This window comes from Lampris incognitus, chromosome 4, assembly GCF_029633865.1.
Source record: "Lampris incognitus isolate fLamInc1 chromosome 4, fLamInc1.hap2, whole genome shotgun sequence".
NCBI classification, from domain to species: domain Eukaryota; kingdom Metazoa; phylum Chordata; class Actinopteri; order Lampriformes; family Lampridae; genus Lampris; species Lampris incognitus.
The window spans coordinates 31,859,024-31,914,374 of record NC_079214.1 but is presented as its reverse complement, the minus strand read 5'-3'; the positions used below and the strand labels follow the sequence as shown (position 1 = coordinate 31,914,374).

At 40.9% G+C, this 55,351-nt stretch overlaps 2 protein-coding genes across 3 annotated transcripts in view; one reads left to right on the top strand and one right to left on the bottom strand.

The window, feature by feature from the left end:
• LOC130111355 (uncharacterized) overlaps positions 1-11,587 on the top strand; it is a 16,202-nt gene extending 4,615 nt beyond the window's left edge. Inside the window, exons 5-10 of the mRNA XM_056278519.1 lie at positions 1,149-1,294; positions 8,335-8,479; positions 9,474-9,567; positions 9,723-9,801; positions 10,056-10,135; positions 10,243-11,587. Of these exons, the coding sequence (XP_056134494.1) occupies positions 1,149-1,294; positions 8,335-8,479; positions 9,474-9,567; positions 9,723-9,801; positions 10,056-10,135; positions 10,243-10,834 (1,136 nt within the window). The 3' untranslated portion in view covers positions 10,835-11,587. The remainder of the gene's footprint in view (positions 1-1,148; positions 1,295-8,334; positions 8,480-9,473; positions 9,568-9,722; positions 9,802-10,055; positions 10,136-10,242) is intronic.
• Positions 11,588-28,465: 16,878 nt separating this feature from the next.
• LOC130111618 (uncharacterized) lies at positions 28,466-54,817 on the bottom strand. 2 transcript variants are annotated; one of them, XM_056278851.1, is made up of 21 exons: positions 54,435-54,817; positions 49,096-49,210; positions 47,316-47,387; positions 47,005-47,118; positions 42,622-42,786; positions 39,026-39,062; positions 33,449-33,524; positions 32,858-33,053; positions 32,460-32,535; positions 32,116-32,369; positions 31,939-31,971; positions 31,675-31,740; positions 31,095-31,165; positions 30,895-30,954; positions 30,436-30,659; positions 30,226-30,322; positions 29,946-30,108; positions 29,622-29,725; positions 29,402-29,546; positions 29,182-29,308; positions 28,466-28,994 (listed from the first exon to the last, which is right to left on the bottom strand). In XM_056278851.1, exons 8-21 carry the CDS (start codon positions 32,990-32,992, stop codon positions 28,654-28,656), a joined length of 1,896 nt encoding a protein of 631 aa, XP_056134826.1. In that variant the 5' UTR covers positions 32,993-33,053; positions 33,449-33,524; positions 39,026-39,062; positions 42,622-42,786; positions 47,005-47,118; positions 47,316-47,387; positions 49,096-49,210; positions 54,435-54,817; the 3' UTR covers positions 28,466-28,653. The 2 variants fall into 2 exon arrangements, with proteins under 2 accessions (XP_056134826.1, XP_056134825.1); XM_056278850.1 differs by lacking the exon at positions 39,026-39,062.
• Positions 54,818-55,351: the final 534 nt, after the last annotated feature.

Here is a 55,351-nt window from a genome sequence, read left to right as displayed (position 1 = left end):
GTCTGGAGAGGGAGCGGTATGCACTGGAGAGAAGAGGAATGAAAGTCAGAAGGAGCAAGATGGAATACCTATGTGTAGCAAGTACCGGGCTTGGTACGGTGCAGGCAGTTATAGTTTGACAGATATCTGAGAACAGTCATGGAATAAAGACGTCAGTCAACCGTGACTTGCTTTCTCGAAGTCTCTCAACGTTATGAAGAAACCCCGTTCAACACAATATCATCACTCAACAGTGTCACAGCGCCCTCTGCTGTAATGATGTCGCCACTACATGCAACTGAGATTAAACCATTATGATTAAGTAAACATACAGACAGACTCCACATATAAAATAAAATGATTATGAACAATATATTCTCTCAAACCCCAAGATACCATCATAAATGTGATAACACTTCCAGTGGTCATCACATATGCATGAATGTGAGGGAGGACAGTGGAATGTTGAGGATGCAAGGACTGGAGGTGACGAAGGCATATGAGTTTAAATACTTGGGGTCAACTGTCCAAAGTAACGGGGAGTGCAGGAGAGAGGTGAAGAAGAGAGTGCAGGCAGGGTGGAGTGGGTGGAGAAGAGTGTCAGGAGTGATTTGCGACAGAAGGGTACCAGCAAGAGTTAAAGGGAAGGTTTACAAGATGGTTGTGAGACCTGCTATGTTATATGGTTTGGAGACAGTGGCACTGACGAAAAGAGAGGAGGTGGAGCTGGAGGTGGCAGAGTTGAAAATGCTAAGATTTTCACTGGGAGTGACAAAGAAGGACAGGTTTAGGAATGATTATATTAGAGGGACCGCTCAAGTTGGACGGTTTGGAGACAAAGCAAGAGAGGCAAGATTGAGATGGCTTGGACATGTGTGGAGGAGAGATGCTGGGTATATTGGGAGAAGGATGCTGAATATGGAGCTGCTAGGGAAGAGGAAAAGAGGAAGGCCAAAGAGGAGGTTTATGGATGTTGTGAGAAGACATGCAGGTGGCTGGTGTGACAGAGGAAGATACAGAAGACAGGAAGAAATGGAAACGGATGATCCGCTGTGGCAACCCCTAACGGGAGCAGCCGAAAGTAGTAGTAGTAGTATTAGTAGTAGTAAGTAGCATTTCAGCCTGCTATTACAAAGGCCCAACTGTAAACCTTGTTGCTGTTTCTCCAGTTAAACCCAAAGCTCCAGCAATCACCTCAGTGAAAAAGACAAAAAATGGTAATTTTGAAGTCACGTGGAAGAAAAATTACAATTCATCCTTTGCTACATCCTTAACTGCAGTGGTCACTTACCGAAAGAAAGGAGAAACACGCGAGGTAAGAGAAATATCACAGACACTTATTTGCATGATAGAGATGTATATGCATGTTGTTAGACATAGTATTGAGTTGTTGTTACCTGGGTGTACGTACTTCATTTTTTGAGCTGGCTACTTTATGTAGGTAGCGCTACTCGTAGCCACACTGCTGATACAACAGTGTGTGATTATTGGTAACCTGCTTAAAGCAGGGCATTCTTTAAAGTACTGTACTGTAGCTATGACCTGCACACTCGGAGTACTTGCCTACAGCACTAAAACATGGTAAGCAATTGTAAATAAACATTCTCCTCTTTTGACAAGGCAATCAGTATTATAATATGCATATAACTGCATTTTAACACATAAAAGAGACTGTATTACCTAAGTCCTTGGTTAACAAATAAATCTTTTATTGAGGGGAATATTACAGTCCTCTGTCATCCTGTCTGTTAGTTGCTTCAATGTGACAGTTTGCATGCCAAGGGGAAAAAAGAGGCCAAAGTGCATATACTTCTGAAAAAGGTTGCAAGTTATAACAAACCAAAACATAGCAACAAAACAGCAATATGAATGTAAATGTATGAAGGACATCACACGAAAGCAAGTCTGTGTGTATGTGTGTGTGTGTGTGTATTTATATATATATGTGTGTGTGTGTATATGTGTGTGTATGTAGAGAGAGAGAGAGAGAGAGAGAGAGAGAGAGAGAGAGAGAGAGAGAGAGAGAGAGAGAGAGAGAGAGAGAGAGAGAGAGATAAAAAGAAAATTCTATAAAATAGACATCCCAATTAAAATCTGGTCCAAAATCTTTGACAGTGTCATCCTGCCCATTGCAGTATATGAAAGTGAAGTATGAGGTCCACTCAGTCACCAAGACTACTCTAGATGGGACAAACATCCAAAAGAAGCCGTGCATGCAGAATTCTGTAGAAAATTGTTAAACGTACAAAGTAAAACACCAACAAATACATGCAGGGCATTAATAATAGACATCCAAAAAAGATCACTTAAAGTATGGATGCACCTTAACTCAAGTCCCCATGACACATTGCAATTTAAAGCATTCCAAATCCAAGAGCTAGGAAAGAGTCCCCTCAGTCAGCTGGTTCTGAAACTAACTAACCCTGTAACCACTAACATAGATGAGTTTCACACTAGCACTGCTAACCAACCACAGATTAGAGTAAACCAAATCATCAGACAATGCAAAAACTCATATTTGGAACATTGGGACATAGAAACCAAATCACAACACAAATTAGAATGTTATCGGGCCCTAAAAAGAGAATACAAATTGGCTGACTAGCTCTCCACTGTCAGAGATAGTAAGCAGAGACAGATCGTTACCAAGGCTCAGTGACCACAGTAAAGCCATTGAAAAGGGCAGACACAAAAAATCTTGGCTACCAAAAGAGCAACGAATATGTGGTCACTGTATGGCAGGTGAGGCCAAGACAGAGATGCACTTCCTCCTAAATTGTGAAAAACTCCAGAACATAAGAAAAAAATACCAGGAGAAATTTGAAAACCAGATTCCAAGTTTTCTACTCCTGGATGAGAAAGAACAATGACCACTTATTTTAGGAGAGGGCCAAAGTGCACACCTTGCGGCACAATATGTGTCAGAATGCCATAGCCTAAAGGTCAGTGAGTGACCAAAACACTGTCAATTACTGTCAGTTGCTGTTCAGGTGCTGTTCCATGTTTCTGCCAGATCTATGTATTCCTTTTTCCTTTTTTTTTGTTTTGTTTAGAACTCTGTTGACCTGTTTTGCGGTCACTGCTTTGGCAACATTGTAATGAATGCAGTCATGCCAATAAAGCATCATTGAATTGAATTGAATTGAAATGAATTGAGAGAGAAAGAGAGCGAGAGAGCTGAGCCAGAAGGCAATTTACCAGTCAATCTTCGTTCCAACCCTCACCTATGGTCATGAGCTTTGGGTAGTGACCGAAAGGGTGAGATCGCGGATACAAGCAGCTGAAATTAATTTCCTCCGTAAGGTTTCTGGGCTCAGCTTTAGAGATAGGGTGAGGAGCTTGGACATCCGGAGGGAGCTCAGAGTAGAACCACTGCTCCTTTGTGTTGAAAGGAGCCAGTTGAGGTGGTTCAGGCATCTGATTAGGATGCCTCCTGGGTGCCTTCCTTTGGACGTTTTCCAGGCACGTCCAACTGGGAGGAGACCCTGAGGTAGACCCAGAACTTGCTAGGGGGACTACATATCCAATCTGACCTGGGAACGTATTGGGATACACCAGGAGGAGCTGGAGGGCATTGTTTGGGAAAGGGATGTCTGGAGTGCCCTACTTAGCTTGCTGCCCCCACGAACTGATGCTGGAGAAGCGGCTGATGATCAGATGATATATAGCCATCCATCCATTGTCCAAATCGCTTATCCTGCTCTCAGGGTCATGGGTATGCTGGAGCCTATCCCATCAGTCATTGGACAGCAGGCGGGAAGACACCCTGGACAGGCCGCTAGGCCATCACAGGGCCCACACACACACACACACACACACACACACACACACACACACACACAGTCAAGCCTCAGGACAACTTAGTATGGTCGATTCATCTGACCTACGTGTCTTTGGACTTTGGAACTGTTTGGACTGTATACACACACACACACACACACACACACACACACACACACACACACACACACACACACACACACACACACACACACACACACACAAACACACACACACACACACCACCCTACAGTGACACTGTGGCCACAAACATCGGCAAGCAGTTTTTTGAACTTTTGGATAAGTGCTTTACCCTGGACCATCATCTGAGGAAGATATTCAATTGGAACACCATCAAAATTAGTTACAGCTGCACGCCTAACATTCAACAAATAATAACCTCCCACAACTCAAGGATCATGAACAAATCAATGACACCTTCCTCAAAACCGGACTCCTCCAACTGCAGCTGCCGTGTGAACGACTCATGCCCCCTCGAAAGAAAATGCCAGACGAAAGGAGTTACCTACCAAGCTACGGTGACGAGAAAGGACAACAGCAAAATAGAGACATGCGTCGGTCTGACAGAGGGGACATTCAAAAAGAGGTTTAATGCACACATGTAGCTTTAGAAACAACCGTTTAAAGAATGTAACATCTTTAAGCCGTTATATTTGGTCATTGGCGGACAGAAACATTAATTATTCAACCACCTGGAAAATCCTCTCAAAGAACAAAGCATATTCAACCAGTAGTAAAATGTGCAATCTATGCCTAACTGAAAAATATTTGATCATTTGCAAACCAGAAATGTCCACATTGAATAACAGGAATGAATTGGCCAGCGGTTGCAGACATAGATACAAGCACATATTTTGTAATTATAAATAAATCATGTCAATAGACAAATACCAACCCCCCCCCCATTGGACCTTAGCGATCACATGTTTTGGAAATTTTGAATGTCGCACGTCTCCCTTCCCCATTGGATGTTGTGCACACATGATGTGCATGACGAGGCAGTAAATGGTATGTTCTTTCCTGAGTAGCTTTATTGACAGCTGATGATTGCTTATGGCATGAAACAGGCTTGTACTGTCTCATAAAGAATTTACTTGACTCACTGGTTTATATATATATATCAACACAGATACAGGAAATACAGGAAAAAATTTTTTAATGCATTGCAGTACAGGCCTGTTTCGTGCATCGTGCACTCATCAGCTGCTAATATATACAGTGCATCCGGAAAGTATTCACACCCTTTCACTTTCCCCACATTTTGTTATGTTACAGCCTTATTCCAAAATGGATTAAATTCCTTTTTTTTCTCATCAATCTACACACAATACCCCATAATGACAAAGCGAAAAAGGTTTTGTAGAAATTTTTGTAAATGTATTAAAAATAAAAAACTGAAATAATGCATGTACATAAGTATTCACACCCTTTACTCAGTACTTGGTTGAGGCACCCTTGGCAGCGATTACAGCCTCAAGTCTTCTTGGGTATGAAGCTACAAGCTTGGCACACCTATATTTGGGGTATTTCTCCCATTCTTTTCTGCAGATCCTCTCAAGCTATGTAAGGTTAGATGGGGAGTGTCGCTGCACAGCTATTTTCAGGTCTTTCCAGAGATGTTCAATGGGGTTCAAGTCTGGGCTCTGGCTGGGCCACTCAAGGACATTCACAGACTTGTCCCGAAGCCACTCCTTCATTGTCTTGGCTGTGTGCTTAGGGTCGTTGTCGTGTTGAAAGGTAAACCTTCGCCCCAGTCTGAGGTCCTGAGTGCTCTGGAGCAGGTTTTCATCAAGGATCTCTCTGTACTTTGCTCCATTCATCTTTCCCTCAATCCTGACTAGTCTCCCAGTTCCTGCTGCTGAAAAACGTCCCCACAGCATGATGCTGCCACCACCATGCTTCACTGTAGGGATGGTATTAGCAAGGTGATGAGAGGTGTTTGGTTTCCTCCAGACGTGATGTTTGGCATTCAGGCCAAAGAGTTCAATCTTGGTTTCATCAGACCAGAGAATCTTGTTTCTCATGGTCTGAGAGTCCTTAGGGTGCTTTCTGGCAAACTCCAAGCGGGCTGTCATGTGCCTTTTACTGAGCAGAGGCTTCTGTCTGGCCACTCTACCATAAAGGCCTGATTTGTGGAGTGCTGCAGAGATGGTTGTCCTTCTGGAAGATTCTCCCATCTCCACAGAGGAACGCTGGAGCTCAGTCAGAGTGACCATCGGGTTCTTGGTTACCTCCCTGACCAAGGCCCTTCTCCCCCGATTGCTCAGTTTGGCTGGGTGACCAGCTCTAGGAAGAGTCCTGGTGGATCCAAACGGTTTCTATTTACGAATGATGGAGACCACTGTGCTCTTCGGGAACTTCAAAGCTGTAGAAATTTTTTTGTACCCTTCCCCAGATCTGCGCCTCGATACAATCCTGTCTCGGAAGTCCACAGACAATTCCTTTGACTTCATAGCTTGGTTTCTGCTCTGACATGCACTGTCAACAGTGGGACCTTATATAGACAGGTGTGTGCCTTTCCAAATCATGTCCGATCAATTGAATTTACTACGGGTGGACTCCAATCAAGATGTAGAAACATCTCAAGGATGATCAGTGGAAACAGGATGAACCTGAGCTCAATTTTGAGTGTCATAGCAAAGGGTGTGAATACTTATGTACATGCAATATTTCAGTTTTTTATTTTTAAGAAATTTGCGAAAATATCTACAAAACCATTTTCACTTTGTCATTATGGGGTATTGTGTGTAGATGATGAGAAAAAAAAAGCAATTTAATCCATTTTGGAGTAAGGCTGTAACATAACAAAATGTGGGGAAAGTGAAGGGGTGTGAATACTTTCCGGATGCACTGTATATATATATATATATATATATATATATATATATATATATATATATATATATATATATATATATATATATATATATATATATACACTACCGTTCAAAAGTTTGGGATCACCCAAACAATTTTGTGTTTTCCATGAAAAGTCACACTTATTCACCACCATATGTTGTGAAATGAATAGAAAATAGAGTCAAGACATTGACAAGGTTAGAAATAATGATTTTTATTTGAAATAAGATTTTTTTTACATCAAACTTTGCTTTCGTTAAAGAATCCTCCATTTGCAGCAATTACAGCATTGCAGACCTTTGGCATTCTAGCTGTTAATTTGTTGAGGTAATCTGGAGAAATTGCACCCCACGCTTCCAGAAGCAGCTCCCACAAGTTGGATTGGTTGGATGGGCACTTCTTTGAGCAGATTGAGTTTCTGGAGCATCACATTTGTGGGGTCAATTAAACGCTCAAAATGGCCAGAAAAAGAGAACTTTCATCTGAAACTCGACAGTCTATTCTTGTTCTTAGAAATGAAGGCTATTCCATGCAAGAAATTGCTAAGAAATTGAAGATTTCCTACACCGGTGTGTACTACTCCCTTCAGAGGACAGCACAAACAGGCTCTAACAGGTACTATTTAATGAAGATGCCAGTTGGGGACCTGTGAGGCGTCTGTTTCTCAAACTAGAGACTCTAATGTACTTATCTTCTTGCTCAGTTGTGCAACGCGGCCTCCCACTTCTTTTTCTACTCTGGTTAGAGCCTGTTTGTGCTGTCCTCTGAAGGGAGTAGTACACACCGGTGTAGGAAATCTTCAATTTCTTAGCAATTTCTCGCATGGAATAGCCTTCATTTCTAAGAACAAGAATAGACTGTCGAGTTTCAGATGAAAGTTCTCTTTTTCTGGCCATTTTGAGCGTTTAATTGACCCCACAAATGTGATGCTCCAGAAACTCAATCTGCTCAAAGAAGTGCCCATCCAACCAATCCAACTTGTGGGAGCTGCTTCTGGAAGCGTGGGGTGCAATTTCTCCAGATTACCTCAACAAATTAACAGCTAGAATGCCAAAGGTCTGCAATGCTGTAATTGCTGCAAATGGAGGATTCTTTGACGAAAGCAAAGTTTGATGTAAAAAAAATCTTATTTCAAATACAAATCATTATTTCTAACCTTGTCAATGTCTTGACTCTATTTTCTATTCATTTCACAACATATGGTGGTGAATAAGTGTGACTTTTCATGGAAAACACAAAATTGTTTGGGTGATCCCAAACTTTTGAACGGTAGTGTATATATATATATATATTAGCAGCTGCTAATATGTTTGTATGACTTAAATTACTGGGTAGGGAATTTTTTTTAGCGTGATATGTGAATGAGACTTTTTGTTGATAGCAGAATGATAAAGTCAATGGTGGTGAACATGAAAGATGATAAAGGCTTGTATAACTGAATTTTACTACCAATGATGAAATGTATTTAAGAATAGAGGGTTATTTTTGTCAGAAGAGAAAAGGATTTCCCTTACAATTTTTGCATTTTCAGTGATAAGGTTTATTGGTCTTTTTTGGTTGGTAATGTGATATCTGTTATTCTTTGTGATTAAGTCGCATTGAACATTTTTCTTTTTTTTTTTTGCTGTTGTAAATGCTAGACAAAAAACATGTCACTGGAAAAAGTTACCTAGCATACTATTTTTTTTTTCATAGACAGAGTCAATACCTACCAGATTGTCAACCTATGAAATCCTTGAGAGAGACCTGGAGCCAAACACAGAATATGTGGTCAGTGTTAGAAGCTACTATTTACTTAAACAGCACAGTGACAGAAGCCAAGAATGGGAATTCAAAACCCGTAAGTATTATTTTAAAATCATTTTCTTAAGATAATTTAGGTTCATAGCAATCTGTTTTTTTCTGTGCAGCACAAACACTGAAAGTTGATTTTGCGTTTACTTAGTGATGGGTCTGTCACACATGACCACAGTACATCTTCTCGATCACAATATGATGTTCTAAAAGCGGCTTTATTATGTGGGCAACCACTGTCTTTCACAAACTACACCTTACTGGGTTTCTATATATGTAATAAAGATGCAATGTAAAATATATTTGACTACTTAAAATTTGATCATTCCACAAAAAGTCAGTTAAAGTTTGACTTGTAGAGAAAAAATAAGAATATCAAGACTCTCCAAGATGACAGTTTGTCTTTTCTAAATCTCATTTTACTGTTTTCGGAACCCATCATCATGTAAGTGTTGTATAACACTATCCAGTGCCCTGTTTCTCATATGTGTATAACTGAATTGGCTGGATTAAAACGTTGATAATTTAAAATAAACACATTATTTTCAATTCCTTGTAATATTCTAGTAATCTAGCCTTAACTGTCATCACAGCTACACCCCCTATAGGGATGTATTTAATTTAACCCATCCATGAACCCATGAAGTCCTCGTTTCAGGCAGAGATGCCTGGACCATCCCATAGAGAGGTGCCCAAAGATCATGGAGCTGTTATGATAAGACAAGCTTGTAGAAGGAAACACAATTTGAGAGACTGCTGAAATTGTTTTGCTCATTCAAACGCTTATGTGAGCTGTATAGATTTAGCTGAGAATGGATTATTTTTCTGAAGAATTTATCAGAAACATATATTTTGAACTCCATTGGGGCAACGTGTCAGCAGTGACCCAAACACTTTGCATGCCCTTGGCTTTTCTCCAATAGCACATTCTTATTTGTAGTACGGGAAACCAAGAATGTACACTTACCTACCAGTCAGAAGGGAAACTTTCTGTGAAGGAAAGACATTCAGGACCTTTTTTCATATTCTATACTTTACAGCTGCTTCCTTTAAAAGCCTACTGATGAATATCATTATTGGCCTTAGCGTTACCGCCATCTTCATTACCAGTGTTGTGTTTGTTTGTGGGGTTAGGTAAGTAATTTTCCCTAAAATACTCTTTTTACATTACATGCAGAAAGCAATTTTTCATACCTTGCAATTTGTTTCTTCTTTTGGAGCAGTTTTATTTCTCTGTTCTTCTGTCTGTCATTCTTATAAAGTTGATTTGTCCACTGTTTTGATCATAGGCTCAAAGCAAAGTGGTGGGACATTGTTGTCGAACACCCAAACAAAACTCTTATATATGTGACTCCAGGTGAACAAAAGGTGAGGCTCTCTGCAATGTTAACTTAAACCTTTTGACAGATTTGTTCATTCTTATTGATTATTTTACGGTATCACTGTTCCTGCAATTACCATATTGAGAAATACACTTAATTTTCTTAAGTTTTTAAATGTTTACTTCTGAAAATATAAGGTTTTATTTCATTGTAGTGTTATATGATTTTCAATAGGTGTTGTCAAAATGAAATTGCTTTGAATTTAAATCTTTCTTTTGATTTTATCACCCAATATTACAGCTCTTACAGCCTTCGCAAACAGTCATCTCCCCCATCTATGTCGATCTCCCTAAAGAGGATCCTAATGAAGGCAAAGCATGGTTAGTATTGCAGAAGAATTGCCACAGTAAAACTTAATCTGTCTTGTTAGGATTTCTACTTGCATGATTGCATTCTAACTTCATGTTTTGTATCTCTCTCTATTCAGGTTAAAGTATTGTCCAACGTCCTCTCTGGGTTATGCTGACACGCTGTCTGTTGACATCATTGCCAACGTTCAAGACGCCCTCCACAAAGCCCTCCCCCAACTCCTGCTGATATCGTCACCAAACAAAAGTTTTGTGACAGAATCAAACAGAGATAACGATCTGACCGACTACAATCCTTGTTACCTGAGAGATGACAACTCTGGGGGCTCTCCTGGATTGTTTAGCTATGACAACAGGACTTACATTCCCATTCCCAGTTGTGAGAACCAAATTATGAGTGGAAACTCGGAGACTCCAGCACCAACCGGAATGACTTGTGGCCCCGCTTACCATCCTGGTGAGGGTGTAAGTCTTAGAAACACCTGTCCAGATCCACAGGTGCAGGTTTGTCGTGTTACAGGTCAGCAAGACCTTGATTTAACACTTTTCGGTGTTTCATCTAATATGCAAACAGACTTTTCTTACCATGCATGCGATGCAGATTCTGAGACCTTGCCCTCTAGCTTCTCTGTGTCTTCTGATCATGATCCAAATGTCAGTGAGGAAGTCGGAGGCACTACTGACACAGGAGACCTTAGATATGTATGCTAAACAGACAATATCTGATACAAACCCCTGTTAAGGCACTCTGCCTATCACATTATGCAGCTTACCCCCATCTGACGATGACTATCAAGCTTTTCAGTCTAGTGAAACAGCCAGACATGTTGGCACCAATGCAGAGTGGTAGTTGTAAATGACCCATATTACTTTATATTATATTTGATATTATTAAGACAAGTTATTGAGATTATTATATGGTGCTTTGTTAATTAGACTTATATGCTATTGAATTTGTTATAGAGTGCCATGTACCAGATTTGATTTTATAGTGAATTGTACTTTTATTGTTTACATACCTTTTATTGTGAAAACATTGATATGGTCTCCTCTATATGTTACTGTGCGTGCGCAAGTTGACGGCAGAAACGAGAAGGAAAGTTGAAATGGCTTACGTTCGCATGCCATGAGAAAGCCAAGGACTGTTCGTGAAGAATATTGTTTATCATTTTTTATTTAGCACCTAGCTGGAAGGCGAACAGGTATGTGTGTAGCGTGACTGTATAATTTGAGTTCGTTATGAGGTGTTATTTTTATGTCTTGTGTAACCGGATTTAGAAGTTAGCTAAATGAGCTAATGCTAGCAGCGCTATGCGCGTTGTTACGGCAGCTAGCTATGGTGGAAACGTGGTCGCATGTATGAGTGTATGATTGTATGTTTTATTTTGCTTTCAGCTCTTATGGTGTGTCTGTGGTGTTTCCTGTAAATAAATGGTATAGGCCAGGAGCCAGGACCAGCCCTCAGGATGTTTTCTGCTACCTTTTTTTCACTATTATTTCTTGTTAGCCTATACCTTGGGCCATCAGAAGTTGATAACGAGCACCCCCAACTCGGCCCCGTTTGGCCACAGGGGGCCAAAAACCCAATTTTTGAGCCATGTTCCTGGCGAAATTATGTACATGCAAGTATTAAGGTACTACAATGGCATAAATAGTCATACAAGAATGAAATTTGGCAGAGAGTATCCTGATACATAGGGGGACGCAGAACTCAATTTTAAGATATCACCCACACCATCCCCAAAAAGACAAAAAAAGTACTGTCCACCTGACAAATTATCATCAAAATTATTATTCTTCAGCACTTTATGAATATGTATGCCTCACTTGTGTATAGACAACTTCCCTAGTTCTTAAGCTTCAATTTGAGCCCAAGATGACCTTTCTATCTCAAATATTACTCTTGCTGTGGCCGAAAGTCTTCACTATAGGCCTACAGTACCTCAAATATGAAAAAAAGCAGATATGTATAATTTCCATTGCCATAGTAACTGTGGGCTGTATCAGAAGCAGCCTGAATACCACAAGGCCACCGCAGATTGAAGGTATGTATTAGGTTCTAGACCAGTGACTAAGCATTGTAACAATGATTAGAATATTTATTAAACTGATATTTTACAATCTTAACATGATTTAAGCTAGTCTCTTTAGTTTTAGCTAGCTAGCAAGCACAATTTTGCAATCAAGCTAGCGAGGTTGCAATATTCATGAGGTGTGTTGTAGCTACAGTTGGAATACTATCAGTCTGCACATTTGAGGTGATAAGAGAAATAATTGTAATGCAAAGCATTATATTTGAATCAATGTGAATTGGCACACTGAATAGTACTCCCTATTTCATTATTGCAATACTGATTTTAAGATGGTTGCATTGTTACAGTATATGAATCAGTCAAGATGCCAAAGAGATGACAAGATGATGAAGACTGGACACCTTGCCAGAGTTCTTCAAAGCAGAAGAAACAGCCACCGCCCCAGTCACCTCTGGGAAATTGCATTCTGCATGGTTGTAAGGGAACAGTAAATGTTAAGTTTATAGCCTTTTCTTCTAAGGCTGATCCACTTAATGCATTTACTGAAATCCACGACATGAAAAACAAACTTTTGACACAAACGTCTGACTGTGGTGGCATGCCAGATGTTTGTGACTCAATTCCTGATGAATTATCTGCTGATTGTGGGTATCATGAAAACTGTCGACGCATTTTTTTCTGTAATGCTAACCGTGCTTTAGCAAGAAATTGTCAAGCAGAAAAATACGCTACTAGACCAACACATGAGCATGTGGATTCTTCCGTTTTGTTTGGAAATTATTGCATATTCTGCAAAAGTGGCACAGTGAAGCAAGCTTCTGGCAATAGATATAGCTTGCAGAAATTCCAATCAAATGCATACAAAAATATTGAGCAAAAAGCTATGGAACTAGGTGATGAAGATTTGTTGTGCAAAATCCAGGGAGTTGATTTATTTGCTAAGGAGGCTCAATTTCATGACTGCTGTCGCAAGCAGTACTTAGTAAAGCGAGCACCTCAGCCTGACACTACAGCTGCAGCGGATAAAATAACTACAAAGAAGGGAATGATCAGTAAAGCTTTCAATGGGGTGTATGTTCATATAAAAACAGAAGTTATTCAAAAGGGTCAGGTTGTGAAACTTGCTCATCTTACTGTTTTGTATAATGAAACCTTGAGACAATTTGGAGAAGAAGCTCCTGCTCAGATAACAAGCCATAACCTGAGACTAAAAATCGAATGCTGTCCTGATCTCAAAGATAGTATCGACTTCTCATCTTGCCCATACAAAGACACATTAGTGTTTTGTACATCCCAAGAATCTATGAAGACGACAGTGTGTTCAGCTTATGAGATGGGAATTACTGATTGGAGTAAGAGATCAGCCATGATCTTCACAAGAAAATCCTAAAAGCCTTCAAAAATTCTGAACCACTCCCCTGGCCTCCTAGAGCTCAGGATCTCCCTGACCCAAAAGAGGAGATTCCTTCTGAGGTTTTCCAATTTGTTTTAAACCTAATCTGAGGTGAGAGGAAGCCATCATATCGGGAGGACAATCTGGCATCATCAATTTCTCAAGACATCTGCAGAGCAGTTACAGCAGGTCAATGGAAGATGAAGAAACACATCTTACTATGTATGACACTACGCCATCTCTTCCGATCCAAGAGCATCACCACTCTGATAAATAGACTTGGCCACTGTGAGTCCTACACATACTCAATAGAACTTGAAACGGCTCTGGAAAATTCAATTGTGGAAAGTGCTTCATTAATCAGCAACTCAGATGTTATCAAGAGACAACCTGATGGAGCAGTCTTACATTGTGACTGGGACAATTTTGATCAGCTAGTATCTGATGTATATGGGGCAGGGTCCATTCATACCGCTGTAGGCATCTACCTGCAAGATCAAGGGTCCTGTGCAGATGCAGCAGCCCTGACCACAACACAGCCTACACAAGAGTCAGCCTACACTAATCCGAACACTCAACCTCCAAAAAAACAATGATCATTTAAAAGTCCTGCTCAGGAGTTGCCAACTTACTACAAGCGGAAACGATCTGAACCAGCTAACTTGGAGTCATCCAATTCAAATAACACATCCACATACCACTCAAAATCATCAGATAGTGATATAATTTGGGTCATTGCTCATAAAATCAACTCCGGCGATCAGCACATCCCTGGTCTGTCAGGTTGGGTGTCTGTTACTGGCCGTTCTCCAAAATGCCTCACCGCAATTGGGTATTATCCCATGATCAATGCTCCTATAACCGACTTGACAACCATTCAAGAATGCCTTAGATGCAGCCAAGTTGCATCCTCTGAAGCTGGACAAGAGTACACCATCAGTACATTTGACCTAGGTGTTTGCATGAAAGCCTACCCTCTAATATGGAATGAACCTGAAAAATATAAAAAGCACATCATCCTCATTGGTACATTCCATTGCTGTGGAGCTTACTTGAACGGTATAGGCCGAAGATACTGTCAAGGGAGTGGATGGGTCGAAGTGGCTTTGGAAGCAAAACTGATCACCACAGGCTCTGTGGCTGGGGTCACTGATGGAAAGAATTGGGACAGAGCTATGAACACACACAAGTCGATGCTAGAAGGTCTTGAAAGACTCCTCTATGACAAGTATCTGGAAACTCATGGAGCACTCTCAGCTGAAGGTACATTTTTTCTGGAAAAACATACCCCAAATGAATCTACTCTAACTGAAGTTCTATCATCGGCTGATATATCTCACCACATAACAGAATACAATTCATTTAGAGAAAGAGTGAGAAAGGGGGAGCTGGGAGAAACTGGCCGGTTTTGGATGGAATACATGGACTGCATCTGGCTTGTCCTGTCAATGAACAGCGCAATCAAAATGAATGACTATGATGGGTACAAAGCTGCCATAAACATCATGCCAGACCTCTTTTTCTGCTCAGATCAGCAGAATTATGCTAGATTCCTCACATACTTTGGGTGCTTTCTTGAACACATTGAGGAAACACATCCTGGTTCAGAGAAACTTTTGCGCGCTGGAGCAATCAGTGTAGCCAGATCACATATCCCAGGCAACCGCTGCCACGTTGACAAAACAATAGAGGAGACAGCTATGAAATGGCTTAAGTCAAACTCGGGTTCTGGAACATACTCAGCTGGAATCTGTGGAATCACCAGCAATTATGAAGCCAGCCAACGTCACATCCTGACTGCCCATGCTAAAGGAGAGTTTGTAGAGGCCATGTGGAATATGATTAGCAGCCGAGGTGAGCATTCAGAGAAGCAGCAAAGAGATCTAAGACCACGTGAAATCAATCGGTCTGAGGAGCAAGTGCAGCAAACAATAGAAGTATTTCAGAGTTTCATCAACCCATTTCAGCTTGAGACTTCTCAAACCTTGACAAGTTTGACTTCAGGCGCTGCTGTACCAGAAGAGGTGTGCTCTGATGTGCTGAATGCTCTGAAAAATGGCCAAACTCAAAAAGAAGAGTTCATCCGTGAGCGTCTTCTTACAAAGAAAGTCCTTTTTTTAACCCTATCAAGAGAAACAAATTCAAGACAATGTCTTCCACAACACCTAAAAGGAAGCTTATGGCATCAAACCAGAGAGTAATCCAGTATAAGGCTACAAGTGGATTTATCTTTCAGATTTTCATCAAATCACAGCTACTAAGGTCACAAATCAGCATCTCTGACCTGATGTGCTATCCCCTGACTCTGACGCCATATTCCATCTCAACAATCGATGGCTTCTTTGCAAAAACCAACAAGGCACAAGGGATGAACTACATGATCAAAGATACTGAGAATGCACAGCTCCCCTCTCCTAGCCAATGTGCTCTCATTCAAGATGGAAACTCCTCATTCTACATGAACGATGTGCCCCGGACAATGAAGATTCAACACAGACACTTATGCAGACCGTCTTCATTCACCAAAATCAGCTGAGAGGGATTGTAGAGGTTGTGGGGAACGGTTCATAGTTAGTGGTCTGAATGTTCATCGACCTGCAGATTGGAAAGTTTTCCTCAAAAATGATGAAAACAAGAAATCATTCATTCATTTACTTCTCGAGCTCTGGAGCTCTGCAGATATGATGGAAGAGATCCTCTGAAGGCCTGTCATCTTCATAGAGGCTGGTCAAGCTTTCAAAATAGAATGTCATGCTGGAGTAAGATCAAAAGAACTTCTACCTGAGATCTGTTCAAACCATGAGGAAACTGATGTGAGGGTGATCCTCTGCATAAATTATTTCCAAACCAAAATGCCTCACATCAAAACAGTCAGAGTCAGAGCAAAAGACTGACATTTTCTTCATTCTCCTCTACTACGCCAAATCATTCACAGTTGACATCATCTTTGACATGGGAAATAAGCTGATCAATATCAACCAGCTGGCTGACAATTATTCACAAGAACATGTTTCAGCTCTGCTGGCCTTGCATGCCTTCACTGGTGCCGACTGCACTTCAGCATTCAAAGGCAAAGGAAAGGTGCGACCGATCAAGATTCTGAATCAGAATTCAAAGTTCATTCAGATCTTTGCTGCAGTGGGGAACTCTTGGGAGCTTGATGAGCTTGTCCTCAGTGGTGCCGAAGAGTTCACCTGTCGCCTCTATGGCTTTGGTCCTCGAGTTAAGCAGGTTGATGAGGCAAGAGAGGTCAAGGTCAAGAAAATATGTGGCTCGAGCCTCGAGCTGCGACAAGGTCTCTATTGACCTTTCCACCTTTCCACCGTGCAAGCGAATCCTTTTGCAGCACATAAAGAGAGTGAACTACCAAGTAGGAATCTGGAAAAGGGCTCATGAAAACCACCCAGAAGTCCCATCCCCTTTGGACCGTGGGTTTCATGTAAATGACGATGGCAAGCTAGAACCTCTGTGGTTTGAGGGTGACATCATCCCCCAGGCCCTTGTTGATGTCTTGGAAGAAGAGGGGACAGATGAGGATGACCTTGAGGAAATACACACTAACATGGATGATGATGAAGAGGAGGAGGAATATGGGGATGATTAAGATATCAAATGCAATTTAGATTTTATTTTATTTTTTTAGATTTTTTTCGGATTTCAGCTTTATTAGATACTACAGTTTAAAGAGACATGAGTGGGGAAAGAGAGGAGGACATGCAGTGGAAGTGGGCCGGATTCAAACCCATGCTGATGCGTTAGGGACTAGTGTTGTGGTACGCGCACTATCCCAGTGAACCACCAATTATGATTTATTTTATATTATTTTTATTTTTTAAGGTGAATTTTTGGCTTCTTCTGTTGTTGTTTCTCCCTTTGCCTATATTTTGTGTAGTTTTTTTGGGGACAGTGGGATGGGATGGGGTAAGAGGGTAGGAATTAATGTTTCATTGTTGTTAATAAAATGAAAGCCATCTGTTTTCTAAAAAAAATATAATAAAAAATGTTTACTGTACTCTATTGGTGGTTGGCTTCTACTTGAGTGCATTGCTTTGGACCTATAGGCCCATTGCTATAGGCCTATGAGACACCATTTAAAAGCATTTGTTTTCCTACAGGTTCTATAGTATTCACTTTTCATGTTCACTTCAGATAGCAGTAGTAAGCAGTACATATGAACATATTGTTAAATGCAATAAATTGCACTTACCCCCATTTGGAATGCTAGTGACTAAAAAATTAAATGTTCTCTGATTTGAGATATAGAGAAGACTTTCGGCCACAGCAAGAGTAATTTTTGAAATAGAAAGGTCATCTTGGGCTCAAATTGAAGCTTAAGAACTAGGGAAGTTGTCTATACACAAGTGAGTCATACATATTCACCATAAAGTGCTGAAGAATAATCATTTTGATGATAAATTGTCAGGCGGACAGTACTTTTTTTGTTTTTTTGGGGATGGTGTGGGTGACATCTTAAAATTGAGTTGCAACAAGCCCCAGAATCATATTTTCCTGCTTCCCCCTATGTATCATGATACTCTCTGCCAAATTTCATTCTTGTATGACTATGTCATTGTAGTACCTTAATATTTGCATGTACATAATTTCGCCAGGAACATGGCCCAAAATTGGGTTTTTGGCCCCCTGTGGCCAAACGGGGCCGAGTTGGGGGTGCTCGTTATCAACTTCTGATGGCCCAAGGTATAGGCTAACAAGAAATAATAGTGAAAAAAAGGTAGCAGAAAACATCCTGAGGGCTGGTCCTGGCTCCGGGCCTAGTAGAAATACCGCACCATAGCCCATCAGTTATCATCATTGAGTGCATCGTCTGAATAAAGTCCGGCTGGGAATGCTACAGTAGTAAATGGGGGGAACAGGGGGACAAATACCCAAAGGAATTCTTTAATCAGATCCCTCAAAACTTCTTGGTGCCAGTCCTTAAGAAAATTATTTACAATTCCCAGGGTGGAAAAAGTGCTCCTGATTTTAACAGACCCTTTCTCTCAGGTGTATCTACTGACCACGTTGAAACGATAGTCACTGACAGTGGCTATCAATGTGCGTACATTTTTGCTAAATTAGTTTGGCCTTTTGTGATTGTTTTCTACAGGAGATGTGCACATTGGAGTGTTTCCCACTGGTTGGTACTTGTCTGTTGGCAGAGAAAAGACACTAGCTGACAAAGATAAGCCATTGAAACAATGTGACTCTTGTGCTCCTCTAGTGCTTATTTTAGCATTCTCCTACAAACACCAGATAGAATTGGGCCCTATGGAGAAGCAGGGTAAAATTGTGTTTTTGAATGACATAAAGCACTAGTACAGGTGTGGTCGGGTAGTTGGCAGGGACATGATTTTTTTAATTGCTCATGTCATAACGGGATATGTGCATAAATAAGTTCACAATTGCATATACACTACCGTTCAAAAGTTTGGGATCACATTGAAATGTCCATATTTTTGAAGGAAAAGCACTGTACTTTTCAATGAAGATAACTTTAAACTAGTCTTAACTTTAAAGAAATACACTCTATACATTGCTAATGTGGTAAATGACTATTCTAGCTGCAAATGTCTGGTTTTTGGTGCAATATCTACATAGGTGTATAGAGGCCCATTTCAAGCAACTATCACTCCAGTGTTCTAATGGTACAATGTGTTTGCTCATTGGCTCAGAAGGCTAATTGATGATTAGAAAACCCTTGTGCAATCATGTTCACACATCTGAAAACAGTTTAGCTCGTTACAGAAGCTACAAAACTGACCTTCCTTTGAGCAGATTGAGTTTCTGGAGCATCACATTTGTGGGGTCAATTAAACGCTCAAAATGGCCAGAAAAAGAGAACTTTCATCTGAAACTCGACAGTCTATTCTTGTTCTTAGAAATGAAGGCTATTCCATGCGAGAAATTGCTAAGAAATTGAAGATTTCCTACACCGGTGTGTACTACTCCCTTCAGAGGACAGCACAAACAGGCTCTAACCAGAGTAGAAAAAGAAGTGGGAGGCCGCGTTGCACAACTGAGCAAGAAGATAAGTACATTAGAGTCTCTAGTTTGAGAAACAGATGCCTCACAGGTCCCCAACTGGCATCTTCATTAAATAGTACCCGCAAAACACCAGTGTCAACATCTACAGTGAAGAGGCGGCTGCGGGATTCTGGGCTTCAGGGCAGAGTGGCAAAGAAAAAGCCATATCTGAGACTGACCAATAAAAGAAAAAGATTAAGATGGGCAAAAGAACACAGACATTGGACAGAGGAAGACTGGAAAAAAGTGTTGTGGACGGATGAATCCAAGATTGAGGTGTTTGGATCACAAAGAAGAACGTTTGTGAGACGCAGAACAAATGAAAAGATGCTGGAAGAATGCCTGACGCCATCTGTTAAGCATGGTGGAGGTAATGTGATGGTCTGGGGTTGCTTTGGTGCTGGTAAGGTGGGAGATTTGTACAGGGTAAAAGGGATTCTGAATAAGGAAGGCTATCACTCCATTTTGCAACGCCATGCCATACCCAGTGGACAGCACTTGATTGGAGCCAATTTCATCCTACAACAGGACAATGACCCTAAACACACCTCCAAATTGTGCAAGAACTATTTAGAGCAGAAGCAGGCAGCTGGTATTCTATCGGTAATGGAGTGGCCAGCGCAGTCACCAGATCTGAACCCCATTGAGCTGTTGTGGGAGCAGCTTGACCGTATGGTACGCAAGAAGTGCCCATCCAACCAATCCAACTTGTGGGAGCTGCTTCTGGAAGCGTGGGGTGCAATTTCTCCAGATTACCTCAACAAATTAACAGCTAGAATGCCAAAGGTCTGCAATGCTGTAATTGCTGCAAATGGAGGATTCTTTGACGAAAGCAAAGTTTGATGTAAAAAAAATCTTATTTCAAATACAAATCATTATTTCTAACCTTGTCAATGTCTTGACTCTATTTTCTATTCATTTCACAACATATGGTGGTGAATAAGTGTGACTTTTCATGGAAAACACAAAATTGTTTGGGTGATCCCAAACTTTTGAACGGTAGTGTATTTTGCAAACATTAATTTTTTTTTTACATTTTTTACAAGAAATGGGTTTTTGCAGTATTCATTGTGGGATGTTGATCATCACTTTGATTAACCTGTTAATGCAAACAGTATGATTCATGACCCCTCAAACAATCCATTAACTTCAATGGTTGTATATACACATTCAATAGTGAATGTGGTCGTCTCGGGGTAAATGTTTTATTAGTTATTTTTATATAAATAATTAGTGAGGAAACTCATTTCAGTTCAAATTATTTCCAGGTCTGGTGCTCCCAAACTTCATGTATTATTACTGGGCAGCCAACATAAGAGCATTGCTATACTGGATGAGGAACGATGTCGATGTCCCCGGATGGACAATTCTGGAGTAGGCGTCTGCAGGGTCCACTTCTCTAGCAGCCTTATTGTGCTCTAAACTGCCATTCACACAGTCTATTTCTAGCTTCACTTCTAATCTGGTAGTTGTACACTCAATTAAAATCTGGAATCAGTTTAGAATATCCTTTTCCCTTAGAGGCCTATTGCAGGCGGCGCCAATTGTAAAAAACCACATTTTTGTCCCATCAGTAATGGATGAGGCTTTTGATACTTGGTCCAGAAGGAGGGGTATGGTCTCACTTTCTGATCTCTATATTGACTGCAATTTTGCCTCCTTCAGATAGATAGTGCAGAAATTTAATATTCCCAGATCACACTTTTATAGGTACTTGCAGCTCCGGAACTTTGTAGCCTCAAACTTCAATTGCTTTCCATCATGCCCTCCCACGTCTCTGTCAGATTCAATTTTTAAACGTAAACCAGTCAAAAAACAGGCTATAAGTATAATTTCCGAACTACTATACATGCACAATTTGACACCTTTAGACCTCCTTAAAAATAAATGGGAAACAGATTTAGAAGAACCAATCTGAAAAAAAAATTGACATAAAATAATACAGGAAATTTTCTCCTCTTCCATATGTCTTAGGCATGCTGTCATTCAATTCAAAATTGTACACCATCTGCACTGGTCTAAAGTCAGACTTTCTAAGATCAGAGCCAACATAGATCACTGCCTCTGGACATGCCTTCCCCCTCTCCTTCTCGCCCAACAGCAGCATAGTTTCCACTGGCACCCTGCTGTTTAACAGTACCGGTGGCGGTCATTGGTAACCCGGGCCTCGACCGATCCAGTATGGAAATCTTATTTATGATCCGCATATTTGAGTTGGCAAAGATTTTATGCCGCACTAAGAACGCACTGGCTTGTGCATCCTCAGTGGCTGGGTTATAAGCCTGTATGGTATGTGAATCATAATTAAACTCTTTATCTTTATTCTTCTTTTCTAATAATGTGAAATCTACGGCGGCATCTGGAAGTATTCAAGGTGGTATTGCTGGCAAAGGCACTGTTGGACTAATGTTTAATTGATCTACTTCAAGTTCTATTACTTTCTGTGTCATTGTGCATCCAAAGCTTTTTGTTTCCCTCCTCTCCTTTTCCCAACAAGGGATTTAAGTGTCTAGTGTTGGATGATCCTGACTATGGCCCTGTACATTAACCAGTAGTTCAAGGATAGCTGTATCCTTCTCATTTCTAGTGGCGTCTCTCCCATTTCCACCTGTAATTTTGCTGTTGGGGTTGTTTTAAATCTACCTGTGCATAATCTCAAAGCCAGATACTGTATCTTATCTAATTTTTTTTTTTAGAGAAGTGTTTAATACTGACCCATACACCACACAACCATAATCTAATACTGACCAAATTGTATATGGCCTTCAAAGCAGTTCCATCTGCCCCCCCCCCATTCACTTCCAACTAAACACCTCATTACATTTAGTACCTTCTTACACTTGTCCACTACTTTCTGAATATGTATAAGCAATGTAATTTTTTCATCAAACCATATCCCTAAAAACTTAAAGTCTTTCACTCTTTCCAATTCTTGATTTTATAATTTTAGTTTTATCCATCCATCCATTATCCAAACCACTTATCCTGCTCTCAGGGTTGTGGGGATGCTGGAGCCTATCCCAGCAGTTATTAGGTGGCAGGCGGGGAGACTTCACTATCCATTCTTTTCCTTGTAAAGAACATTGTCTTATCAACTGAAAATTTAAAACCCCATTTATATGACCATCCTTCTACTTTCACAATAGCCCCCTGCAGTTTCTTTATAATGAATTCCACATTTCTTCCCTTCTTCCAAATTGCCCCATCATCTGCAAAAAGTGAAAGGCCCATCTCATTCTCCATTCCCACAAATACATAATTTACCATTATGGAAAATAATAAAGGGCTTACTATGGTTCCTTGACGTATTCCATTTTGAACAACAAAATTTGCAGAATATTTCTTTTCTATTCTAACTTGTATTGATCTTCCTCACAAAAAGTCCTTAATCCATCTATATATTCTACCTTTGATTCTTATACAAAGTCTGATTAACAATCCTTCTCCCCACATCATATTATATGCCTTCTCTATATAAAAAAAGACAGCCACTACACTCCCTCTTTATCTTTGCTTTTCTAATTTCATGTTCTAAACATACAGCTGGATCCATGGTATTTCTTCCTCTCCTGAAGCCACTCTGGTATTTAGATACATACACTACCGTTCAAAAGTTTGGGGTCACATTGAAATGTCCATATTTTTGAAGGAAAAGCACTGTACTTTTCAATGAAGATAACTTTAAACTAGTCTTAACTTTAAAGAAATACACTCTATACATTGCTAATGTGGTAAATGACTATTCTAGCTGCAAATGTCTGGTTTTTGGTGCAATATCTACATAGGTGTATAGAGGCCCATTTCAAGCAACTATCACTCCAGTGTTCTAATGGTACAATGTGTTTGCTCATTGGCTCAGAAGGCTAATTGATGATTAGAAAACCCTTGTGCAATCATGTTCACACATCTGAAAACAGTTTAGCTCGTTACAGAAGCTACAAAACTGACCTTCCTTTGAGCAGATTGAGTTTCTGGAGCATCACATTTGTGGGGTCAATTAAACGCTCAAAATGGCCAGAAAAAGAGAACTTTCATCTGAAACTCGACAGTCTATTCTTGTTCTTAGAAATGAAGGCTATTCCATGTGATAAATTGCAAAAGAAATTGAAGATTTCCTACACCGGTGTGTACTACTCCCTTCAGAGGACAGCACAAACAGGCTCTAACCAGAGTAGAAAAAGAAGTGGGAGGCCGTGTTGCACAACCGAGCAAGAAGATAAGTACATTAGAGTCTCTAGTTTGAGAAACAGACGCCTCACAGGTCCCCAACTGGCATCTTCATTAAATAGTACCCGCAAAACACCAGTGTCAACATCTACAGTGAAGAGGCGGCTGCGGGATTCTGGGCTTCAGGGCAGAGTGGCAAAGAAAAAGCCATATCTGAGACTGACCAATAAAAGAAAAAGATTAAGATGGGCAAAAGAACACAGACATTGGACAGAGGAAGACTGGAAAAAAGTGTTGTGGACGGATGAATCCAAGTTTGAGGTGTTTGGATCACAAAGAAGAACGTTTGTGAGACGCAGAACAAATGAAAAGATGCTGGAAGAATGCCTGACGCCATCTGTTAAGCATGGTGGAGGTAATGTGATGGTCTGGGGTTGCTTTGGTGCTGGTAAGGTGGGAGATTTGTACAGGGTAAAAGGGATTCTGAATAAGGAAGGCTATCACTCCATTTTGCAATGCCATGCCATACCCAGTGGACAGCGCTTGATTGGAGCCAATTTCATCCTACAACAGGACAATGACCCTAAACACACCTCCAAATTGTGCAAGAACTATTTAGAGCAGAAGCAGGCAGCTGGTATTCTATCGGTAATGGAGTGGCCAGCGCAGTCACCAGATCTGAACCCCATTGAGCTGTTGTGGGAGCAGCTTGACCGTATGGTACGCAAGAAGTGCCCATCCAACCAATCCAACTTGTGGGAGCTGCTTCTGGAAGCGTGGGGTGCAATTTCTCCAGATTACCTCAACAAATTAACAGCTAGAATGCCAAAGGTCTGCAATGCTGTAATTGCTGCAAATGGAGGATTCTTTGACGAAAGCAAAGTTTGATGTAAAAAAAATCTTATTTCAAGTACAAATCATTATTTCTAACCTTGTCAATGTCTTGACTCTATTTTCTATTCATTTCACAACATATGGTGGTGAATAAGTGTGACTTTTCATGGAAAACACAAAATTGTTTGGGTGACCCCAAACTTTTGAACGGTAGTGTATATAACCTTTATTTACTATAGAATGTTAACCTTTCATTTATTATTTTGCATATGTTGAATGTTAAAGCAATTGGTCTATAATTCTCTGAGTTTGTGCAATGCTTTCCTGGTTTACGTATTGGAATTACAACAGCCTCCTTCCAGCTTTGTGGCAATTTCCCACCCTCCCGAACTTTATTATATAATTCCAATAAAATATCCTTTGATGGTTCACTAAGATGGTTTATCATTAAATAACAGATCTGATCTTTTCCTGGTGCTGACATCTTGGTTTTCTTGAGAGAGCGGTCCAGTTCTGCCTTTGTAAATAGCTTGTTTAGTATGTCATTGGAGTCTTCTTCTTGCTGTAATAGCTCTTCATTATCTGCTACTGTATGTCCCTTCCTCTTTTCCCTTCTTCACTAATTTTGTTGGAACTGTGAATTTTAACAAAGGTTTTTGCCAGTATCTCTGCCTTCTCCATCTCTCACTGCTGTTACTTCACCATCATTTAGTACTGGATACCCATATTCTCGTTTGATCCTGTTCATTCTCTTTATCATTCTCCAAATTTTAGCAATTTCTGTTTCCCTTCCCACTGAGTTACAACATCCATCCATCCAGCCATTATCCAAACTGCTTATCCTGCTCTCAGGGTCGCAAAATTCCTTCTTCGCATTTTTTTATGATTCTTCTTATATTTGCTTGCATCTTTCTATATTCACTAAGATTCTGAAAATTGTGATTCCTTTTCAACATTTTAAAAGCTTTATTTCTAGATTTAATTGCTTTATCACATTCCTTTGCCCACCGTGGTACAATCATCCTTTTGTGCTTACCTCCCTTCATCTGAATGGACTTCTTTGCAGCCTCTAGAATAGCTTTACAAACAGAAACATTTAAATTATCAATATCATCATTAATATAAAAAAAAATTCTTTTTGCATTTCTTGTTCACTGATATATGTAAATTTATCCAAATCAGCACCAATGAAAGACCATTTCTGTAACACATCAGTATCATGTTCTTCTAAACTGAACCCTACTTCAATCACGAAAGGATAGTGGTCACTTCCTACAGTTCCTGTAATTACTTCCCACGAACAAACACCTGCCAATGAATCTGACACTAGTGTAAGATCTAATGCCGATTCTGTGCCTGTTCTGATATCAATTCTTGTACCACTTCCATCATTTAGGCACACTAGGTTTTTATTCTCCATTGACTCTTGAATCACCATTCCATTGTCATCATTACCATTACCCCATAACGTGCTATGGGCATTAAAATCACCACAACATCACTTTCCCTCCTAAATGTACAGTGAGCTCATCCATTAATTCTATTGAAAGCTTCTTACATGGATTGTAAAAGTTAACAACTTTAACATTTCCCTCTTTTGTCCAAACTTCAATTCCCAAATATTCCAACTCTATTCCTTTCCCCAAAACTCTATACTGCATCCCTTGCTTCAAAAATATAACATACCCTCCTCCATTGCCCTGCCCCCTATCTCTGCGGAAACTATCATATCCTTTGATAACACATTCTAATTCTGGTTTAATCCAAGTGTCCTGAACACATATGATTTCTGGTTTCTTTTTAAGATCTTTAATGAATCATTTAAACTCTTGGCCATTCGATATCAAACTTCTTGCATTCCATTGCAAAATAATCAGACTGTCCTATCACCTGGTCCTCCCAGCTTCCCATTCGCAGCAGTTTATGTTCACTATGCGGGGTACCGACAGGGGAAGCTTCATGTCAGGAAAAAGCGTTCACAACCAAAGGTTTGTCATGTCTGCCTCGTTCATTAATTCTCTGTAACAGTGCACCTCAGCGGCCATTGTGCCTTACTTATTAAAATTCTTCTGGCTGTTGTACATTTGGCAGGGTTAAAGAGATTGTATTTGTCGTTGTCATTAGAATCGAATGTCTGTGGTGGGACGTGAAGACCTGTGTCACCTCCAAATACTACAATATGCTTCAGAGTCTGGAACAGGATCAATTGCTGGATGTTTCTTCCACAGGTTCGAACCAAAATCACTTTTACGGAGCTTGTCTGAAGAGTATTGCTAATGGCGTGAATAACATTGTCAAAAAAGGTTATTTGGTTCTAAAAACATTTATATGTGACTATTGTGCTATTTTGTGTTAGCCTTGATGCAAGCAGTCTTCAGAGGCAAAATTAATTTGAAATGTTTGACTGCCAGTACTGGCTAAAACCTAACCTTCATATTACCGAGACAGTGGATATGTATGCATTACTCATTTCATGGTTTAACCCATGCCTTTACCTATCATGAACTCAACAGAAGACCTTTCTGTGTCCACCTGGTCTTTCTCCCCAAACTGAAGATGGACCTTGAAAGTTTTGTGGAAGGTTGGAACAATCATCCTGTTCGAACTGAAAATGATAGAACTCCTGAGCAGTTGTGGTGGCTGGGTTTGATGACCACAGATATTGACCAGCCAGAAAACATTGAGGCATGTTTTCTAAATATTGTTAAGTGTTAAAACCTTGTATAGTGTCTGATAATTGGGTCAGGTTTTGGAATCCTGTAACCTTGGGGGTGGTATTGTTCTATGGAAACAAGTACTATTATGTCAGATACATATTCTGGGAGGATAGACTACCAGCCACAAATGCCATGTAAAATTCTGCTTTTTCTCTTCTTGGACATTGAGGAGCCAGATATTGACTGGGATATTGCCATAGACCACAATGGTGAAACAGAAGGAGTTATTGTGGTTCCTCACATTGACTGTCCGGTGAGCGAGGAACAAAGGGAAGGTGTTCAGGCCCTCCTTGAGCAGAGCGACCCGGGCATGGCCGCTAGGGAATTGTACCTCCTATGCCGCGAATATTTGAGCCCCTCTTAACTCCCCGCCCCCACCTCAAGGACTCCCCCACCCACTGGTCTCTGGTGCGACCCTGATTAATTGTATTAATAAACTGCTCATTCAGTTACATCAGCCTACCTCCTTGTGTGCCATGCCAGAAAATCTATTAGTTCTCTTGTAGATAATTTATCTAATTTAACTGTGCCTTTTAGGTAGCAGTCCACTAGTTTTCTGAATTGTCTCAATTTCAAGATTCTTGGTCCTGCTTTGTACAATTAACAAAGTTGGGGTTCACTCCAATATGTTTGTAAATACAACAGTGTATGTAGAGGTACCTAGCTATGCTTTGCAGCACTTACTTATTCTGAAGTTTTTCTGAAGTAGGCCTATTAAAATCTGGCAAAACAAGATTAACAATAAAGCATTCTTTGTAGATCCAATGTTAAAACATCTACAGACATACAGCAGCAGATTTGGAACATTATTGATGTCAAAATGTATGACTTGTTCTGATATTACAGGGGACATACAACAGGGTGGTAGTTGAATGTCACATTCTACCTTGTTCCTTGGCTCTACTGTATTTAATGCAATGCAAGTGTGAATGGTACTTGGAACTACCAAAATTACTTTTAAACAATCTAGAGGCAAGTGATAACCGTAGCCTATTTTGGGGTGTATCAACATTTCCCATTTACAATTTGCTATTCCAATTTAAACACTTTGGTAATTGCAAAAGGGTCCCTAATTTAAATAATACCTTGGTTTTACTTAAACCAATTTTGGGATGCTGTCTGTGACACTACATAGCTCTAATGGATAAATAGAATTACAAATGTAGTCGTTTTATATACAGAATTTTATTTCAAGACAAGTTGACCGGGATAAAAATAGTAAACACATTCGGCCTACTAACATTAAGAACAGACCTGTGTGCCCACTAAACTGAAGGCCAATAAAACAGCCTATTGGCCAAGACATTGTTTCTAGGCCATAAATTCAAGTTGTCAATGTAAATTGTTTTTTATCAGACCTGTTCAACTGCGGCCAAATTCATAGCCATAGACAATGGCTTTAGAGATGACATCTCTCAATTCAGTGGATGTCCCTAGGTGTACAACTGGTAAAGTTACTGAACGGGAACAAGCATTAACCACAGGATAGCAGGTCCTATGCGTACCGTAGCGCACCTTACAGTCATGGTCAAACTCAATGACTATTTTAAAATCTTCCCGGTCTGCATGACTTAGGGGTACATGGCTCTGTCCTGTTAGCCACTGGCAGAATTTGCCAACATCAATGTGCAAGTTCTCACGTCCAGGGTCTTCGGGCAGGCGCTCTTCAGTCAGGTTTCTGTCTTCCATTTTTCCATCTGCTCCTAGAAAAGTGTTATTTTAAGCCCAGGTGCATACAGGGAAATTCCATCACATGTGAGTCAGTAAATGACAGCACTGCTGCCCGTCAACAAACCAATAAATCAAGTGTTCAGTTCAAGCACAGTATTAACAGGACAGGATATCTTACAAAACGTGTATAAGTAATGTGAAAAAGTACATATTATTCACCTTTATCCTCCAAATCCTGAATGAAATCCTGGAGATGGTTTACGATTTGTGACTCTCTCTGGCGTTTTACTGTTCCCTTCTCACTAAAAAAGGGTGACAGGGACCTCACCAGGAAATCAGCATCAACCTAAGTTACAGAAAAGGGGAAAAATTATTTTCTCTCCCTAAATTGCTTACCAATTCAATGTTGAATTCTTGACGAAGAAAATGTATTTCTTACCTTCCTACAAGGATGTTGTACAAATAGCTGTCGGCACATGTCCTTTTCCGCCCAGACCATGCTGAGGAGGTTGTAGATTTTCAGACCAGAGCAGAGTTGTTGTAGTATAGGCAGTAATCGCACCGTTGCGTGTAGGACAACAGCCCTGTAAAAGTGAACAAACTTGAACAACAACTCCAATCCCATCATACAATTTGAACCTACATGAAAAGTATCTTACCGCACAATTTGTTCCTTTCTTTGGATGGACACAGGCCCTGTGTATCCACACGCCACAATTCGCTCTGTGCACTCCAACACAGAGGTGCCATCAGCTGCCCGGATCTTTTAACACAAAACCATACTGTGATATGTTCATTTTAAGACTTGCTGGAAACTAAACCAGCTACTAATAAGCAACAGTAGCTCAGACACTGACAAAAATATTTTTTAGACCCATGGTCGACATACAAATTCAGAATTGCTCCCGATCCACGTTGGCTTCTAAAGGTTAATCAATAATAGTGACTGAGATGTGATTTGCTACCCTTGCATTAAATCCTACCGTTCGTATTAGTTCCTTGAGTTTAGGGTCAGCAACATTGCCTTCAGTTACTGTTTCATAGTCTAGTTCTCCCGTGGAAATGAAGTTGTAGCACCACGGCATGAAAAAATTCGGAGGTGGCCCACCCTGAACAATACTGACAGCAAATATTTCTCCAATAGTCCTGCAATAGATACAAAGAACAAAAGCTACACTACTGCTTTAGATTCTGATCCAACACAGTGAGTAAATAGAATGCTAAAACACCACATGGTTATTTCAGCATATTTTTATGACCTACTTAAAGTTACGGCTGTCTACATCTGTGATGGAGTACTTTGGAGTTTTCCCGGTGGTCCCTCCCTCAAAAAAGCACCTCTCCACGCCAGCAACCATTTCTTTTCAAAAAGAAGGAAAGTACAGATTAGTTAACATTAAAATAAATGACCAATTTGATCAGGTTTTTGTATAAATTTCAGTATTTAAAGTACAAAAAGAGGGAGAAAAATACCAGTTAAAAACTCATTCTTGAGTGCACCATTGTCGATGCCTGCCTCTCCAATGAAAGTAACCATGAGAGGGTTTATGGGGGAAGAGCGCTTCTGCCTCCGCCACTGCTTCAAACCACGTTCTACAATATCCTCCCTGGTCACACAAATGCTGAAGGTGGTTGAAGTGTCGACTCTTCGGTTGAGAGTCTTTATCAACGCCGAGATATCAGCAAAGCCTAACGTGCTGGGGGGGGGGGGGTAGAGAAACCACTGAACAGTCCAGAAAAAGGCATAAGATTAATTGAATCATGAGAAGAAATGTAGGGGGTACTGCATTATCCAATGATCATCAGCAGTAAGTTCAGGTAAGGCAAACAGGACAGCAGCAAAGTGCAAGTTCCATAGCAATGTATGAATGAACTACTAGCAGAGCAATAGAAGTGGATAGGAGTCAGCCTGATACAAGAAATATGATTTACCATTCTGACTTTTGTGCTTGGCTACCATCTCCATCTTCACACTCAGCTTCATAACATTCACTGGGTAAAGAAATTCATACAACATTCAACAAAAACAAATTTCATAGCTTTTCTGGGTTTCCCATGGCTGTGGGTACCCTACATACAAATATTTTGCAAAAGAATGCACAGGAAAAGTGAAACAAATGAATCATACATACCGTTCACATGTGCTGGCGTGAATTTCCACTATATCACTGGCCACCCACTGTCCACATATGGGACAAGTTGTCTGAAAGCAAAACAGTAAAAGTGTATACTTAACAACCGTTTTCCTACTATGTAAGAATTTTAGGTTAATTTAACAGCTTCGTAAAGGACTTGTATCAAGGCGAAAGAAGGCTCTTTGCTCCCCCTTACAGCCTATTTGGGAAATTACAGTGCTTGCAAGATGGCACCATCGTCCCACTGAAGGACGAAATCAAAATTAACTAGTGTATGAGCCTAATGAAATTGCGTTTATCACATTGTCAGTCAACTCTATAAACATTATCATCGTTAGTTCCTATCCTTTGGTTCGTAAACAAATCCATGTATTGGCGAGAATTTAGGACGTTGGGATAAGTTACAAAAAGGACAGCTGTAGGGAGAGCTTCGTAGTTAAAAAAAAAACAGTTCCATAAGATCCCTTTAACCGAAGAGCACATAACAATACTGAAAGACAAAAGTACGGAGAGAAATTGCATACAGAAATTGCATTCAAGCTAAGGTGTACTTTTTTTTTCTAAGGTGCACTCTTACTTTTACATCAGGAGTGTCTGAGCTGGACAGAGGCTCTATTGTCTCCTGCAAATGCACTGTTGTCCCCTGCAAACAAAAGATGCATGTCTTAAATATATCAGAGTGTGCCATCACCGCCTTTTAAATGTGCAAAACAGGGTCAGGTGAAGTGGAAGATGCTAGACTACTTCTCACAGCAAAATGAAAACAAGCAAGCACAAGAGGAGAGACTCCATTCCATAACAGCTATTTATGACAACATTCAAGATTTGTTTTGTAGCTTACCATATCATCATCATCATCATGACCTGAGTGGGGCTATTAAATAAATACATAAAAAACAGTAAATACAGGAATCACAGCAGAAGCAGTCTTAGCAATTTCATAGCAGGTCCACATGGACCTGCCATACACTACAGGCTAGAAAATCTGGAAAATATATTTTTAATCGGAATGCCATACCTCAGACCTGGAACATGTGTCCACGTGCAGGCTCAGAAGCCGGAGTGGGACACTCTGGCTGCAGGTCACACACCTGGCCTTTGGCATGTCGTTGAATTCCGAGGCAGTGAAGGGAAGGGGGGCAGTGCTAAGCCTATGTTGAATAGGCATTATGTACAGGCATCCTTTGCCTCCCCAGGCCCTTGCCAATCCAGCCCCTGTGTAGCCCGTGTCATCGGGGGAGACCAAGGTAAGGCGGCGCTGACCAGAGCCCCCTATTTGGGAATAATTATAACTTGTTTCATTACTGGAAATTAACACACATAAAGAAACTTGGAAGTACACAGGTTCAGTGCAATGTTTACCCATAGCTTTATGCAGCATCCACGCTCCCTCGAGGTCACGCATTTTTGGATAAGCTGCACAAAGAAGATCAGCTATCTGTGAAATTAAAGCGTTCAAGTAAGACTGTAAGAAGGCCAGTGTTGTACTTAAAAGTTACACTGAAGAATACAAAATTTACAGTTTTACAAATTTACAACAGTTTTCAAGGCTTAAACTGAGAGTCCTAAGTAAATCAACTCATAGTCCTGTTCGGGGTCCCTAAGTGCGGTCAGTAGGAGAAAGAACATTTCAGTTTCATTTTCCTTGCCACATTCAGTAAGCACAAGTCCATGGGCTGCTATTTGGGACACCCTGATGTACACAACATCCAACTTTTAGCCCAATTCCTAAAAAAAACATATAAAACCAGGTCACATACCTCATGATGGTCAGAAGCCTCTGGAATCTTTATGGTCCTTCTGCCTAAGCCCGCCTGTAGAAGAACCATTTCTTCGGATGGCTTCGGGGTCTTTTCCGAAGTAGCGTCCAATAAAAAGAATTGCATTTGGGACATTTTCCCCGCAGGTCTTTTCCTCTGGAACCTAGGTCCATTCTTAAACAGTCCAGGGAAAGCCCTGGATGAAATGTGTACATTAAAATCAATTCAAGACCTTAACTAAATAACTTCCAGACAGTTTGATTTCACTTCACACAAAATGTACTCAAGTTCATGCTATAAGAACATACAAATCTGGACATGTTATTCTGGATGGGCATCCCAGATGACATGGAAGGCGTTGCCCTGCTCTGACCTGAGCGTTGCCCTGTATCTCTGGACTGTCCCTGATCTTCAGTTACAATACATTCAACACAATTAATTCAGTGGCTTCACATCATTGCCTATATGGGTGGTTGACATATAAACACCCAGTACTAAAGAGAATTGTGCTGTACTGCGTCTCATGTGTTTCAAAATAAGTGTGTTCCTTTAGATTTTGTACTGAAGTGTGAATTTATTCTACAAACTTACCGTTAGTACTTCCTAAGGAGGTCTTTATGATGGCCATGACATCCATGGCCATCTTACGCATATTGCGCAAATTGTCCTGCGGTATTATAGAGAAAATGCACTTATTAGAACTAAACAATGTCAAACAAATAACCTAAAAAATGTCATGTCAATTTTATGGAATTAAATCAACCTCACAAGTCATATGTGTTAAGTACAGAAATGATTTGTTACTGATGGCTATGAAGATTCACATTCATCCAGGTGATGGTGGTCACGAGTGCCAAGTTGTAGGCAACTGGACTTCTTCTTGGGAGTTTGAAGACGTTTCACCTTTTATCCAAAAGTCTTCTTCAGTTCTGAACCTGGTGATGGAGACCTTCCTAGAGATGGAGATACTTCCTGGGTCTCCCATCACCAGGTTCAGAACCGAAGAAGCCTTTTGGATAAAAGGTGAAACGTCTTCAAACTCCAAGAAGAAGTCCAGTTGCCTACAACTTGGCACTCATGATGTTACCGATCTCTAAAGGAAACTGTCAGTATCACTGTCATATTCCAAGTGAGGGGAAACCATAAGAAAAGATTGGGGGGGGGGGGGCGTCCTGGCAGCCATGACTTATGGCTGCCAGTGGTTATGGCATGAATCCGGATTGTATCTCTCCAATTACAGAGTCCAATACACATTTAGTTCTCTTGGCAAATACTGAGGCAAGGACTTTATAATCATTGTTAAGGAGGCATATTGGATGCCAATTTTCAATGAGGAGTAGATCCTTTTTGGGTTTAGGTATTAGGGTAAGTATGCCTTGACTCAGACTGGGGGGGAGAGTGCCTTGATTAATACTTTCTGTTAAGACTTTAAGTAAAAATGGGGCAATTTCATTGGAGAACAGTTTATAGAATTCCCCAGTTAGACCGTCTGTCCTTTGGGACTTATTGTTTTTCAAGTGATTTATGCAAAAAGTTATCTCATTAATAGTAAGGGGAGTATCACTTATTTTACTATCTGCAGGAGATATGCGTTGGGTGTTAACTGGACTTAAAAACTGCTCTGTGATTTATGCAGAATAATTACATGTATAGTTTGCTACAGAAAGAACAGCAGTGGTTAGAAATAGTTTTTGAATCTGTCGTTATAATATCATCTATTTTTAGTTGCTGAACAGTATTTAGCTTGGTATGACGTTTTTCTAATTTGAAGAAGAAAGACGAATTGCTTTCACCCTCCTCAAGCCATTTCAGTCGAGCTCACAAAGGCTCCCTCTGCCCTATTTTTGTAAATTTCATCTACCTTACATTGTAGATTTGCCATAGTTACTCTGTCTTCTATTGTATAGTTAGTGGGATTCTTTTTTGAAAGTATCATAATATCATTGATAACTGCATTTTCTTCAGCCTTTTTAAGTAAAGACAAATTAGAGCTGTAATTTCTCAAAAAACTTGCAGCCTCAAATTTAAATAATTCCTAATTTTTCCCATAACAGTTATAATTTTTGGCTTTGTTAAAAAATTAATGAATTAATTTTTTAATTTTGTGCTTTACATTGTCTATTCTAAGCAAGGAGTTGTTCAAAATCCAATAAGATTTCCTATTGAAAGATTTATTATTTTCACCAGACAACTTAATTGTAATGTAAATAGCCTTATGGTCTGTATAAGGGGTGGGAAGAATATCAACAAAAATATAATTTGTATTTATATTATCAGACACTAGCCAAAAATCAATATGAGACTGTTTAGAACCATAATTATTTCTCCAAATATAAATTTTATCATTAGGAAATGTATTTCTCCAAACATCAATCAAAGTACATCTTTGCATGAGTACCTTCAGGTAATTTTTTGAGTCAAGTTTGTGGTGGCCATCTATCCATTTGACCATCTACAACCATACTGAAATCACCTCCAATTATAATAACTGCATTAGGAAACTTAGTTAACCCTTGATTAATATTATTATCCAAAGAAGATAGTAGTTAGGAGTTTTCAGTTTTTGTGTTGTAACCGTAAATGTTAATAATGAAAAGCGTCATATTGGAACAAGAAATATTCATGAAAGTAAAATGCCCCCTGGGTCACATTTGGTTAAAAGGATGTCACCTTCAAATCTGTTCTTCAGAGTAAGTGTACCAGCTGAGTGTTGAGTACCATGTGAAAACCATACATCATTGCCCCATTGAGATTTCCAGAAATTGGTGTCATTAAGAGTAGAATGGGATTCTTGAAAGAAAAAGAAATCTGTATTTAAGTGTTCAGAAAATAAAAATAATGCTTCATTCTTAGTAATATTTTTTTGGCCCCCTGGCATTAAGTGAACCTAAAGATAAAGACAAAGTGTTTAGATAGAATGAATTAACGTCAGGTAAATCTTCATCATCATAATTGCAAAAATATGCCACTGTCAATAGCACACGCCAACAAACAGGAAACTGGTATGACCGCTGCAGTAGAAACTGGAAGTCAGTGGACTACAGTTATGCACAGAGTCCATTGCATGCAATTTTTTCTCTTTCTCAGACCAAAATGTGTTTATTGTGGGCATCCCACAATCCACCTGGGCCCCCTGCTGTGGCCCACTTGTAGGTCATGACCTATAGCCTGAAAACCACTGTGCTACTGCAGCAAACTGTAAAGAGTCGCTGTGGTAATATTTGTGTGTGCTTGCACATGCATGTGTCTAGACTGTATTGCTGTTATGTCAAACTAGCACACAGATTCAGTGAAGTGCAATGTCACAGTGGTGCCATGAAGCAGGTGCTTCATTTGCAGCTTGTCTGTTTGTCTGAGAGTGTTGTTTTCTTATGTAGTTGATGTGTGTATGCTGTAAGCCAGAATCATTGGGTTGAAGTACTACTACTACTAATAATAAAAATAACCCAATTTTCCCTCGGGGATGAATAAAGTATTCTGATTCTGATAATAATAATAATGATAATATTATCATCGTTATCATTATTATAACTAGTAGTAGCAGCAGTAGTATTGCTGTTAGTCTTATTATTATTGTTGTGAATCAAAGCTGTTACTGTACAAAATGATTTAAGGTGGTGATGTTTAATCAGACTTGAGTGTTAATGTGTGCTAAAGAAAACGCTGTGCCCTCTGAAGGCATCTAAATGATACATGAGCGATGGCACGCACATGCTAGTGAGCACTCACGTACCATGCTCAGCTAAGTGCCAAGCAAATGGAAAAACGTTTAGCCTCTCTTACTGTGTGAAAGGTCACTGGGCTAGTGTGTGTGTGTGTGTGTGTGTGTGTGTGTGTGTGTGTGTGTGTGTGTGTGTGTGTGTGTGTGTGTGTGTGTGTGTGTGTGTGTGTGTGTGTGTGTGTGTTTCATTGTACTTCTCTCTTTGTGAGGACCAAATTGAGTTTTTAACCATTAGACCATTCATTTTAGGATTAAGATTAAGGTTAGAATTAGGATTAGGTTAGGGTTCAAGGTTAGGTGTATATTGGCACAGAATCATATTTTGTTTCAGCAATTTTCTTCATGAATTGTGTTAGGTAAATTTAGGATTAAGGGCTAGGGAATGAATGTAATCAATGAAGCTCCTGACAAAGAGAGAAGTACAAGAATGTGTGTGTGTGTGTGCGTGCGTGCTGCGTGCGTGTGTGTGTGTGTGTGTGTGTGTGTGATGTCACTTGGACATGCAGTTGCCAGGTTCTGTGTGATGCCACTATGGTAAGGTGAGGTGGGCACATAGCAAGAGTTTGTCTGTGTGTATATCTGTGTGTGTTTATCTAAACTGTGCATGTGTGCTTGCTGGCATCGGGACAGCGAGTCAGTCACACAGCATAGCAGCCAGCCAGTTTCATCCTCCTTTAGCTGCCGTCCAACTGCCCCAGTAATCATCATCTGTCATTATTCTCATCACAGTTTTTAAGTTAATTAAAATGTACATGAAATACGTTTTATGTTATGTAAAACTGCAATCTTACATCTTTTTTTTTTTACTGACACCTTTGAACACCGTACCAATTGCAGTGGTGGTTGAGCAATCCAAATGAAATAGTTGGTGGTGCCGTTATGTCAGTCAGCGCTTTCTCCACTGCCAAACACATAAAATATGGTTGAACCATGGTTTTAGCTATTCATGCTGTAGTATCTTTCGTTTTAGGTCTTATATGAGCTTGTTGTGTCATATCTGCCCGCGAGCCAAGAGAACATTGCTCCATTTAAACTTGCCACTACCTGTCTTCTGCTATACAATTTTCCCAAACCAAATAATTTCCATTTGGTATGACAGACAGAAAAAAGAGTAAATATAAATATCTGGAATACAGTTTGAGTTTTGGTAGATATGCAGTCTGACTGAGAAGAAATTATGCTCACTTTGAAAAAAAAAGAAGATAGATTTATAGAAGTTGTGTATTTGAAAGAGAGAATTGATTTGTAGACATGTTATGGTTGATTGTGAAAGAGATTTTGTAGCTGGATCTGATTTCTGCTATGCTCAATGGTGAACTTAGCTTTAACTTTAAACGTGTTAGTTTGGTTGATTATGGTGTTTATCACAGAAAAGTGAATCAGTTCGCCTGGACACAACGTTTATTGACAGATACGTTTCATCACTCACCTAATGCCCCTTTTCCACTACATGGTACTGGCTCAACTCGACTCTACTCGACTCTATTCGCTTTACTTTTTTGGGATTTAATTTTCCACTGCAGATAGTATCCCCTCACGGCAAAGCCCCGCTAGTCATTTGTGGGCATGTTAACTAGTATTTTATTTATGTTTAAATAAATATAAATAAATATATATGTATTTATATTTATATTTTATTTATTTATAGTGGTATTTTCATGTCACCTATTAGTAGCGGCTCAGCTCACCTGGAACCTTGACGGAGGTGGTACCAAAAAAAGTACCTGGTACCAGGTACTATCCCTAACTTTTGCCCAATGGAAAACCAAAAAAAAAAAAAGCGAGTAGAGTTGAGTTGAGCCGGTACCATGCAGTGGAAAAGGCATAAGTGACCTCTCTAGTCTCAACTGACTGTAGGTATCCCCACCCTTATAAACAACACAATGGCATAACGACCAAAACCAACTATCAGTTTCATATGCAAATAGGTGTGACCATTAACTAGAGTTACAATAGCCATGTGTACTATTCACAGGGGATTTGGGAATAGTTACAATCACAGCAATGTAAGATGGTAACAAATGTACTCTTAGCGCCCCTGGTTCAGGGACGGTCATTCCCTCTTCACATCTGTGTCCAGATGAACTGATTCAACTTTTTTTGATTTCCTTACCTGGATTATTGAGCATGCATAAAAACATTATTGTGTTTAGATTTTTTTTTACATTTTTTATTGATATGTATATCAGCTTTGACCTACTGTTTGAGTTTTTCTCCATAAAACAAAAACAAATCTCTGCCGTCTCCCAACAGCAGGGACCTGGGTTGGATTGCAGCTCTGTGTGATGCGTTTGCATGTTCTCCTGTGTTTGGCAGGTTTTCTTCCCATAATCCAAAACATTCATATTGGATGAATTGGGGTTTCTAGATCCCCCGTAGGTGTGAGTACTGTGTGAATGATTGTGTGTGGTCCCTGTGATGGTGATCTGTCCAGAGTGTCTATTTACCTTGTCTGCTGGGATAGACTCCAGCTCCCCTGCAACCCTGACATGGATTAAGCAGGTATAAATTAAGGGTGGGTATTCGGTCCTTTCTGTGTACCATTTAATACTGTAGTCATCAGTCATGATACCATTGTATTATGATTGATGGCTCATGTCAACAGTGCCCAATTACAGTCCATAAAACATGCACCATAGCACCGTAACACAAGGCATTCATACAAATATGTTTATAACATCACAATGACAGTGTAAAGCCAAAAATATTATTTTCTCTTCTCTTCTCTGCTCAATCTATGTTTATTTGCTTTAGCATAATTTTAAATCCATTGCATTGGGATACGAAATATGGACAGTTGGCTAGGGGGTGAGAAAAGCCTCGGCTTAATCTGTTTTTAACTGATGAGTAAGCATGGTAATTTATGGGGAAAATTTTTTTGTTTAAATCCATCTCATATCAAAACATTAAAAAAAATATTTCGCAGAATATTTGTGTGACATTTGGTTGTGCCCAGTTCATGTGCAGTTTAGGTCTGTTAGTTAGAGCCACACCAAGGCTCATTCTTTTTCTGCTCATCTACTCACTGTTTCCAAATGGACTGCTATGATCTGGTGTGTGCGGCAGTGGTATTTCCATTGCGCGGAAGCCAGGAAAGTGTATTACAACCCTGCAGAACAAGGGGTGTGACTGTAATTTAAGACTGCTGCACAGTTTAAGGGATGTGACAAGCACGTGGTGGGGAAGGGTGGAGAACTGACTTATTAAGGAGATGTCAACAAAGCGTCAGCTGGTGGGGGCTGGCTTAAAGCCCTGTAAATGCAAATGCCCTCCTTCATAGAGTTACAGAGGATAGAAAGGGTACCTCTTGTTGTATGAATGGTCTCTCTGCATGTACAGCTAAAACAGCTGGCTTGTAGTCTTCAATAATATTTTGCTAGCATTATTTGTTTGTGCAGCTCACATGTCTGATAAACGTTATGCCAGAGAGTTCAGCAAATTAATGCAATGTTAACAAATGTGGCTTCTTTTTTCTGGTATTCCACTGCATCAATCTTGGTTTTATGGCATTATCAAAGTTTCTATCCCTATCACAGCAAGAGTTTATAAAGAAGCCAAATGATCCTTTACAGATGTGAATTCAAATGAGAGAGTTCTACTCTAATCCTTTACTCATCGCTTTGATAGTGATAGGTTGTAAAATCACATGAATAGATTGAAGACTATGCATTTTCAAAAATACTTAATACAATTCTTATAATCTAGGGTTTATAGATAGGCTTTTCATAATCAGTGGAGGATTACATCATCTGCCTGTCATGAACATTGCCAAGTTCAATAGCCAAGTTGGAGTAGTGAGGTTTCCATCTGACAAGTGTCCATGTTATAATGTAATTACTTTGTATATTACATTACAATGCATGGATGGATATTATTGTTCCCCAATAGAACTGATTTGTATGAAAACGTCTGCTCTATCAGCTATCATTCTGTGGTCCCCGTTTGAAACTTTGTGGGCTTGGCTCATATGACCTTTATAACAGGCCATGAGGATTGTGACGTGAGAGACCGGTACTCCCTACATGCACCTGTCCCACCGAGTCATGCTGTGCTCTCAATACGAAACCCGTGTGATTGTTTTCCAAATGAAATGTTCTAGCAAGACTCCAGACGGGGACTATAAAGTCTACATGAAGGTTGCCTTCAAAATTCAGCCGAGCACACAGGAGCCTCTATATGCCCAGAGGACAGAGGGAGTTTATTGATTGTCTTACAGAGCACTATGGAGGTAAGATGATGAGGTTATTGTGCTGAATACCTTGAAGCAATATTTTCAAAACTTTTACAAAAGGGACTCTAATTTTCTCTGATAAGTTATCAATATTCAGGTAACATTTTACTCTGGAACCATTCAGTTAGGTTCAGTTTAGTTTTTGCAACATGCTTGTATAACTGCTGTTTGGGTAATATGATGGGACAGAAGAAGTTGTATCAAGCTGGTAGTTATATCCTGTGTTTTCATACATTGGTGAGTCTCTTTTTTTAGCTTGGCAGGTACTTACTTATCCAGTCAACCTACTTATGTACCTCTTTTGTTTTTGTGTAATCCTTTTCTTTGCTTGTTGGCTCATTTTTACTACTGTGAAGCCCTTTGGAAACCTGGTTATTCTATCTGTCCATCTATCACTCCCTTTATCGGTCTGTCTATGTATCTGTATCTCTTTCTACTGGTCTGCCTATATGTCTGCCTGTCTATCTGTCTGTCTACCTACCTACTTCTCGATAGCATTACTACTCACTGAAGCTGAAAATTAATTAAAGTTCCTCCATACAACAGCAAAAAGTAGAAAATTGTGGTGGCACTTGAAAGCTCCTGAGTTTATATTTGTTCAAATGAAGAAAAAAAAATGGGACAAATATAAGGCAAGGTGAGGCTGAAATATTTTTGATTTACCTTACTTTGGAAATAACAGTTAAGAGAAAAGCTATAACTAACAGTGCCTTGGTTGGGTAAGTATGGATATTGAATACTGCCTCTGTCCTGTACTCTCCAGGTAGCATCCTGTCCTCCAGATGTTAATTACCATGCAGCCTCCCTATTGGCTGGTCTGAACCTCCAAAGAGACTGTGCTCAGTTCTGTGATTGTGTGATCAGACAGAGACAAAGCCCAGCACACCTTTACCTGGCACACAGGTGAATATGGCACCCTGGCTTTAACTGTCACACACAACACAGCAAAAATGCTCATTCGTGTGCATATATACATATACTGATAGTAACATGCACATCTACAAAATGTGTAATAAACATGTAGACACTTGTGCACCTAGTTTTTCAATGGCTTTTTGTCACTTCTAGGCCTCAGTCCACATTCACTCACTATAGAATTTATATGTTTCTTTCTCAGATGTGTCCTTGCAGCTTGCAGCCCAGTTTTAGCCTCTCTCCTATCTTCTGCTGGTGCCCTTTTGGAATTGCAGGCTCCCTGTCTATCAGACTGTATACTGACATTTTTACTGGACTATATTTACACTGGGAATCTGCCTACCTGCGCTGATCAGCAACTATATTGTAGCCTTCTCAGTGTTGCCAGATACCTGCAGATGGATAAACTTGAGGAGGCTCTGAGTGCTTGGCAAACCAGTGAGGCAAATTTTGATACTACAAATATCTACGCTAGTGCAGTGAACAAGTTACACTCAGACAACATCAATACTTATAGTGATGCTGCCAATGTCTGTAGTAAGCCGCAGAGTCAGCCATTTTTACACAATATGGATAATTGTAGGAAACATAACGAGGCAGATACTAGTAATAGTATGTGCATACATTCTTCATATTATCATGATTATCAACATTCAACTGATGCTGAAAACTGTGAAGACAATCAGAATGTCAAATATTTAGCCAAAACAGATTCCTGTATTATAGAAAAAGATATCTGCAGTAGTAACAGTATAAATGTTCTAAATCGTAGTGATACATTTGTAAATACTGTAAATACATGCTGTAGCATAGCTGAAAGCTCTGTAAGTAGTGTAAATACCTATAGCTGCATACGAGTAAATGCTCTGGCACAACAAGATTGGTTACCATATTTACCTTCTACTGCTGAAGTGCAAGAGGAGATTAGAACGAGTGTAGAGGACAAACCGATGCAGCTCCAATCACCTGGCACTGCAGAACCAGAGGAGGTGAAGGGGAGTAGAGAGGGGGTGCCAAGGAGAGAAGTAGAGGGAAGAACGATCCCTTACTCACCATGTGCAACTGAAACACAGGAAGACGGACAGTGGTGCAGAACAAAGACAAAGAAGTGGCAGTTTTTACCAGATGATCATAAACAAAAGGAGGTGCTCAAGAGTGTAGAGGAGAAATACGAAAAGGAGGAGCATTCACGCATTGGACACTTGTGTAATAAGACTCAGGTGAAGTTCCAGGACACAGTCTTACTCCCATCCTCCACATATCTCCCTCAAGTCTATCCATCCACTCATCAGCAAAAAAATGTTGATGGATCTCCATCACAGAGCTCTTTTTCCTCCTGCTCCTTGTCCCCTCCTCCTAACCGTGAAGCAGTTCCTGTCATTTATCACAGTAAAAGTGCAACTAGACTTAAGCTGGCAGAGGGGCTTTCCTTGCCAACTCTCTATCCAGCGCCTCAGACCGCTCTTCTGGGTGCCTCTACCTGCATCATCAGGAACCCCTTCCTACAAACAGAAGTTCAAGGCGAGATAACAAATGAGAAGAACAAAGACAGGGTCAACACTGATTCCAGCATAACTGCAAAAGATATAAATGACTATGAAGGCCAGAACCAGGATTGTACGAACAAGAGTGAACACCATTTTGATGATAGTGATGATAGTGAAAATGATCCAAAAATGCAAACAATACAGAATTGGAATCTCAGCACAGATTCAGATCATGGTGTAATGCAGAATATAAGCCACAGAGCCAATCCAGATCAACACGTAAAGCTAAAGCAGCGCTACAAAAGCAGCACTACAGACAGGTTTGCAATACAGAATGAGGAGAACGATTTCAAAGACTGTGAACTATCCAAGATGACAGATTGTGATGACCACCTTGACCATTTTGGATTATTACAGCATAATGATGACAGCAAACATCAGGAGTTGCAGAGTGACCACGGCGATGGAGATTTTCCTCATGATAAGGAATACAGAGATTATAGTATATATCAGTATAAAACTGATATGGGTTTTGATGATTACCCCTCTAAACATAAGCGAGTGAAATGTTCTGATGTTGCAGATGTCTCCATGGCAACTGCAGAGGAGGAGCTGGCTGGCCATTGCCCACATCAGAGATTACAGTCTGGTAGAAATGAAAATCCCCTTCCTGTTGCGGTTTCAGACACCGGAAGCGAGTATTGCTATGATGATCAGTTTTCACAAGAAGAAGAAGAAGGGAGAGATGGTCACCTTAGTCTACATACAGCTGAAATAGATGGAAATGCCTGTGTCACTAATTTTGATGGTATCAATACAGAAGTAAAACACTCAAGACTGGTTACAGCTGAGAGAACTGGACCAGATAGTGCCTTCAGCTCACCTGGAGTGGAGCATCATGCTAGCATTAATGTAAAAAAGACAGATGAAGGTGACACAGCTGCAAGACAAACTTGTCTGCACAGAAGGAAGATGATTACAAAAGACAGCACTGACATCTGTCTTCCTGCCTCCTCCACAAATAAATTAGCTTTTGATGATGTCTCCACCCAGCCAGTAAGACAGGTGGAGTCTCATGAACCCGACCCAGTTGTAGAGTGCAAGGACATCATAGACACTGAAATAGCAGAACCAAATTCAAGTTTGACAACATATGCAGTTAGTAAAACTGCCAACGTTGTTGGGGGACAGTCACATTGTGGACATCTCCATTACCGCTGGATACCCCCAAAACTTTCCAACACCACCCAAACAAACCCGTGTACAAACTCTGAATGCAAACATCACTCTAGCAATCTGGCCCATATCGCTGCTGATCATCCAGAGCAGTCAAGTGTTGGAGAGAAAATGAGAACCTATGTCAATTCGGATTGCAGCCCTTTAAGACAGTGCTATACCAGTGCAGCAGGGACCAAGCTTCTCCTGCTTGACATCAGTTCCAAGCCTGCCCGCTTACTAGTATCCCCTAGAACTCAGAGTGGAAAAGGGGGTGATAAAGACCACTGGAATGAAGCTACAATTGGAGCTGCTGTTGATGAGAAAGCAGTCGGGGCGAGGGGTAAATTTGAGAGTGTTGCTGGGTATGAAGCCAAGACCAAAACCATTGCTGGAGACGAAAGGGCTGAGAAAAGAGGTTCTGGTGCTTTTGCTAAAGAGCAAGGGATAGACACTAAATTTGGGGCAAAGGCTGAAGTTTTGCATGTGGCTGGGGCCACACTTTGGGTTGGAGAGAAAAATGTAAGCTCTGTCCCTAGCTCTGCGAAAGTTGAGGTGGCAGGTATGTCAACTGGCTCACCAGTATACCCGCTTCCAAGTGCTATGCCAGAATATGGACCAGGTTCCCTGTCATTCATGTTGCCGGTCTCAGTTCCAACTACCCTGCCAGTCAGCAGGCCATCTGCTGTGTCAACCTGCATATCACATCTAACCAGCCACTCCTATCAGTGTTCTCAGTGTGATCGTTCCTTCAGCCAGCGAGGGTCTCTGAACCGACACATACGTAGCCATCTTGGTGTGAAGCCCTATTCCTGCCCCCACTGCCCTATGACCTTCTCACGCCAGTACCGTGTCACAGAGCACATGCGTGTTCATCAGCGTTGTGTCCTGGGGGATGACCTTGAGAGGGCTCCTGCCCCTCCCCAACTGAGACAAACATGAGACAGCGAAGTTACAACAAAACCCTGAAGACAGAGGTAAAATGCATCAGTTTTAATAAGAAATCCAACATCATTCAAACATTTTGAGCTGATATCAGCAAAATGTGATTATTTGCATGTATCAATATAGTGTTTATTCTGTCACAAGGAAGAGTTTTAATTTTCTTGTTTGTTTTGTATATGACAGTAGGAATCTGTTCAGTCCTTTTAGTAGTATACATAGTAAATGTTACAAATGTTTGTTTCATACATAGATTCTGAACAGAGAACTGATCTTTCAACAATATTACATACCACCGTCAGATCAACTCTTTTCATGACAGATTTACCATCTAGTTGAAAGACATTGCTTTTGTTTTGTCCTCCAAACACAAAGTGAAGAAAGACAGGCTGGACTTCCAAAGGAACAAAAGATCTTCTAAACACTTACAGCACGGTAGAAAAAATAAATGGAATGTTGTTGTTGTTGTGCTAGGTCTGTATTACAAAGACCTATAAAGAAGTGCTCAGGAAAACGGATTCAGAAACAAATTATTGTAACTCTAATAACATGACATGTACCATTTATTTGGGAGAGAGAATGGCTCCAGTGGGAAGTGTGTCACCCAATTGGCCAGGGTTCAAAAACGGCTTGGTAGGCTGTTCCTACAGACACAATTGGCCATGTCTGCGGGTGGGAAGCCGGATGTGGGTATGTGTCCTAGTCGCTGCACTAGCGCCTCCTCTGGTCGGTCGGGGCGCCTGTTCGGGGGGGAGGGGAAACTGGGGGGAATAGTGTGATCCTCCCACACGCTACGCCTCCCTGGTGAAACTCCTCCTCACTGTCAGGTGAAAAGAAACAGCTGGCAACGTCACATGTATCGGAGGAGGCATGTGGTAGTCTGCAGCCCTCCCCTAATTGGCAGAGGGGGTGGAGCAGTGACCAGGACGGCTCAGAAGAGTGGGGTAATTGGACGGGTACAATTGGGGAGAAAAGGGGGGGGGGGAGCAAAAGAAAAAAAAAATCAAAATTTTATTGTGATTAGGTAAGCTCCACTATACGCAAAGGGAGAGAGGTGTGCAAACACTGGTGTCTTAAAAAGTTTCTAACTTCCTCTCGCTGCTCCACTTTTTCACATTGCTTTATACCTTCATGTCATTCACTTTGTTCAGTCGGCATCATGGTCATCACTACATGGGCCTTGGAAAGAAGAAATGAGGGGAGACAGGACTCCATGTTGTGCTCTAAAAGGATGGAGTCTTATTAAACCACGCAAAGCAGATCAACCCTAAGACGTAGCTAAACAAATCTTGAATCTCGCAACACTTTGTCAATTGGTGCCCATGAAGAACTTCCATTTAAGCTCAGCAAATGCTTGGGAGAGGCCCAGGTAGTTATTCCCATCTGCTGCTGTTATGCAAACATTAACATTGTTTTTAGCATCGTGCCTTTCTTATAAACATGATTTTATTTTAAATTCCAAGTGCAAAAAATGCATAGATGTCAGCACTATCTGAAAGGAGCAAATGCAGGTTGTCCTAAACGAGGCTGAAGTGTTAAAAATGTGATCATAAACAGGTTCCTGATATATGTGCATTCTGCTGTGGTATTTGCCTAATTTTGAAGTTTCTTGTTTGCACAGACATGTTGTCATTACCTGACTTTTAGTGGAACGCAGAGCAACCCCAGCCAGTGATGACATTACTATGAGGATAACTCCTCCCAGAAATTTGCAGAATTCAATGACAATTTCCAGAACAGCTGTTATGGCCTGGAACAAAAAACATTACATAATAAACACGTGTTCACACACACACACACACACGAAAAGTTTTATGGCGGTGATAGTGTATGTTTACTGTAATGAAACATGTTTTCGCACAGAAATCTATGAATAAGTATCAGTTTACAATACATGAATTCTGTAAGCACTGAAAAAAGACATCCAATCTTATGAATAAACCTTACCTCATAATTTGCAGATATTCAAGGGCTACAGCCTGAGTGATGTCATCGTGGTAATCTCGTACTTCATAATATCTGAAATAGGATCTTTGTATTATGATAGGAAGGAGGGTCATGACCCCCCCACAGCACCCCTACTAAGGCCACAATACTCAGAGATAGGGATATAAAGTTACCTCGAGAGAAGAGGTAGAGATAGAGAGAGGCTTCCAACAATAGTTTCTGTTTATCCATTTTGGTGATTACAAATGTCTATCTATCCAGCATTACAACAGATAGATAGATAGATAGATAGATAGATAGATAGATAGATAGATAGATAGATAGATAGATAGATAGATAGATAGATAGATAGATAGATAGATAGATAGATAGATAGATAGATAGATAGATAGATAGATAGATAGATAGATAGATAGATAGATAGATAGATAGATAGATAGATAGATAGATAGATAGATAAAAATCTTACCATCTTTTTGGTTGGTGTATGCTCAGTCAAAATATAATTTCACATGAGATAAACTAAGTGGAGAGGAGAACATGTTTCCGATTTTCGTTCTTAATGTCTCGTAATACTACCATGTCAACTTTGAATAAATTTGACTTGTCAACATTAGCTTGCCTGCCACTCTCAGTGTTCCTCTATATCCTCTGCAATGCCTACTGCATGAAATATTTTTTATTGCCAAACGCTAAGAACTTAAGGACACTACCAAATACTGTATTGTCTCAAAGAACATCATCAATTCCAGAGAAGGAAAATGTCTTTGCTAATGGTTGAAGGACCGACAAGATAACTTGGCAAGCTTAAAAACAGTCACAGGCTCACTTAAATTCTAGGTTCTTCAGTTGGAGCAATATTATTATTTATTTTGTGTTTCCTGTTTTACATCCTGTAGAGCCGGGTCCAAACTATGGACCTGGGGCACTATAGGGCAGATGTCACTTGACTGACAGTACTCGTCGTAATATGTGGGCTGTTCCGAGTAGGGCGATCTTCTGGACTACATGGATGGAGATGATACAACCCTAACCCTACCCCTTTCACTGAGGTGTTTTTTTTCGGAAGGTATTGCCATGTCGATGAGCATGCACCTCTTTTCCTTCCTGTCATTGTCATTGTTGGGTTTTATCTCTCTGTCAATGTGGATGGGCATGTCCCAGAGGATGGTGACATCATTGTTCTCAGTGACCGTTTTTAGTTGATGTTCGTACCACTTCTCAGTCATCTTGATCTTGTAACTCCTGCAGATTTTCCAGTGCAAGTATGCTGCTGCCTTGTTGTGCCTGTATGTACTCGGTCTTTGCCAGTTCTGAGCAGCCTGAGACAACGTGGTCGATGGTTTCTTAGTACGTATTATTATTATCATTATTATTATTATTATTAAGAGTATTGCACTAAACTCTAACACATACAATTGTGCAGCATCTACTCAGTTTTAACCCATTAAATCACTTGGATCGAAAACTGGTAAGTATGTGTAATACAGTACACCCATATGTAAACAATACTGCAAAAAAAAGGTCAAATATATGCTTGTTGATTGTTGTGCCATTTCTCATGCCCAACTGAAATAAACATTATACTTACTTGGCAAAATGGCCACTCACTAACCAAATAAAAGTAAATTCTAATTAGGACATGCAAGTCTATCAATAAAGTTATATCTATCTTAAAAGTAGCTGAGTCTGTAATAAAATTAAAGTGACTGAACCACGATAATCAGTTGGTGAAATGGCTGGTTTCTGGCCCCGTTGCCATCACCTGTTACCAACTTACCATCGTTCCCAGCCAGATACCAGGCATGTCGACTATCCATGAGCTGTGCATGGTTTTCTCCATGGTTGTGGATGGATATCATGAAAAAAGTTCAGCCAAGGATCAGCAGAACAGTCTAGAGAAAGAAAAAAATAAATATATTAAAACAATCATATTAGTATCAGTTGCAGGTGTCCTATGTTCCTCCAATATGATACAGGTGAATTGTGTGTGTGTGTGTGTGTGTGTGTGGGGGGGGGGGTGTTACAGCTGTTATCAGAAAATCGAGGGTGAGGATAGAAGAGGAAGACACAGCAAAGGTACTGAGGCCTTTTGTGGTTATGGCATTTTACAATGGACTTTGAAACCGTTGCTCATCCAAACAGATATGAGGGGAAAGGGTTTCTTGTTCAATGTTTTGTTTTCGCTTTTTGGATGCCATGTCAGCTTTTAGATTTTGACTGATGTGTGACGTCTACATCCTGGCATGTCTGACAATCGTTCTCCTCTATAAATGTAAAAGCCATCTGTGTTGATGACTTAAATTACTGAGGGCCCCTATTACCTTGTAAAACTAATTCCATCCAACTGGGGCTCAAGTGTACATGCTCCTGTCTAAGTGATCCACCAGGACTGAACAAGGAGTTATAATCAAAACAAAATGCAAAACCAGTCAAAATGCAAAACCAAGCCCTGTACTCCCTCCCTATTAAACAGTGCTGCAGACATGCTTTTTCTCTGAGCACACACCCAGTATTGTCTCTACTACTACTACTACTACTACTACTACTGATACTACTACTACTACTTTCGGCTGCTCCCATTAGGGGTCGCCACAGCGGATCATCCGTTTCTTTTTCTTCCTGTCTTCTGCATCTTCCTCTGTCACACCACCAGCCACCTGCATGTCTTCCCTCACCACATCCATAAACCGCCCCTTTGACCTTCCTGTTTTCCTCTTCCCTGGCAGCTCCATATTCAGTATCCTTCTCCCAATATACTCAGCATCTCTCCTCCACACATGTCCAAGCCATCTCAATCTTGCCTCTCTTGCTTTGTCTCCAAACTGTCCAACTTGAGTGGTCCCTCTAATATAATCGTTCCTAATCCTGTCCTCCTTCTTCACTCCCAGTGAAAATCTTAGCATCTTCAACTCTGCCACCTCCAGCTCCACCTCCTGCCTTTTCATCAGTGCCACTGTCTCCAAACCATATAACATAGCTGGTCTCACAACCATCTTGTAAACCTTCCCTTTAACTCTTGCTGGTACCCTTCTGTCGCAAATCACTCTTGACACTCTTCTCCATCCACTCCACCCTGTCTGCACTCTCTTCTTCACCTCTCTCCTGCACTCCCCGTTACTTTGGACAGCTGACCCCAAGTATTTAAACTCAAATGCCTTTGTCACCTCCACTCTTTGCATCCTCAACATTCCACTGTCCTCCCTCTCATTCACACATAGGTATTCCATCTCGCTCCAACTGACTTTCATTTCTCTTCTCTCCAGTGCATATCTCCACCTCTCCAGGCTCTCCTCCACCTGCACCCTGCTCTTGCTACAGATCACAATGTCATCCGGGAACATCATTGTCCACGGAGACTCCTGCCTGATCTTGTCCGTCAACCTGTGCACCATCATTGACAATAAGAAAGGGCTCAGAGCAGATCCTTGGTGTAATCCCACCTCCACCTTGAACCCATCTGTCATTCCAACCGCACACCTCACCATTGTCACACTTCCCTCATACATATCCTGCACCACTCCTACATACTTCCCTGCAACTCCCGACTTCCTCATACAATACCACACTTCCTCTCTCAGCACCCTGTCGTATGCTTTCTCTAAATCTACAAAGACACAATGCAACTCCTTCTGGCCTTCTCTATACTTCTCAATCAACATTCTCAAAGCAAACATCGCATCTGTGGTGCTCTTTCGTAGCATGAAACCATACTGCTGCTCGCTAATCGTCACCTCTCCTCTTAACCTAGTTTCTATTACTCTTTCCCATATCTTCATGCCGTGGCTGATCAAATTTATACCTCTGTAGTTGCTACAGTTCTGCACATTGCCCTTGTTCTTGAAAATTGGTACCAGTATGCTTCTTCCCCACTCCTCAGGTATCCTCTCACTTTCCAAGATTGTGTTAAACAATCTAATTAATAACCCCACTGCCATCTCTCCTAAACATCTCCATGCCTCCACAGGTATGTCATCAGGACCAACTGCCTTTCCACTCTTCATCCTCTTCATAGCTGCCCTCACTTCCTCCTTGCTAATCCGCTGCACTTCCTGATTCACTATCCCTACATCATCCAACCTTCTCTCTCTCTCATTTTCTTCATTCATCAGCCCCTCAAAGTACTCCTTCCACCTTCTCAGCACACTCTCCTCACTTGTCAGCACATTTCCATCTCTATCTTTGATCGCCCTAACTTGCTGCACATCCTTTGCAGCTCGGTCCCTCTGTCTAGCCAATCAGTACACGTCCTTTTCTCCTTAGTGTCTAACCTGTCATATAAATCACCATAGGCCTTTTCCTTCGTCTTTGCCACCACTCTCTTCATTTTACGCTGCATCTCCTTGTACTCCTGTCTACTTTCTTCATCTCTCTGACTATCCCACTTCTTCTTTGCCAACCTCTTCCTCTGTATAATTTGCTGTACTTCCTCATTCCACCACCAAGTCTCCTTGTCTTCCTTCCTTTGTCCTGATGACACATCAAGTACCTTCCTAGCTGTCTCCCTCACTATTTCTGCAGTGGTTGCCCAGCCATCCGGCAACTCTTCACTACCACCCAGTGCCTGTCTTAACTCCTGCCTGAACTCCACACAACAGCCTTCCTTCTTCAACTTCCACCATTTGATCTTTGGCTCTGCCTTCACTCGCTTCCTCTTCTTGGTCTCCAAAGTCACCCTACAGACCACCATCCGATGCTGCCTAACTACGTTCTCCCCTGTCACCATCTTGCAGTCTCCAATCCCTTTTAGATCACGCCTTCTACAGAAGATATAGTCCACCTGTGTGCACTTTCCTCCACTCTTGTACATCACCCTGTGTTCCTCCCTCTTCTTGAAATATGTATTCACCACAGCCATTTCCATCCTTTTCGCAAAATCGACCACCATCTTTTCCTTCCACATTTCTCTTCTTGACTCCATACCTACCCATCACCTCCTCATCACCTCTGTTCCCTTCACCAACATGTCCACTGAAGTCCGCTCCAATCACCACTCTCTCCTCCTTGGGTACCCTCTCCACCACGTCATCCAACTCACTCCAGAATTCTTCTTTCTCTTCCATCTCACACCCAATTTGCGGAGCATATGCGCTGATAACATTCGGCAATACACCTTCGATTTCCAGCTTCATACTCGTCTGACACTCTCTTCCCCTCCAACACACTCTTGACATACTCTTCCTTCAGAATTACCCCTATCGCATTTCTCCTCCCATTCGCGCCATGGTAGAAGAGTTTGAACCTACCTCCGATACTCCTGGCCTTACTCCCCTTCCACCTGGTCTCTTAGACACACAGTATGCCAAGCTTTCTTCTTTCCATCATATCAGCCAGCTCTCTCCCTCTACCAGTCATAGTGCCAACATTCAAAGTTCCGACTCCCACCTCCACACTCCTACCCTTCCTCCTCTCTCGCTGCCTCTGGACATGCTTTCCCCCTCTCCTTCTCCTTTGCCCAACAGTAGCATAGTTTCCACCGGCAATCTGCTGGTTAACGGTACCGGTGGCAGTCGTTGGTAACCCGGGCCTCAACCAATCTGGTAGGGAAATATTATTTATGATCCGCATATTTGATTTGACAAAGATTTTACGCCGGATGCCCTCCCCATTTATCCAGGCTTGGGACTGGCACTAAGAATGCACTGGCTTGTGCATCCTCAGTGGCTGGGTTGTTATTTTCATGTTATGTAGAGAATACACACCCAGTATTGTCTACATAACAAAAATAACATGTGAGAATGCAGCATTTCTGTGGTTTATAGTCAGCAATAGACATTGCTTCATATCTTAAACCAGTGTGAGGTAAGACGCAGGTAGATTAGAGCAGATAGCAGTTCCTGTGGCTACTCATTAGCTAGCAGTAAGACATGCAGAAATGTCTACCTCCGGGCATGTAGCCTAGTGGCAGCCCGTGTCTATAGCAGCCAGTTGTTTGGCTATGAGCCTAACAGATGGGCACATACAACTATGCACACACTCTCTTTCTCTCATTTGTAATTGTTCTGGTTCAGCATGGACGTTTGCTAAATGCATAATGTCTCCAGGCCAATGGGGAAGGAGCTTATGCCAATTATCTTGGGTTGTCCCTTCAAGAAGTGGTGAAGAGGTTTGCTGCCTCCTACTGTCACGCTGTGAAGATTTGTATCATCTCAAAGTCGTCCAGAAGCAGAATACAGCTCTACAGACATCTTCAAAAACATCCATCCATCCATTATCTGAACCGATTATCCTGCTCTCAGGGTCGCAGGGATGCTGGAGCCTATTCCAGCAGTCATTGAGCAGCAGGTGGGGAGACACCCTGGACAGGCCGCCAGGCCATCACACACACACACACACACACACACACACACACACACACACACACACACACACACACACACACCTAGGGACAATTTAGTATGGCCGATTCGCCTGATTTACATGTCTTTGGACGGTGGGAGGAAACCGGAGCCCCCAGAGGAAACCCACGCAGACATGGGGAGAACATGCAAACTCCACACAGAGGACAACCTGGGATGACCCACCAAGGTCAGACTACCCTGGAGGTCGAACCCAGGACCTTCTTGCTGTGAGACGACCGCGCTAACTACTGCGCCACCTTTTTAAAAAACAGACAGAGGCAAAAATATGTGGACTTGAACACGGTTTCATTGGGTAGTTAGCTTGAGTAGTTGTTTAGCAAGGATATAAACATGTTTATCTTAACTCCATATTAAACTGTTTATGCCACAATTAGAGAGATATGCTGAAGCTGGTTTTATTGGTAGGTTTTTAGTGTTATTAAACCTTAAGTCTGATGAAAATTATAAATCAAAAGCTGATAAGAGAAGGTTATATTGCAAGAAAAATGCAATAATGGTAGCTTCATCAACTAAGCACATTCCTTTCAAAACGAATTTATTCACATGGGAGGGAGCCCATCCGAGCATATTGGGAAATGGCAGAAAAACGAAACTTGCGCAGATCTCCCGTTCATCACATGGCAATCACACGTTTGGACTTGAAAACGCCCACATGAAGTAAGTGTAGAGGCTAAGCCGACGCTTTAAGCCACTGAGGTGTGGCACCACAGAAAACGTAATTGACGAATTTATTACCGAATCAAAGTCCGAGACTAACCTGCCAGTTGAACACTCCGTCCATTTATTGTTAGTGTCCATTAAACTCGAACGTATTTCCAAAGAGAAACAAGCAGTAATACCCGGAACCACAGATAACGACGGCAGCAACAAGCTGCCTCAGCATGTTGTCAAAAAAACAAAAAAAATGTTGTTGTCAAAAACGGTTAACCTTCTGGGCGGAACACCTGACCAGACAAAGATTGGTTCCTATTTATACAACCGAGCGCTAACGGGCTCCCACACATGTCTTTGGATTGTGGGAGGAAACACGTGAAAACTCCACACAGACGATGTGAAGAGGTGAACGGGTTGATTCTTGCTACACGGCAACGAAGGAAGCAAGCATTAACCCCAAAGACACCACACTGCAGTTGCATAGTAAGAACGAAAATAAAACAGACAAAACCACCTGGCTGTTCATGTGAAACTCTTGAATCATAAAAATTGACCTCACACACAAGGGAACATGATAAAAACAAAGAAATAAAAATTAGTTCCACACCCGGAACGCTGGAGAGCGCTACAAAATTCATATCAAGGAAGACAGACGCTGCTTGAAAGTGGACACCAAGTCACTTTCAAAGGATGAGAACCGCGTAGAAGCAACCTTTTGCTGACTCCGGTCGAGAACGGCCCACAGAAAAAAAAGAAGAAAAAAAAAGAAAGAGTTAACTCTCCTTTCCTACATCACAAACAGAAAATATGAAGAGGGGAAGGTGGCTGTGCTTGCATGAATGTGTAGTTTGGAGGAATCGCTTGGGCTTAAAAAGGGGTGGAGATTACCTGGAAATTTGATCCTAAAAGGAATGTGACGACAACATGGTTGGATCAAGAGCAGAGAGAAAGAACAGACAAGCTTTACCTTCTGCCTTGCTGTTCTTGAGATCTCTCAGCCAGAATAATGTCTGCTTACAC

Excerpts from the sequence above, each read along its gene's own strand:
- LOC130111618 (XM_056278851.1), bottom strand. The coding sequence starts at position 32,992 with ATGTCCCAAATGCAATTCTTTTTATTGGACGCTACTTCGGAAAAGACC. Across the intron at positions 31,972-32,115 it reads ACACATGTTCCAGGTCTGAG|CCCCACTCAGGTCATGATGA; the intron begins GTATGGCATTCC and ends TTTATTTAATAG. Across the intron at positions 30,955-31,094 it reads CACGCCAGCACATGTGAACG|TGAATGTTATGAAGCTGAGT; the intron begins GTATGTATGATT and ends TTCTTTACCCAG.